The 68,744-nt window shown below is 61.7% G+C and overlaps 1 protein-coding gene across 1 annotated transcript; it reads left to right on the forward strand.

Moving 5' to 3' along the window:
- Window positions 1-1,221: 1,221 nt before the first annotated feature.
- On the forward strand, window positions 1,222-35,972 carry MGAT5B (alpha-1,6-mannosylglycoprotein 6-beta-N-acetylglucosaminyltransferase B). The gene is made up of 17 exons (XM_081109151.1): window positions 1,222-1,667; window positions 4,846-4,958; window positions 7,157-7,310; window positions 13,742-13,857; window positions 14,456-14,529; window positions 15,413-15,583; window positions 16,258-16,422; window positions 18,024-18,193; window positions 24,864-24,995; window positions 26,005-26,138; window positions 29,607-29,737; window positions 30,406-30,561; window positions 31,338-31,484; window positions 31,634-31,750; window positions 32,740-32,814; window positions 33,262-33,518; window positions 34,545-35,972. The coding sequence occupies exons 1-17, from the start codon at window positions 1,600-1,602 to the stop codon at window positions 34,741-34,743; spliced, it is 2,379 nt and encodes a 792-aa protein (XP_080965277.1). The 5' UTR covers window positions 1,222-1,599; the 3' UTR covers window positions 34,744-35,972.
- Window positions 35,973-68,744: the final 32,772 nt, after the last annotated feature.

Raw genomic sequence — 68,744 nt, forward strand, 5'->3', positions numbered from 1 at the left:
GACGGGACGATTGTGTGGCAGATGCGGATGCCCAGGCGCGATTCAGAGCCCGGCAGGGACCCTGCCCTCTGGCTCCTTGGCCGGCCTGCCCTGACACTCACTTCTCCCGCACGAGGCCCGGTCAGCGTGTCCTTGCCCAGCGCAAATCTGTTCCCTCCTGGAGCAGCTCGTTAGTCCCCAACACCCGTTCATCATCGGTCTTCGCGTTCGCAGGGAGCGAGGCGATGAGATCATGGAGCAGGGCCGGGTGGGTTTCGATGGAGAAGAAGCAGGAAAAGCAGGAGCATGAGTCACCGGTGGGGCTGGCGGTGGGCTAGGGGGCAGCTCAGGGCCTGGGGCTCCTCCCAGCGCGGGCTCCCCAGTCTCCGCATTAGAAGCAGCGGGGGGTGGGGGGCCGGGAGGAGGGCACACGGGGCTTACAGAGATGGAGGGGCCTTCGCGCACTCCCCGTCGCTCCCATGTCACAGCGGGGAGCCCGAGGGCTTGCACGGACACCCACCCTGGTTATTGGAGGGTCTGAGGTTAGAACTTGGGCCCGCGCAGCCGCCCCGCTTCTGGAAGAACTTGTGGTCACGGGCGAGTTTGAACTTGGATCAGAAAGCCAAGGGGAGGCGAGCAGTGTCTGAGCAGAGAGGGCCAGAGGGTGGGCGAAGGACGCAAAGCAAAACCAGCGCGGTGTGCAGCGCAGAAGCCACCGGGGGCCAGAGGCCGAGCGGAGGGAGGCCCCGGCCCCGGCCCCGGCGGGGAGGGCGTCCCTGCCCAGCGCTGCCTCCGCGGAGCCTGCAGCCCGGGGCCCTCGGGGCTGGCAGCGCCCGGTGCTGCCGACGGCGGGGTTTGCGGGGGGCGGTTAGGGTTGGGGCTGGGGGTAGGGTTGGGGGGCGGGGAAATACCGCCGGGGGCGGCTCGGTGATCCCGGCCGCCCGTCCTCTCGCCCCGCCCAGGCCGGGAGGGCGCGCTGCGGGGCCTCCGCCACGAGGTGGCGCCGACGCGCCGGGGAAGCCGGGCCGCGGTGCGGAGCCGCCGCCGAGGAAACAATGCGGCGCCTCCCCGCGTAGCGCGGCGCGGGCGGGACGCGGACACCCGGGCGGCGGGCGGCGGGCGGGCAGGGCGCCGGCGCCGGGAGCCATGGGCGCTGAGCGGCGCCGGGTCGGGCAGCGGCGCGGGCTGGCGGCGCGGGGGGCCGGGGCGCGGGCCGGGGGCCGCCTGTAGCCGGCACCGAGGGCGCGGGCCCGGGATGAGGGCGCCCGCGGCGGGGAGCCCGTCTGCGCGCGGCGCCGTCCCGCCCAGCGAGCGAGCCCGAGCGGGCACACGCGCGGCCGGCGGTCTGGGGGCGCGCCGCCTCCCGGCTCCCAAGATGTGAAGCGGGGAGAGCGGAGACGCAGAGACGCCCGGCCGGGCGCCCTCGCCGCCCCGGCAGCCGCGCTCCCCTTCCCCTTCCCCGCGGCCCCGCAGCGCAGCCCCGCGCCCCCGGCCCCGCCTCGCTCGGACTCGGCTTCGGCCGCAGCGGGTTCGCGGCCCGGACGCGGCGGGACAGGCCCGGGACGGGGCGCGCGGCCTCGCCTGGGCTCCTCGCTCCCCGCCGGACGGACGGTTTGAACGATGATCGCAGTCAACGCCGAGGGGAAGATAATGGTCAGGCGATGCCTGGTCACCCTGAGACCGTTTCGGTAAAGTTCTCGGTGGCGGGGGTGGGGGGGCTTTTCCCCGAGGGCGCGGGGTGGCGGTGCGCGGGGTAGGGTCGTGCGGGGTAGCGGTGCCCGAGTCTGGGGCGCAGGGTCAGTCCCCGCAGGGGTGCGTGCCGGTGGCAGAGGGGCGGTCTGTGCGTCCCTCCTGGAGGCGGCCGGTGGCGCTGGGGTTCGGGCTCCCGCGGGGAGGGGTGTGCAATTCTGAGATGTGTCCCGAGTGGGTCTGGTTTGGAGAGGACTCCGGGTGCGAGGGCGGGGATGGGGCCGGGAGCACCGGGTTGTGGTCCTGGGCTCGGTGAGCGCCCAGCTGGGCGCCCCTCTCCTCCCCTCCCCTCCCCTCTGGGTCCCGCCCCTCCTGGCAGACCCCACCCTGGCGTCAAAGTTCTTGGCCCTGCACCTCTCTGGCCCTGCAGCCCTGGGTCCGCGCTCCCCCTCCTCCTGGGCCCCCCTCCCCTCCCCCTTCAGCGAGCACTCCCCTTCTCCCAGTGGGGTGCGGGCAGTCTCCAACAGGGGCCCCCGAGGTTGGGGCAAGGATCCTCTCTAATGGGGATTCAACCCCCAATGCCGGCAGAGGAGAGGAGGTCAGGGGGGGCGCGCACTCTGGCCTCGGCCACTGGAGAGGGTACAGGAGCCTGAGGCTTGGGCTCTGGGAGGGGCCGAGTTTGAGCCCCTCCCCTGAGGCCTCCTGTGAGGAGGAGACCTTGCTTCTTGGGGCTCCCGCCTCTCCTGCAGGTCATTCCTCCATCCCAGAGACGGGGGGGGGGGGGGGGGGGCATGCGGTACCCCACTTTCCCGGGGGGGTGCGGGAGGACCATGAGGCTGGGGGACTCAGGCGGCAGGGCCTGAGCGGGCAAAGGGGAGAGATTCAGGAGCCCCGACATAGGTTCCCAAGGGAAGCAGGTGCCTGGGGGAAGGGGTCTTGCTCCTCAGGACACCCTCTGACCGCCAGCTGACCTGGGCTGTTGGGAGGGTCCTCACCCTGTCTCAACCTGGACCCCCCCTCTGCCCTGCCGTCCAGGCTGCAGGAGCCCAGCCGCTGACCTGAGCTTGAGCTGGCAGAGCTGAAAGGGGATCCCTCCCCACCCCCAGGCCAGGCTGAGGAACCCCATCTCCCCGCTGCATCCCTGGGGTCCTGCCCTGGTTCTTTCAAACTCTGGGGGTGCACAGGCTTCCCTCCCCCCAAGATGTGTACCTTCACCTCAGGGTCTCAGTGGGTCTCTGTGTCCCTAAAGATGGGGGCAGCCTCCAGCCATGTCACTCCTTCTGCAGTCCTCACGGGCAGGTGGCACTGGCCTCAGGACTGGGGTCTGGCGGAGAGAGAGGCAGGTGGGGTGTGTGGGCACTTCAGGTTCTGGGCTCCAGGCTAGACACCTGCTCATGCCGGTCTTGGGCCCTGGCAGCTCAGGCCCCCAGCTCTCAGGGCAGCCTCATAGCTGGGGGAGGGAGGGGGAGGGAGGGCCGAGGAACTCCAGTCTGGTCCTCAGGCTGGGAGGACCTTCCTGGGTGTGCGACCACGTCCTCTCACACGGTCCCTCTGGCTGCTGGCTTGAGACCAGCAGGCTCTCGTCTGTGGGATCCCAGGGCCTGCCCCCCCACCCCCCCACACACACCCAGGGCCGGGGGGGGTGGACAGTGAGTGAGCCGCGTCCTGTGCCGTTGTCTCCGGGAGGAAGCCCCCCCCCCCCCCGCCCCTCTCGGCTTTTGGGTCCCGCCCCTTCTCCGATTTGGTCTCGAACAGCTTCCTTTCAACATGGGTGGGGATCTTGTGGTGCTTTTATTTTCTTCGGCAACGATGTGTTTTCTTTAATGGGCCAGGTTTTAATTAAATACTGCTCTGCCAGCTTCCAACAATGAAGATTAAAATGCATGACGCCAGTCCTGCACGGAGAGACAAAGTGGGGCTTGAGGATGGGGTGGCGGTGAGAGGGCTGGAGGCCTCTGGGGTGATTGGGGGGCTCCGCATGGTGAGCATGGCTCCTTGTGAGATGGGGTTCCTCAGCCTGACCTGACCTGGGCGGGGAGGGATCCCCTTTCAGCTCTGTTGGTTCATCCAGTTCTTGGATCGATTTAAAGCCCCAGAGCAGCCCGGTCAGTGTGGCCCAGTTCAGGAGGTCACGGTTCGATGCCCCAGTTTCGGGCTCCATCCCCACTGGGGGGTGTGCAGGAGGCAGCTGATCAATGATTCTCTCTCATCATTGATGTTTCTCTCCCTCTCTCTTCCTCTCCCTTCCTCTCTGAAACCAATTAAAAAATATATTTTTTAAAAAAGATAAAATCCCAGAACAGCTGCCGCCTCTGGCCACCCCAGGACTCTGCTGGGAGCACAGTTCTCCTGGGTGGGCCCAGGATCTGGTACGGAAGCAGCGGGGCGGGGGCTGTGGACGGGAGGGTGGCTCCTGGCCCCTGGGAAATAGCCAGTCACTCGGTGGTGAAGCATGAACAGCAGTCGTGTTCGGCCAGCTCTCCTGATTGTGACAGCACACGCATGTGACACCCCACTAACAGCTGTTGGCCACTCTGACCAGGCCACGGCACAGGCTGACCACCGACCGCGTGCCTGCCTGGGGAAGATGCGGGTTAGGGAGAGTCGGCACAGAAGGCAGCCACACGGCCCTGCCCTTCTAGATCTTACCGTTGGGTAGTGACGGGCGGGGGTGGGGGGGGCACACCCAAACCCTTGAACGGGATAAGGAGGTGGTCGCACACCCAGGACAGACGGCTGCGGCCGGGCCTGTGCACCGGGCCGAGCGGGTGGTTTCGGCCTCGGTCCTGCTGAACCGTCTACACGAACGGTTCTCAAACGTCAGCGGGTCTCAGCGTTGCCGAGAGCTCAGAAAGCTCAGTGCTCCCGTCCCCCCCCCCCAGTGTCTGACTCAGTAACCCCAGGGTGGGCTCAGGAACTGTGCCTCCCACATCTCCAGGCCGCGCCCGTGGTCTGGGCCACGCTCAGAGGGCCTTTGCTGAGGCCAGAGCTCAGGCCTTGGTGCGCATCTCGCCCCGCATGGCCGTGTGGCCGCTCAGCGGCTCCTGTGCGGATGGGAGACCTGGCCGAGCTCGGCCCCTGACCGCCACCATCCCCTTCCACGTTCACGCAGCCAGTGGGGGGGCCTCACGGGAGGGAGGGCATGTTGGCCGCCGTGACCCCCGTTGCTCCCCGCAGGCTCTTCGTCCTGGGCATCGGCTTCTTCTCGCTCTGCTTCCTGATGACGTCGCTGGGCGGCCAGCTCTCCGCGCGGCGCCCGGGGGACTCCCCGTTCACCATCCGCACAGAAGGTATCGCTGGGGAGAGGGCGTGGGGTCGGAGTGCGTGTCTGTGGGTGAGGACGGAGGCCTGCGAGCCAGCAGCGCGGAGGGCGCCCCGGGGCCCTGTTCCAGGCATCCTGCCGCCTCGCCTCGCGCGTGGACGTGGGGGCAGAGGGGCCTCGGCTTGGGCTGTGGGACCCTCTGCCGCCTGGACCTGGTCCTGGCTGTGGTCACCCGTTCCTCTCGCCTGGGCTCTCAGCAGGGGAGGGGCTCTGAGCCACGTGGCCCAACCCAGGCGTCGGAGAAGCTGCCGGTGTCGCTTCGTTGGGGGGGGGGGGGGTGCCTGAATGTGACTCCTGCGTCTGAGGTCCAGGCTCTCTGTGCCTGTGGCCCAGGCTGTGGCACAGCAGGGGGCAGAGGGCAGGCCGATCTCTGAGCTCCCGGGCACAGTCAGGGTCTAACGGCTCTTTGCCCGCGTGCTGCTTGCAAGGCAGTGGACGGAGGTTCAGAGCATGGGCCTGGGGGACGGGCGGCCCCGCTTGTACCGGCTCCCCCGTCGGCCAGCTGTGTGCTGCTGGAGGAGAGCCACGGCCGTGTTCAGGTGGGAGGGGCTCACACGTGGTGCGCTGGGTGGTGGCCCGGCAGCCTCCTCCCACGTGGGGGCTGCTCCTTCCTCCCGCCCAGGGGGGTGCAGGCAGTGCCGCTGGCTCAGTGCGCCACGGCGGCCTCCGCTCAGCCATGGGGAAGGGGAGCAGAGCCGGGGGGGGGGGCGGGGCGGGAAACTGAGGCAAGTGGGCTTTCCCTGCTCCTCTCCGACGTCTCTCTTTGAAGTGCATTCTCTCAACACCCCCCACCCCCCGGCTCAGCTGACTGGCTCCCTGTCCTGTCATCGAGGGGGTGCTCTGGGGGGCACTTACACTCATCCCCTCGCCTTCCGTCTGTGCCCCGTTACACTCATCCCCTCGCCTTCCCATCCACCTCTTTAAACCTGCGGAAGCCCAAGGCCCGGCAGGAACGTCAGGGTATCAGCCATCCAAGCTCGCGGGTAGTGAGTTCATCCCACCTCCGAGCCCTCCCGGGCCTTCCTTCCCTCCCCTGATAGGCGGGGTGACACGTCCGCTTCCCAGGACCTGGACCTTCAGAGGACACGGGCCAGCGCGGCTGCTGCACCAGCACCAGCTCCGTGAACATGGGGGCGGTGCTGAGTGTGAGGTGGGACAGTGCAGACGAGGGACCGAGGGGGTGTGGGGTTTCTCTGTAGGAGATGCCAGGATCCAGGCGGAAGGGCGCTGGGCCAGTTGTGAGGGTGCCCTGGGGGGGCGCGTGGGGGGACACTGGAGGTCACCTGGTCCCCCCAGAAGGGCCCTCATGCCTCCTCCCGCTCACTCCCCCCCCCAGGACCCCGACTCTAATATCCAGAGCCCCTCGTGCTGTTGACACGTTCTCTAGTCCGGGGCAGAATGTGACAGACGCCTCATCCCATGTTCCGCACACCCGTCCGGACGCAGGGAGGAGGCTGGAGTCTAACCTAATTCCCGCCGCTGGTCGATGCGATCTTGGCTGAAGCACCTCGTTTTCATTCACTTTATTCTTCGCACAGTCTCCCCAGCCCCTCAGCCTTGGACTTGGTCTTTGGGAAACTGAAGACCAGCCTGAGAGTCAGGACTCGTTCTCGATGGTTTCTACAGGGGTTCAGGGAGCAGGGGTCGGGGAGGGATGCGGTCAGCCGAGGCCGGCAGGAGACCAGGGCCCTGGAGCCCTCGAACCCGGGCTCGCAACCTCTCCTGTGCATCTGAGGCACGTGGGCAGCAAGGGAAGTGCAGGTCCTGGGCTCCACGTCCTGGAGATTCGATGGCAGGTCAGGACCAGGGCCGGGAACGTGGGCTCCAAGTCTGGCCAGGAGGTTCAGGTGCGGGGCGCATGGAGGCCGGATCCAGAAGTTCTGTCCGGAGCTGGCCGTCGGGGGCCTTGGAGGTACCTGTCCCACTACTGGGCCTGAGGTTACGTCTACAGCTCGATTCTGCTGAGGCCAAACTGAGGCCCAGAGAGGTTAGAGATTTCCCCAGTGCCACACGGCAGGGAGGGCCCCAGCCCTGCAGGTGACGGGCGCGGCAGGCTCCCTTCCCTGACCCCTCCTCTTCCTGGGGAGACAGGAGTGGGGCTGGGGTCTGAGCCACCCCGGCCGGAGACCGGGCGGCCTCCTCTGACTGACCACCCTCTGCCCGCAGTGACGGGCGGGCTGGAGTCCCGCGGTGCCCTCCGCAAGATGAGCGACCTGCTGGAGCTGATGGTGAAGCGCATGGACGCGCTGGCCAGGCTGGAGAACAGCAGCGAGCCGCACCGCGCTCCCGGGCACGGGCACGGGCACTCGGCCCTGGACAGGTGAGGGGGCACGGAGCGGGGGAGGGGTGGGCCCAGGTGTGCAGGCTCCAAACGCACTCCTAGAGCTCAGTGGGGGAAACTGTAAAACACAGAGAGCCCGAAGGTCACGCAACCCCGAGCGCCTCTGCGTCCCTGGGTTCGACAGCGTTAACGCTGTCAGGTCGGTGGCCCGTCTTTCCTCCTTTTTAATAAAACATCCGGGTGGAAGCTGCGGGGCCCTTTCCTGGCCTTGGAGCAAGGCTTCCAGGGCCTTCTCAGTGCGTCACACCTGCGTTTCCAACACCCGCGCCTTCTCCGTCACCGGGCGCGGGTCGCAGGCCACAGGCCACAGGCGGCGTCCCACCTGCTTCCCCCCAGCGGGGCAGTTTGGAGTTCTGTCCGTTTTTTCCTCTTTTAAGTGTTTTATTGATTTCAGAGGGGAAGGGGGAGAGAGAGGGGGGAACATCACGACTAGGAGTCCTGCCCTCCCTGCCCCCAGGCGGGGCTGTCGGGGAGGTACTGGGCCCCACCACCCCCGGGAGATGAGCTGCGCCCGACCTTTCGGACCCTGGGGTCCCTTGGGAGGTGGTTCGCTGTGCGCTCTCACCTGCCCTGCGACGCCCTTTGGGAAAGGCTGTCCCTCAGCCAGGGTGATCTGCTGACAGTGTGCTCCTGCTAAACACTGTTTGAAATCCGCACTTAGAGACAATTTGCAGCAAAGCTCTGTCTCGGCCAGCGTGTGTGATGTAAAAGCCAAAGCCCCAGGCCTTTCCGAAGAGAGAGGCGGGAAGGGAGAGGCAGACAGAAACCTCAGTGATGAGAGAGAACCATCCTTCGGCTGCCTCCTGCGCGCCCCCCTATGGGGATGGAGCCGGCAATGTGGACCTGTGCCCTGACCGGGAATCGAACCGTGACCTCCTGGTTCATAGGTTGACGCTCAACCACTGAGCCACGCTGACAGGCCCGCCAGAATCTTAGAAGTTTGTGTAGAGGCACATTCAGTGTGTCTCTGGGTTTCTTCCTGGCTGGCCTGCCCCTCCCTCCCTGCCCTGCCCTCCCTCTCCTGGGGGGCGGGGAGCACATACCACCTCCCAGCTCCAGTCCGGGAAATAGCGACCGTCCATCATGACCAGCAGAGCCCATGGAGCCCCCCGGCAGAGCCATGATTTCAGGGACAGTTGCTTCTGGCTCCGGAGAGACAGCGGGAGTGTCCCGGGCTTGCTCCCTCCTCCCCACGTTGTTGCTGGGCTGCCTCTGGGATCCTGGGCACCTCAACCCGGGCGCCCGCTGCTGTGGGCCGGAATCGGAAACACGGCCACCCCCTGACCTGGCAGTCCCCCCGGGACTCCGTCTTAGGAAGGCTCTTGCCCTCGGGGCCAGTGCTTCCCCTGGTGCTCACTGTGGCCTTTCAGTAGAGTCAGGAAGTTCGAGCCGCGATTTCGGTGCCCGCGGTGAGGGGCGGTGAGACACGGACGGACGGACGGACGGACGGCACCTCCGCTCAGAGGGCGTGGGCAGCCATCCGCAGACAAGTGTGTTGAGGGGGAAATGCGGGGATTTTTTCCTTTTTTAATCCTCACCAGAGGACATGTTTTTGTTGATTTTACGGCAGAGAGAGGGGAAGGGAGAGAGAGAGAAACATTGATGTGAGAGAGAAACATCGATCGGTTGCCCCTGTAAGTGCCTATCCGGGGATCAAACCTGCAACCTTCGTATGTGCCCTGACTGGGAACCGAACCCTCAACCTGTTGGTGTACGGGGACGATGCCCCAACCAGCTGAGCCACCGGCCAGGGCAGAGATGCGGGGATTTTAATGGGAAGGGAAGATGTGAAGAAAGCAGTTACGTACCTAGCAATCATAGAGTTGGGTCTCATAGTGTGTAAAACTGAACAAAAATAAACACACAGAAAAGACGGCAGAAAGTGGACATGTCAGAATTCCTGTCTGAGGGGAATGAGATCAGGCGTTCCCCCCCCGCCAAAAAAATTTTGTTCTGAAAAGCTTTATTTAAAAACTAGAAAATGCTTCTAAACACCCCCAGCCCAACTCCAGCTCTGTTCCCATCAAAAGTGGGAAGATATCTATCATCTATCTATTATCTATCATCTCTCATCTATCTATCTGTTATTTATCGTCTATAATCTATCACCTATTATCTATCTATCATTTATCATCTATATCTATCATCTATCTATCAACTATCTATTACCTGTCTATCATCTATTTATTATTTATCATCTGTCATCTATCATTTATCATCTATCATCTATCTATCAATTATCTATTACCTGTCTATCATCTATCTATCATTTATCATCTATCATCTATCTATCATTTATCATCTATCATCTGTCTATTATCTATCTATTACCTGTCTATCATCTATCTATCATTTATCATCTATCATCTATCTATCATTTATCATCTATCATCTGTCTGTTATCTATCTATTACCTGTCTATCATCTATCTATCTACCTGGCACATGTAGGCATGTGTGTATGTATATTTCCTGGTTCGGACAGAGGAGTCATCTGGGTTCTTGCTGGAGGAAGGGCTGGCAGGCCCGTGGTCATCTGTTTGGAGCCCCCACAGCACCAGGGGCTCTGGATGGGGGTGAAGGTGGGCCGAGAAGGGAGCAGTGAAAACGCAGGGAGGGGGTTCCCTGTGTCTGTGGGCACCTGGTGCGGGAGTCTCCGTGTTTTTAAAGGAAAGCGCTCAGTTTCATAATAAAATAACTCCCAGCAAGCACGGTGGCCAGCTGTGCAAAAATCGATCCCCCGTTAATTGAATGTAACCCTCACACATCATGGGAGGAGCTGGAGATGAACCCTCCTTCCCCAGGCGTCCTGGGCGCCAGCTCCTCAGGTGCCAGGGAAGGCCGGCTGGCCCGCTGATTGCCTCGCGGGCTGGCCAGAGCCTGGCCTGGCTTTCTTTACTTCCCAAGTAAGAAGGGATCCTGGCGGGGGGTTTCTGGTGCTCGGTAGGTGTGCAGGCCAGGCCTCGCGCGCCGAGGACACAGAACTGTGTGTGGTGCAGCTGCAGTGGACGGAGCAAGGCAGACCCAGTGGGGCTGGCTTCCGCCTTCTCGGGCCAGTTCCCTCCTCAAAGAAGGGGCGGCAGGCCTGCAGGTACTGAGGTCCCGTCCAGCTCAGAGCTCCTGGGGTTTGGGCGGGCTCTCTCCTGTGCCCCACGGAGGGCAGTGGGAAGGGTTCGGGCACAGCGAGGGGTGGGGCACCTGCTAGTCCTCTCCCCGTGGGGCAGGGCGGGGTGGCCTCCTCAGCAGGTGCCAGCAGATCGCCAGCCGTGGCGCTCCCCCTCGCACCCAGCCCGGGCTGTGTGTGGGCCGCCGTCTCTCAGTCTGATTTGGGCCACGGGGGCACCTTTAGGGGGGCGAGGGCCCTACCCAGGTCTGCGGTTCCCAGAGGAAGGACGGGGCTCCAGCAGGGGAAGGGCCCAGGTCTCAGGGCATCGACTTTTATTCTTTTTTTTTTTTAAAGCTTCTCTGAGACGGAGCCTAATCTTACTGTATTTGAAAATAGAAAGCTGCCCGCGTGCTCAGGCCAGTGTAATAATAGTCACGCCGAGAGTTCTGTGTCGAACGGGCTGAACTTGTTAAATCAGACAGCTGCCATCTGCACTATTTAAAGCCGAGCCACTGGTGTGCTTTATGCAGAGGCGCTTGTCGAAGGAAAACTGCTGAATCCCCCCAAAAAGTAAAGTGCTCGGCTCTGCGGCTGGATTTATGCCACTGCCTCTCGGGGGTGGGGTGGCGGCTGTAGGCCGGGCGAGGCAGCATCTATTGAGTGCCTGCTGCATGCAGAGCATCTTACATTCCGCCCGAGGGCTAAGCCTTACCACCGCCCTGTGAGGTCGTTGAGGTTGTTCAGGTTTTTTAGGAGCCGGCCCCTGAGTTCAGAGAGGTTAGGTAACTTGCCCAAGGTCACACAGCTGTCCGGTGGAGCCAGGATTTGAATCCAGGACCTCTGACTCTGAGACCCTCATTCTTTCCAGTACATCCCGGATAACGTGCGAGTCACTGACCAAGGGCTTGGCAGTCAAGGGCACCCACCCCCCAGCTGTTATTTCTCTCCAACGAGAGGGGCACAGGTCAGCGAGCAGATCCTGAGGGAGTGGGAGGGGGAACCTGAACTCACTTTTTGTGACGGATTAAAAACCACTTTATTTCTTTTATTTATTTTTTGTTTTTATATTTTTATTGCTTTCGGAGAGGAAGGAAGAGGGAGAGAGAGAGAAACATCAATGATGAGAGGGAATCACTGATTGGCTGCCTCCTGCACGCCCCACACTGAGGATCGAGCCCACAACCTGGGCCTGTGCCCTGGGCAAGAGAAGTATTTGTCTTTTAACTCTCTTCTCGCTCTTGTTTGTAACTCACAGGAGACGGTTGTGGGTTGAATTGTGTCTTCCAGAAAGTCATGTTGACGTCCGAAGCCCCAGTCCCTAGGGGTGGGATCTGATTTGGAAATAGGCTGGTGTGGCTCAGTGGTTGAGCGTCGACCTATGAACCAGGAGGTCACGGTTCAATTCCCAGTCAGGGCACATGCCCGGGTTGTGGGTTCCATCCCCAGAGGGGGCATGCCAATCAATGGTAGGAGACAGCCAATCAATGATTCTCTCTCATCCTTGGTGTTTCCCTCCCTCTCTCCCTCTCTCTGAAATCAATAAAAGTGTAGGGGAGAAAAGATGAAGGCAATACGGCCTTTGTAGACGTCACTAAGTTAAGACCAGGACGTCCTGGCTCTGGCTGGGCCCTGACCCCTGACCCCTGTCCCAGAGACGGGTGTCCCTATCAGAAGGGGAAGTTTGGACACAGGAGGCTGAGTGAAGACAGAGAGGGGGTGATGCAGCCACAGCCCAGGGTCTCCACGCGCTGCCGCCCCTGCCTCCCCCCCCTCCCCCCGTCCCCCCCCTTCAGGAGCCCGGAGAGAAGCCTCCCCCAGTGGGCAGGTCTCCAGCCCAGAGGAGGAGGGGAGGGGTTTACCCAGGCGGACAAATCCTCCTTCATGGACGTAGGTAATTCCATTATGTGGGGCAATAAAGACCCAGTTCTTGTAAAAGGATAAAGGGGAGCTTAACTGCGGGGCCTGCAGAGCCAGAGGACAAGGTGAGAATCAAAGGGAGCGGAGTTAATGGGCTCAGAGCGGCAGGCCGCTCCCCGGAGAGGCCGGGGTCTCCCCGCACCGAGGTGGCCGGGCAGGCGGGCAGAGCCAGGGCTGTCCCCCAGGAGCAGGAGCGCTGGCCAGCATCCTCCTCACAGCACAGTCGTCATCAGCAGGAGGGAGTAAATTCTCCCAGATCAGGCCACGCGAGTCTTGGTGGTGGGTGGAGGGCCGTGATGTTTGTGGCAGGAAATACATCTCAGACCCTGGGAAGTGTTCGTTCCTGGAACCTGACAATGATCTCCGGGAGGGTTAACAGCGGGCAAGGCCCCGGCTGCTTTGGGGGATTTATCGTGGGAGACGGTCCTTCCGGGAGGAGCTGCGGGAAGACTCAGGGCAGCGGGCGCTGGGAGGGGGGTGCCCCCAGGAGGCCCCTGGACTGCTGCTGTCCTACTTTGTTTTAAAATATGTTTTCTTTTCTTTTTTTTTTTTAATATATTTTATTGAGTTTTTACAGAGAGGAAAGGAGAGAGATAGAGAGTTAGAAACATCGATGAGAGAGAAACATCGACCAGCTGCCTCCTGCACACTCCCCACTGGGGATGTGCCTGCAACCAAGGTACATGCCCTTGACCGGAATCGAACCTGGGACCTTTCAGTCCGCAGGCCGACGCTCTATCCACAGAGCCAAACCGGTTTCGGCTAAAATATGTTTTCATTGATTTCAGAGAGAGGGAGGGAGGGAAGGAGAGAGAGGGAGGGGGAGGGATGGGGAGGGAGAGGGAGGGGGAGGGGTAGAGGGAGGGGGAGGGGTAGAGGGAGGGGGAGGGGTAGAGGGAGGGGAAGGGAGAGGGAGAGGGAGAGAGAGACCTCATGATGAAAGAGAGTCACGGACCGGCTGCCTCCTGCACGCCCCACTCTGGGGATCGAGCCCGCAGCCCAGGCCTGTGCCCTGACCGGGAATCGAGCCTTGACCTCCTGGTTCAGAGGTTGACGCTCAACCACTGAGCCGTGCGGCCGGCCCGTCCTGGTTTTTGAAGGAATTTCTCAGGCTGCTTGGGCCTCGGGCACTGCCCTCTGACACCCGTGCAGACACGCCTGGCCAGGTGGGCTCGGCGTGTGACGCATTGTCTGCGCGCTGCGTGCTCAGAGGCCCCTTCGTGTCCTGGCCCGGCTTTGCCGTCACTGCCTTTCCGTGCATGGCGGGGTGGCGGCCTGGCAGCCTGCAGCCTTGCCCTGTGCTCGCTGACTGAGCCGGGAGCCGGGAGCCGGGAGTCCCGGGCAGGTCCCCGGCAGGCTCCCCGCTCAGCCCTGGCTTCTCCCCGCAGGCTGCCCCCAGGGGCCGGCCTCATGGAGCGGATCCAGGCCATCGCGCAGAACGTCTCCGACATCGCCGTGAAGGTGGACCAGATCCTGCGCCACAGCCTGGTCCTGCACAGCAAGGGTGAGCCCTGCCCCTTCCCTCCCCTCTCCTCCCCTCCCCCTTCCCCTCTCCTCCCCCTCCCCTCGGGGTGTGTACAGCCTGGTCCTGCACAGCAAGGATGGGCCAGGGCACCCCTTCCCCGGGGCCAGTGTACCTGGCTGGGATGGCCTCGGGGTCCCTGCCTTCTCCCGCAGGGCACCCTAGGTTCTCCGCAGGGCGACATGGGGTCCCACCCCCCCGGACCTGCCATGAGGGTGCTGAGGACAGGTCGCTGGAGACTCAGGTGGCCCCTCCATTCCCCTCAATGTGGGAGCAGCAATTGGGGGCTGTAGGCCCCACCTCTGCCCCTGAGAAAAGTGGGGGTACATTTGGGTGCATGAGGTCTGCCCATCCAGGCGGCTGATCCATAGCCAGCTCCTCACTGGGTCTGAACCCCCTAAGGAGGGGCAGCCTAGGACTGGGGGCCTCCTGGCGGGTGGCCTTCAGGTGAGAAAACGCAGACTGAAGACTGTGCCAGCTCCTGCCCCCCCTCCCCGCCCAGACCCTCTGCTCCTCACGCCTCTCCCCTCGGGGTCAGGCCCAGGCCCGGGTCCTCAGCAAGATGACCTTCTCCCCCCAGTGTCTGAAGGCCGGCGGGACCAATGTGAGGCGCCCAGTGACCCCAAGTTTCCTGACTGCTCGGGGAAGGTGGAGGTGAGGCCTGGGGCTGAGGCCGGGGGTGGGGGTGGCCAGGAAGGGGGCTCCTCCGTGGGGGCCGCCCCCAGACGAGCTCTGGGATCCGCTGGCAGGGCTGTCCGCTAGCTATGGCCTCCCTGCCCAGGCCCCCGCCCTGACCCTGGCACTGGCGGGCAGGGCCAACCTCGGGGTAACTGCGTCTCTGTGAGGGCCATCGGCCTGGCCCACCCCCCAGTCCCAGGCTGAGCCACGTTCTAGCCCTTTTTATAGCAAACGAGCTGTTAAATATACGGGTGCTCCTCCAGCAGCCCGGTTCCCAGCAAATTCACACGAGGAGGGGACGTGGTCTGTCTTCACCCCTCGGGGTTTAACCAGCTGCACTGAGACTCCCTCATGGGGGCCCACCTCCCGGGACCGACGGCTGCAGGAAGTCTGTCCATGGGGCAGCGCGCGGCCGTAAAAGCAGCTCCTCACTGGTTCTGGGCTCCCTGAGAGGGTGGGGCGGCACCCCAGACCCCTCCCCGCAGAGCACTGTGGGTGTCCTGCCCCAGCCCTGGTCCTTGGGCTGCTTCTGACCTTGGCCCAGTGGACGCAGCGAGGCCCAGCTGCCACCCCTCCCGCCGTGTCCGGCCTGGCTTTGTTTCCCCGGGGTCTCTCTCTGGACCTGGAGGGTGGCCGTCTGGCCTGGCCCTCCCTGAGGTTCCCGGGCCGGGCCAGGGGCCTGGGGGCCTGGTTCAGCCTCTCTTCCCTGCTCTGCCCGTCGCTGCATCTGTAGGGTGGGCCCCAGAGGCCCGTCCCCGTCCCGGGGGACCTCGGGATCCCCAGGGCCGTGTGTGCAGGGGGCGCGCGAGGGCGCGTGCGGGCGGCCCCGGCTCCCGGACCCAGGCTGGCCTCTTCGCAGTGGATGCGCGCCCGCTGGACGTCTGACCCCTGCTATGCCTTCTTCGGGGTGGACGGCACCGAGTGCTCCTTCCTCATCTACCTCAGCGAGGTCGAGTGGTTCTGCCCCCCGCTGCCCTGGAGGAACCAGACGGCCACGCAGGCGGCCCCCAAGCCCCTCCCCAAGGCCCAGGTAGGCCTGGGAGTGGGTGGGCTCGTGAGGGCATGGTGGTGGGGTCATCTGGCCAGGCCGGACACCCTTGGCCCCTGGCGCCCTGCCCGGTGGGTGGGCAGGTCCCAGCTTGCCCTGCCGGACGGGAAGCCAGCCTGACAGTGCCCGCCCACCTTCTGGGGATGCCGCAAACCTGGGGCCCTAGAGGCTCCCCCTTAATGGACTAGAATAACAGTAACAGTAGCTGCCCTCCTTGAGGGCCTCCTGTGTGCCAGGTACTCTGTACTTGAACCTTCCGGGGCCCTGATGTGATGAGTTTAGCAGATGATGGATTGGAGGTCCAGAGAGTTGAGCTAGTTCAAGGCACGGTTATCTGGTTCCCCGGGAAGGCGGCCGGGCCTCCCTGGCCTTCGGGCCCTGCCCTGACCACTGCCCTTCCTGCCTCCTGGCAGCGCCTGGGTCCCTGGGGACTGTGACAGCCGAGCAGCTCCTGAGGCTCCGGACAGGCCTGCGTGGCTGGGGAGGGGGAGCAGGGGCCCCCACTGTGGGGCTAGTGGGCTGCTAAGAAAGGGCGGGAGAAGCCAGAGCAGGCCCAGCCTGCGGGAGGTGCCAGTCCCGTCCCCCGGGCAGCAGGGGGTGGCGATGGCGCGGCTGCGGGCCTGAGAGTGAGAGCCGAGGACTGGCCTCCCCTCCAGGCGGTTTTCCGGAGCGACCTGTCCCACCTCCTGGGCCTGATGGGCAGCGGGAAGGAGTCTCTGATCTTCATGAAGAAACGGACCCGGCGGCTCACGGCCCAGTGGGCACTGGCCGCCCAGCGCCTGGCGCGGAAGCTGGGGGGTGCCCAGAGGGACCAGAAGCAGGTACCTGACCCCCTGTCCGTGTCCAGGGGGCTGAGCCCAGAGCGCTTAGGAAGTGAGCACAGGGCCCCAGGGCTCCAAGGGGACACTGGGTGTGCCCTCGAAAGAGTTTTATAGAATTTATTTGAATTTGAGCCGGAAAGGGGAGGGGAGGCAAAGGCAGGTTAGAGGCACATTGTGGCCTGAGGCCTTTTCAGGTTTGGGAAAGACAAGATCCTACCCCTTAAAGGCCCTACATTCTGTAGACATCTGGTTCTTGTTGGGCGGAAATGTTGTGGCCTTTGTCTGGAAGGTTGGGAAGGATGTAGCCTGTTTGGGAGGGTTCATTGGTTCATCCATCCATCCATCACCCATCTATCCATCACCCATCATCCATGCATCCATCCATCCACCATCCATCATCCATGCATCCATCCACCATCCATCATCCATCCATCCATCCACCATCCATCATCCATCCATCCATCCACCATCCATCATCCATCCATCCATCCACCATCCATTATCCATCCATCCATCACCCATCCATCTATCCATCCACCATCCATTATCCATCCATCCATCCATCCACCATCCATTATCCATCCATCCATCCATCCATCCATCACCCATCCATCTATCCATCCACCGTCCATCATCCATCCATCCATCCACCATCCATCATCCATCCATCCATCCATCCATCCATCACTCATCCATCTATCCATCCACCATCCATCATCCATCCATCCATCCACCATCCATTATCCATCCATCCATCCACCATCCATCATCCATCCATCCATCCATCCATCCATGCATGCATCCATCACCCATCCATCTATCCATCCACCATCCATCATCCATCCATCCATCCATCCATCCATGCATGCATCCATCACCCATCCATCTATCCATCCATCCATCCACCATCCATTATCCATCCATCCATCCACCATCCATCATCCATCCATCCATCCATCCATCCATGCATGCATCCATCACCCATCCATCTATCCATCCACCATCCATCATCCATCCATCCATCCATCCATCCATGCATGCATCCATCACCCATCCATCTATCCATCCACCATCCATCATCCATCCATCCATCCATCCATCCATGCATGCATCCATCACCCATCCATCTATCCATCCATCCATCCACCATCCATCATCCATCCATCCATCTATCCATCCATTATCCATCCATCCATCTATCCACCATCCATCATCAATCCATCCATCCATCCATCCATCCATGCATGCATCCATCCATCCATCACCCATCCATCCATCCATCCATCCATCCATCCACCATCCATCCAATAAATACTTACCTGACTTCCACCATCCTGTCTGTTTCTTTCAGAGTCCCTATCATTTCATGAAATTCTCTCTTGTCTGTGTTCACTGTTGTCTCCTCTTCCATCTGGAACGTAAGCGCCGTGAGGGCAGGTGTGACTGTCTTGCTCACTGTAGCCCAGTGCCCAGCACGGTCACGCTGCCCCTTGGCTCCCCACGTGCCCAGGCCCAGCTTGGAGACGGTGTCTGCTGCTGGCCGGGTCTCCCTGGGTGGCAGGGCTGTCTCTCCTCCGTGCTGACCCTCTGTGTCCCCCCAGATCCTCGTCCACATCGGCTTCCTGACGGAGGAGTCTGGGGACGTGTTCAGCCCGAGGGTGCTGAAGGGCGGGCCTCTGGGGGAGATGGTGCAGTGGGCGGACATCCTGGCCGCTCTCTACGTCCTGGGCCACGGCCTGCGGGTTACAGTGTCCCTGAAGGAGCTGCAGAGGTGAGTGCCCGGAAGGGGAGCCCATCCCCCGGAGCCCTGCTCCACGTGCTCAGTCTCACCCACCTCCTCCTCCCGACGGGGCCCCTGGCCACGTTTGGGATGCGCCAGGGAAGCGTATTCACACTGTGCTGCTCACACTGTGCTGCTCACACTGTGCTGCTCTCGCTGTGCTGCTCTCGCTGTGCTGCTCTCACTTCGCTGCTCTCACTGTGCTGCTCACACTGTGCTGCTCTTGCTGTGCTGCTCTCGCTGTGCTGCTCACACTGTGCTGCTCTCACTGTGCTGCTCTCACTTCGCTGCTCACACTGTGCTGCTCTCACTGTGCTGCTCACACTGTGCTGCTCTCACTGTGCTGCTCTCACTTCGCTGCTCACACTGTACTGCTCTCACTGTGCTGCTCACACTGTGCTGCTCTCACTGTGCTGCTCACACTGCACTGCTCACACTGTGCTCTCACTGTGCTGCTCACACTGTGCTGCTCTCACTGTGCTGCTCACACTGTGCTGCTCTCACTGTGCTGCTCACACTGCACTGCTCACACTGTGCTCTCACTGTGCTGCTCTCACTGCGCTGCTCACACTGTGCTGCTCTCACTGCGCTGCTCTCACTGTGCTGCTCACACTGCGCTGCTCTCACTGTGCTGCTCACATTGTGCTGCTCTCACTGCGCTGCTCTCACTGTGCTGCTCACACTGCGCTGCTCTCACTGTGCTGCTCACATTGTGCTGCTCTCACTGTGCTGCTCACACTGTGCTGCTCACACTGTGCTGCTCTCACTGTGCTGCTCACACTGTGCTGCTCTCACTGTGCTGCTCACGCTGCTGAGTTCTCCGATTGAGTTCTCCATCTCTGGGCCGGCCGGTACCTGGTGTTTGTGCTCAGGGGCTGACTAATACTGGCCAGTGGGATGGAGCCGTGTCGTGGAAGTGGAGTCCCCTCTGCCCGCTGGTCTTGGGGAGACGCAGTTTCTCTTCCGGAACCGGGCTCCTTCCTGGGCCTGTCTGGGGGCTGGAGGCCAGTAAGGCCTGGAGGGTGTGAGCTGGGCTGGCGACGCCCACTCCTTCCCCGGTCTTGCCTTTCCAGGTCGCTCTGATGCAGTGGGAGGCGGGAGACTGGTGGTTAGAGGGTGGGGCTGTGTGCTCCAGGAGGCACATGTAAGTGAGGGTGGTGACGGGGACTGACCAGCGGCTGGGCTACACGGTGTGGCAGCGCTGGGGAGCACCATCCCAGGTTCTGGGGCACAGGGTGCCGCCTTGAAATAGCACCTCCGCCCTGTCTGGCCAAACGGCACCTGAGCTGGAAGGAACGGGGCAGGGAGCTGTGCCAGGGCCGGAGCTGGGAGAGGGAGCCAGCCCATCGCTCCCTCTGGCTCCTGCCCCGGTGGCATTTTGTTGCCATGCCAAGCTGTTCACACCGTGCAGGCCACTTCAGAGCCAGGCGTGCCCACTCGCCGCCCACCAGCGCGCTGTGCTGCTCAGTGCTGTGCCCACCCCCTCCCTCTGGAGCCGAGCGCTGCAGGGCAGCTAACGCCTGCCCAGCTCCCTCGGAAATGGCCTGAGAGGAGGCATTTCCCTGCCCTCGACGCTCCTGCAGGGAGTCAGATGGGGCGAGCGTGAGGGGAGGAGGGAGAAGAGGGACCGGTGTGTGGGCAGCCCAAGAAGCCATGGATGGCACAGACAGCGGCTGTGGGTAGCCATGGGCCAGGCTGTCACCGCCCATCACAGGGCCAGAGCGTGAAGATGGGGAGCCCCCGACAGCGAGGCCCTGCTGAAAAGTCCCACCATCTGAAATACGCCCCTGCCGCCATTTCTTCCTCTACACACGTGCACCCACGTGCGCACACATGTGCACATGCATACCACTGTGCACACCCACACACACTCATGTATGTGCTCACATGTGTGTATGTATATGCTGTGCATACCCTGTGCTTGTGCACACAGGCACACCCATGCACACTTCTACATGCATCTGCACACCTCCACACACATGCAACCCCCTGTGCATGACAGGCACGACACTGCGCCTGTGCGCACCCCCACAGGCACCCCCACATGCACACCCCACAGAAGATCCGTATCTTCCCACCGTCACATCGCTTCCTGCCGGCCTTTTGTGGGTTGGAAATTCCCAGAAGCAGGGGCTGCAGGGAGAGGTGCTCCCGCCTCCGACGCGCAGTCTGCGAGATGGGCAGGCGCAGGGCTGGCCCGGGCGGCTCTGCCCGGTCCTCGCGGGTGTAGGTGCGAACGCACGCCTTGCTCACACAGGGCAGGGTTGCGTGAACAGCTCAGCGCCTTCGGGAAATGGCCCCAGGATGGTGTTTTTGGAATCTGTTATCAGATATCATTTTTAAACAACTCAAATAATAAAAAGAAAGAAAACCACGGCCCCAGAGGCCGTTAGACAGTCATGTCTGCAGGAGTCACAGCAGGGCTGGGGGCGGAGCCGGTTTCCGTGGGGAGTCAGCCTGGCTACAGCAGAGCCTCGCGGAAAAACACGGCGGCGGGGCCCACTCCTGGTGCCTCTGACTTCATGGGTCTTGGGGGGGACCAAGTTACAAAGAACCCGGTGACCTCGTGAGCAGTGAGGGTTGAGATGGGGAAGTCCAGGCTGTGGCTCCTCTAAGCACCCCCCCCCCCATACCTGGTCAGTGGGTGATAGCTGTGGGGTTGGGACGCTGACAGGCGTGAACTAGTCCCATGGCTTATGCAAAGAGCTGTCCTCTGTCCCCAGGGCGGGCGTGGGGGCTCAGGTCCTAGAAGATGTGTAGAAAGAGTGCAGATTCCTCCCTGCCCACGTTTGCACCCGAAAGCATTCCCGATCCCCGTGGTCGCAGAGGTGGAGCCAGGCGGAGGGGGCAGGCCGAGGAGGCACCCTCGGAGGTGGCCCGGATCGTGGGGTGGGGGCGTCAGGTGGGAGCCTGTGCTTTGTGCCACGCCCTTTCTTGGTCGTACGTTTTTCCTGTGACAGGTGTGGGCCGGGGCTGTGAGCCCCTCAGGCTCATTCTTGGCCGGGACCACCCTCAGGTACAGGGCCAGCCCTTTCCTCCCGCGGGGACTCCGGTACAGACGCGGAGGGTTTGCTGAGTTGCTGGAGGACCCGACAGCAGCATTTACTGTCTCCGTCTGGAGGGGAAGTCCCGCCGAGGGTGTAGCGCCCGGTGTCGGCAGGGCGGGTCCTTCCCGGGCTGTGCGGGGTCTGGGGTCTGCCTCAGGCCGCTCCCCTGCTTCGGGGTCCTTGGCGTTCACTGGTTTGTAGAAGCATCGCCGAGACCTCTGCCTTCATCCTCACGTGGCCTTCTCCCTGTGCCTGTGTCTCTATCCACATTTCCTCTTTTTTAAAAACAAATGTTTTTTTAAAAAATTGACTTCAGAGAGAGGAAGGGAAAGGGAGAGAGAGGTAGAAACATTGATGAGAGAGAAACATTTATCAGCTGTCTCCTGCACGCCCCACACTGGGGATCGAGCCGCAACCCAGGCATGTGCCCTGCTCGGGAATCGAACTGGTGACCTCCTGGTGCCTGGGTTGATGCTCAACCCACTGAGCCGCGCTGGCTGGACAGATTTCTGTGTCTTATAAGGATGCCGGTCACGGCGGATGAGGGCCCACCCTGGTGACCGCATGTCAACTTGGTGACCTCTGTAAAGACCTGCCTCCACATAAGGTCACATTCTGGGTGCGGGGGGTTAGGACTCCAACACATGGAATTGGGGGGGCACAGTGCAGCCCATAGCAAGATGGTGACTGTTTGAGCGGAAAGGGGTTTGGGACGGAGATAGCGTGGGCTACATGCGTGGCGTTGCCGCGGGTTCTGCAGGAGGAGGGGGGCTTCCCTGCAGCCTTGCCTCCTGGCCTCGGGGAGCCGTTCCATGCGAGCGGCACCGAGTTAATTTGAAAATAGGTCAACGGGATGTGAGGTCATCTGAATTCTGAGCGTTGCGGCTCGGCTTCTGCGACAGAGGCCTCTCCCTGGGCTGGGAGATGGCCTGTGCAGGGACGCGGGGACAGACGCTGCGGGGACATTCGCTGCAGCTCATCCACAGATGTTCACGGCAGATGTCTGGCCGCTGCCGAGCAGCGGGACGAGCCGCGTTCTCCGCTCCCCGCGCGCTGGTGTTTTAATTAACCGGCTCATCGCAGTGATGTTGGGGGCAGTACGCAGAGTCCGCACCTGGTTTCCGGGGCGAGAGAGGTGATGTCAGACAGCCCCTCCCGTGAGCCGCCCGCTCTCGCTGGGGAGGAGGGAGAAGCCAGAGCCCTCCTGGGCAGCACCCCAAGTTATCCTCATGAATTGGAAACATCAATGACGAGAATCATTGATGGGCTGCCTCCCGCACGCCCCCTACTGGGGATCGAGCCCGCAACCCGGGCCTGTGCCCTGACCGGGAATGGAACTGTGACCTCCTGGTTCATGGGTTGACGCTCAATCACGGAGCCACGCCGGCCAGGCCACAGCGGGCATTTTAAAGGAAGCTTTCCCTTTCCCGCCTGCCCAGAATTGGCTGTGCGCATCAATTTCATTTGCATAATTTCAAGCATCATTAACAGGACATGGCATGAGGAAAAATTACCAGGCTCTTCCTCCACTCATGAGTGAGATTGGGTTGAGTGGGAAATTAGCTGACTTAACTGGCAGACGATGGGCCTGGAGAGGAGGATGTCTAAGGAAGGGGGACGGAGCGGAAACTGGGCTGTCACGCTCGCGGCCCCAATGGAAATCGGCATCCTGCCTTTTTGTTGCTCCATGTTTGTCCAAGGGAAGTCCCGGCAGGGGTCCCCAGAGAATGACGAAGGCAGGGACCCCATCCCGCCCAGCCCGGCTTGACCGAGCCGCCTCCGGCTAGACCAGGGGTGGGCAAACTTTGACTCGAGGGCCACAATGGGTTCTTAAACTGGACCGGAGGGCCGGAACAAAAGCATGGATGGAGTGTTTGTGTGAACTAATATAAATTCAAAGTAAACATCATTACATAAAAGGGAACGGTCTTTTATTTTTTTAGTTTTATTCATTTCAAACGGGCCGGATACGGCCCACAGGCCGTAGTTTGCCCACGGCTGGGCTCGACTCTGAGGAGCCAGCCGGGGCCAGGCCTGGGGTTTGAACCCACTCAGATGTGGCCGGGACCGGCTCACCAGGCCGCACGAGCCAGCCCCAAGCAGCCGCCGGGCGCCAGGCAGCCGTTCTCTGAGGGCGGGAGGAGAGGAAAGCCTGGGGAAGACCTTGAATTTGGGCTCAGACCAGGTTGAATTAGAGGTGCCACGTGGAGGCGGCTGGGTGATGGGCCCAGGACTTAGAATGGAATTCAAGTGTCGGTGAAATTGCCGAGGGATAGGTAAAACCTAGGCAGCATTTCAGGGCCTCGTTGGTGATCCCACCCCCTTCCCAAAGCAGCTCGTTGGATGCCCAGTTAGCCCCGCGGCCGCTTGGGGAGAGGCAGTGGCCTGCTGTCCTCACGGCCGTGGGAGAGAGCCGGGCAGTGCCCTGGTGCTCAGGGGGCCTGGGCAGGGCAGAGGGTCCGCCTTGGGCTCCCGAAATGAGACGGATCCGGCCTCGGCGTGTGAGCACCCGGAGCGGACGATCCTGGCACACTTTGTAAGAGGCTTTTCCATGAGGTCCTTCCCACAGCGGAGGGAGGGCGATGACTCGTTTGTCCCAGAATTGGAGCGCTGCCTGGAGAGGTTATTTCCAGCCTCGGACCACAGGCCCAGGGAGAAATAAACCCGAGGATTTTTAGCCGGGAGAGGTCCGGGGGATCCGCCTGAGCACCGCGTGGGGGAGGAGGCGGACACGGGACATTCGGGGTCGGTCAAGGCCACCAGCAGGTCCGCGCTGGCCCTCGGGCCCAGGAATGCTTCTCATGGGTCCCCAAAGGGGCTCCGGGGGTTCTCATGCGCCTTCCAGCGAGGCTTCTGGACCACAGAACTGGGGGGGGGGGGCAGCTGCTGTGGGGGGAGGAGAGAGGGGGCTTCACAAGGGGCAGACACCGCTCCCCTGGCTCAGGGCTCAGCACAGACTCTGAGTGAGGGTCTCAGCCTGTCACCCTGCAGGGTGGGGGCGACAGCAGGCTGGGCAGGGGCCCTGCATGGTGGGCAAGGGGGGTCCTGGCAGGAGTTTCACTGGCAGCTGTGCCCATGTCCTTCGGGCTCCAGTGAGACGACCCCAAGGCTCCGGCCCCGGAGGCAGCTCCGTCCGGATGGAAATGCTCATGTGAATGAGCTGGCAGCCGGGTGCCCTGCAGGCAGGGCCGGGCATCTCCGGGGCCAGGTGCCAGCCAGCAGCGCAGAATTACACTTGAGGCAGGCGGGTGGGGGGTTCAGGCGCTTCCGCTCCAAACCCTGCGGCTGCACGGTGGCTCCTAGGGACGGAGAAGGCCCGCTCTGGCGGACAGGCCTGCAGGGAGCACGCGTGTGGGAATTAGCCAAGGCGCCCCTTCCTCCGGGCCCACCTGCCCCTCGTTGGGTGAAGAACCTGCAGGCCGTGCAGGCCGCCCTGCCCCCTCCCTGTGCCAGCGCGGCTCCTCCGGCGCCCTCCCTGCCCGCACCTGTCCTGGGCTGTGGGATCTGGGGGGGGCGCGGGCTCAGGTACTGCAGACACAGGGCCGGTTGGGAAGGTGGGTTTCTGCGGCCTGGGGGTCCCCTGGGGCTCAGACGCTGACCGGCTCTTCTCTCAGTAACTTAGGGGTGCCGCCGGGCCGCGGGAACTGCCCGCTCACCGTGCCCCTGCCCTTCGACCTCATCTACACCGACTACCACGGCCTGCAGCAGATGAGGCAGCACATGGGGCTGTCCTTCAGGAAGTACCGGTGAGGGGGGAGAGGGGCGGGGTGGGGACCCGCAGGGCACCCGCTCCTGGGGGCAGGCCGAGGGAGGGTCAGAGAGGAAGTGCAGGAGGGGAGGGAAGGGGAGGGGAAGGGGACAGTGCCCTGTGCTGGGCCCTCTGTGGGGGGGGCTGTCAGCACCCCCCCTCCCCCCGCAGGAAGGCCAGTCCATGCTCCGTCTTGCAGACAGCGGGCTCGGGTTTAATTTAGCGCAGGAGCCGGCTAGGCATGACGCCTGCTCCCGGCTCGTGGACGGTCCCTCACGGTTTCATTAGGGAAAAAAGCGACAGGCAGCGTTATTGCTTTTATTATGAATGTGCTCTCCACACACCCGCTCCTCCGCCCGCCTCACCTTCTCCGGGAGGAGTGCCAGCCTCAGCAGTCCGTGGCCCGCCCTGGGTCCCGGGAAGGAGGCCTGTGAGTCCCAGGTGCCCACTCCCGGGGGGGCCGGAGGGAGGGGGGCTGTGGCCACCGGGAGCAGCCTCAGGTGGGGACAGAGCCTCTGCTCAGCTGGGAGGGCCCCCTGACGCGGCCAGACTGGAGGGGGGACCTGCGGCGCTGCCTGCCCCACGGCGTGCCGTCCGCCCTCTGCACCTCAGCTGGGATAGGCCAGGCACAGCCTGGGGGTGCAGGCTCCTGGGCAGAGCGCTGTGGACTCCAACTCCCTGGAAAGTGCAAATTGTACAGGGGACCCCTGGGGTACCGTGGGGGGGACCCCACTCCCGGCAGTGCCTCCCCTCGTAGGCCCCGTAGGGGCAGCCGTAACAGGTGACAATCTGAGTTAGCGGTCCAACAGCCCTGAGAGCACTGGGCTGTTGTAATCCCCATTTGACAGATGGGGAAGCGGCCAGAGAGGTTAGGGTGCCTGCCCGTGTCACACAGCTGTGTGTCTGAGCCCAGGCTCTCACCTCACACGGTACCACCCACGGCTGGGGCACCCCCGGCCCAGGGAGAGCCTGAGGTTGCTGATTCTGGTTCCCCATCCCCGGGGCAGGTGCCGGATCCGGGTCATCGACACCTTCGGGACGGAACCCGCGTACAACCACGAGGAGTACGCCACGCTGCACGGCTACCGGACCAACTGGGGCTACTGGAACCTCAACCCCAAGCAGTTCATGACCATGTTCCGTGAGTGTCCCGGCCGCGGGGCGGTGGGGGGTGGGGGGGAGATGGGGCTCTCGTGGTTCCTGCCATGGCATCCGGGAGGCAGGCTCTCCTCCTTCCCCGGTGCCGGGGGCACATGCCAGGCCAGCCTCCTCCAGGAGAGCCTCGCTCCCCTTCCAGCAAATGTGTGAGCCAGAGACGGAGCGGGGAGGGAGCAGCCCGGATTTGGGGAACCGTGGGGACCTTTCTGACACCGGCAGGGCCTGGCCTTGCCCTCGGGGGCCTTCCAGAGCGAGGCCTGGGCGGTGAAGGGCGGGACAGTCAGGCTTCCCTAAGCGGAGGGAACGGATGTAGTGAAACGGACTGAAATGGACGTGGAAGGGACTGGCAGGTTCTGGAATGCAAGAGCTCCGCCCAGGGCACAATGGGCAGCGAGGCTGTGGGTAGCGGCGGGGCCCCCGTGTGTGGGAACCCTCGGATCTGGGCGTCAGGCAACCAAGGCGCTGAGAGCTGAGCTGAGCTGAGCTGTTTTTAGTGAGACTAAGCCATGGACGCCCTGACTGCCCTCTTCACCGCAGCGCGTGGGAGCGAATGAACCTGTTCCTGGCCGTTCAGGGCAGCTCTCTGCCTGCCCAGGCCGGGGGGGGGGGGGGGGGGGCGCGGAGGGGGCTGTGGCCCTGGCGGCGTGGAAGGGTCACTTCCTTCTTGCCGGGAGGCTACTGGCTGTCACTGGAATGGGCGCGGGTACCTGCCTCCAGCAGCATCTCACGCGTCTGATTTGCGGCTTGGTGGGGGCTCGGGGTCAGAGCCCGGCAGCGCCCTCGCCAGGACTGGTCTCAGTTAAGAGCAGGCGGGTTCTGAGCAGGGTCCCGAGGAACTTGCCAGAAGGAAAGCAGCTGGTCTTTATTTCTCCTGTCCACACGCATCTCTTCCGGGTGCCGGGGGCCTTCCCGGGCGTGCCCTCCGGGTCCCAGGCTGCGCTGTCAGAGCAGGCGTGGCTTCTGGGTCCCTATGTCTTGGCTTGATTGGATCCCACATGGTTGGAAGGCGGGAACGTTCCTTGGGGCCCAGATGAGGAAACTGAGGCCGGAGAGGCAGGGCGTGCCAGGTGAGGGCACACAGACGCCTCCCCAGGCCCATCGCAAGGCTCACCCGAGAGGAGGGGGACTGTCCTCACAGGTCACCTGGGCACGGGGGCTCCCAGGAGAGTGAGTGACGGGGGTGGGTCCGAGGAGCAGATGCTGGAGGGAAAGGAAGTGGTGGGAACAGCAATTGTGACAGCCGAGGGCCCTGGGCCATGTCCTCCCTTAGAAGGGAAGCTGTGAGCCATGAGGCCGGTAAGAGGCCAGGAGGCCAGGGGCAGAGGGGAGGGGCCTTTGAGCACAGGTTCCTAGTTCACATTGGGTCCTGTAATTCCAGGTTCGCTGCGGGTTCTTGAGGTAGGAAATGTCCTGGAGAAAAGGTTTTTGGTTTTTGTTAATTAAAAAAAAATTTAACTAATTTTAAAAATTGATTCAGAGAGAGGAAGGGAGAGGGAGAGAGAGATAGGAACATTAGTGATGAGCGAGAATCATGGATCAGCTGCCTTCTGCACACCGCCCCCAACCCCCCACTGAGGATGGAGCCCACAACCCTGGCATGTGCCCTGACCAGAATTGAACCATGACCTCCTGATTCATAGGTCGGTGCTCAACCACTGAGCCACACCGGCCGGGCGAGAAAAGGTTTTTTGAGGCACATTATTATTCTGGCCGACTTCCGATGACCAAAGGAGCAATGGCACACGAGAGGGAAGCAGGGGATGGGTTAAGAGGCTTCTGTAATAACCTACATGGACAAAGTAAGGACTTGTCCTGGGGTGGAGCCCTCTGGATGTGGAGGTCCAGACCTGGCAAACTCCTACTCATCCTCCAAAACCCCAAGTCAAATGTTTCCTCTTTGCCATCACTTTCAGTGATCCCCTGGTCTCTTAGTCCAGGCAGAATGTTTTTAGAACTCTTAAATACACCTAATTCAGTTAAAGCCTATATTGAATTATATGAGAGTTATTTGCAAATGCATTTACTTCCGCTGATAGATTATGAATCACTAAAAAAGGGGCCACTGGCTAATTTATCTTTATTTCCCTAAAGCCCGTGAGGTCCTCAGAACATGTTAATTGGTTGAATACATTAAAGAGAGAAAAAACCAAAAACCAGAGAGGCGTGCGGCTTTAATGACATACCAAGTGCAGGGAGCAAGTCACAAGCCACCCTCCTTCCCCATCAGGCCGGTCAGTTCCCCCTGAGCCAGCTGGGAGGCTGGCTGCCCGCCCCGCCCCCCTTCCCCGCCTGCCCCTTGCCCTGGCCTCACCCCTGCCCGCCCCACAGCTCCCTGTTATTTTCATTGGTTGCAGTACTTCCTGTCCCATGCCCAGTGGGTCCTAAGCCTGCCCCTCCTGGGGGAGGGGGCGGAATGAGGGATTGAGTCTTCAGCTCAGAGAATAGGGAGGAGTGGATCAGGGAGAGGCCTGGGTGGCAGCCCCGGCTGGAGCCAGAGGGGAGGGAGAGAGGAGGGGGCTGGGCTGGCCAATGGGGCCGGGGCGGGTCTGGTCCACCCTCCTGGGACCTCTCCCTGATTGGGCAGAGCCTCCTGAGACATCACAGAAATGACTCCAGACCCCACCTTCTAGCGGCTGACGCTCCCGGGACAGCTGTGTTGTCCTGTAACCAGCAAGCGCCTCGCCGGACAGTGGTCGGAGCGTCAGCCCAGGGTCCGTGGGCTTTCTGGGCCCTTCGACAGCAAACCATCCCCTCCTCTCAGATGCACCAGATACTGATTACGGCTTTTTGTGGGCCGGGGGTGAGGTTAGAAACACGACATTCAGTCTACACGTTTGATGAAAGGCCAGCATGTGCCAACATGCATCTGAACCTACGACATGGGGTGTTTGGCGTCAGGGTTGTGGGGAGGCCACAGCCTCGCCCTGGAGGGCAGCATGGATTTCACGGGCTCCATAGCTGTTCCACTCAAGCTCCCCTGTGCGGGAGGGAGGGGCCCGTGCCCTTGCGGACGATGGCGCTGTGCCTACATGGCCACCCCTGGCCGCAGACACAGTCAGGGACGCGCTCCAGCGGCGAGGAATTGCGGCGGGAGCTCAAGCGTGTCGCCGGCCCTGGGCTCCGGGCTCTGGGCTCTGGGCTCTGGGCTTGGGGACAAGGAAGTCAGAGCACGCTCCTCGCTCTAACAGACCTGACCAGTGGGCGGGCCTCGAAGGGAGGGCCCCACGAAGGCTCCTGGGAGTGGGGCTCTGAAGGCTGAGTAGATTCCTCACCCCAGAAAGGGGAGGCGGGCACCCCAGGCAGAGGGACAGTGGATGGGTGACCTCCCCCCTCTCCCCACAAGACCTTCCACCCCCAGCCCCTCCCATCCCTGCCAAGTGGGCGGCCCTGGGAGACCCTGGCGTGTCCCTGGCCGTCGGGTGACGCCCTCCTGGCCGCGCTCTGACTGCAGCTCACACCCCCGACAACTCCTTCATGGGCTTCGTGTCCGAGGAGCTGAACGAGACGGAGAAGCAGCTCATCAAGGCCGGCAAGGCCAGCAACATGGCCGTGGTGTACGGCAAGGAGGCCAGCATCTGGAAGGTGCGCCCCGCCCGCCTGCCCCGAGCGGCCCCCCCGGACCCGCTCCCACCTGCCCCCGACGGCCCGTGGGGAAAGCCTGGCTGGGGCTGGCCCCTTGCCCCCCTCCTGTCCCTGCTCTGCCCCAAACTCAGACCGAGGTCTGTGACTTCACCCTCCCCCCTCCCTGGGATGGCGAAGGGGGCTTAGGCGAGACTCGGGGGTTCTGTGGGACGGGAGGCCGTGGAGAAGGTGGGAGAGGTCCAGGGATTGGCACCCCACTTTCAGGGCGGGGTCCCGGAGAAGCGCTGCCGGTGGGGAGGCTGCCTGCTCGCCCATCACTGACCTGCTCTCTCTCCTCTTTTCTCTGCCCCCCTGGCCATGAGGCAGCTCCAGGTAGGACTGTACGCCGCGTGCTCCCTCCTCCTCCCGCCCCTCCTCCCCCTGCGCATCACGTGGTTGTTCTGTGGAATGACCCTCACACGGTGGTGGTTGGGATGAGCTTCAGCGAACAGTGACTCAGAGGGTTGAGGGCAGAGAGGAGAGAGGCTGTGCCAGGGCCGCACAGCTGGTGAGCGGCCGCCGACCGAAGACTGGCCCACACCTCCCGCTGCCAGACCAGGGCTCTCCCTCCTGCTGCCCCGCCTCCCGGGGGGGCAGGGCGGGGCCCCCACCTCCCCCTCGTCCCCCAGGGGAAGGAGAAGGTCCTGAGCATCCTGAGTCAACACATGGAGGTCCACGGCACCGTGTTCTACGAGAGCCAGCGGCCCCCCGAGGTCCCCGCCTTCGTCAAGAACCACGGCCTCTTGCCGCAGCCCGAGTTCCAGCAGCTGCTGCGCAAGGCGAAGGTGAGCCCGGCCGCGGGCACGGGGGTGCCGGCCACCCCGCGGGGCCCCCAGCGTGGACGGCCGGCTGGCTCTGTGCTCACGGGGGGCACACGTGTTGTTGGGGGAAGGGCGCTTTGTGCAGCGAGCAGCCTGGACAGCCTCGCGGGGCAGCCCCGTCGGTTCAGTCATCCTCCGGCGCCTGCGGGACTCAGCCCGGGCGCTCCTGGCAGGAGTGAGTGCGGGGTTCCTGTTTGCGGGGTGAATGGTCACGGTCCTTTGGGGGCAGCTGAGGTGGGGTCTGACGCCTCCTAGACTCGGGGCCGTTTCCCCTCCCTGCAGAAGCAGCTGTCAGAGCAGCGGAGCCACCAATACCGCCTCACCTGCCTCCTCGCTTCACAGATGGGGAAGCCGAGGCCTGGGGGGGGGGGCGGGGGGCGGCACCCAGCTGGGCTGGGCTGTCCTTTTTTTTAATTCAGAGAGGAAGGGAGAGGGAGAGAGAGAGAGAAGCATCAATGATGAGAGAGAATCATGCATCGGCTGCCTCCTGCACGCTCCACACGGGATCAGGCCTGTAACCTGGGCACGTGCCCTGACCGGGAATGGAACCGTGACCTTCGATGCTCAGCCCCTGAGCCACACCTGCTGGGCTGAGCTCTCTTCCCCGCCCCCCCCCGCCCCGTCCCCACCCCCATTGCCTCCTGTGAGTGAGTGAACGTCCCAACCCCGACCTCGCCCCTGCTTCCCGGGGCCGCGTGTGGTCCTGGCCTTCCCTGACGGCCCACCACCTCGCTCTTCAGCTCTTCATCGGGTTCGGCTTCCCCTACGAGGGCCCCGCCCCCCTGGAGGCCATTGCCAACGGCTGTGTCTTCCTGCAGTCCCGCTTCAGCCCGCCCCACAGCTCCCTCAACCACGAGTTCTTCCGAGGCAAGCCCACCTCCAGGGAGGTGAGTGGGGGGACCCAGGCCCCCCTCTGAGGGTCTGAGACGGGGAGCCTGCAGGGCCTGGAAGAGGGAGACCGAGGCGTGGAGCCAAGGGGCGCTGGGACCGGTGGGCGGGGCGCTGGCACCGCACACCCGCTGCCCCTGCCCGCCAGGTGTTCTCGCAGCACCCGTACGCCGAGAGCTTCATCGGCAGGCCCCACGTGTGGACCGTGGACTACAACAACTCGGAGGAGTTCGAGGCCGCCCTCAAGGCCATCATGAGGACCCAGGTGAGCCTCAGCCCCATCGGCACCGCCAGCGCGTGCCCGTCTGCACTGTCATTGGGAAGCGATGCCCTCCTGGTGAATTCCAACTCCCAGGCCGGGTTGGCGGGTGTGACCGCGGAGCCCCCCTCACCGGCGTGTGTGAGGGTGAGGAGCACGGGTGAGGGAGACCTGAGGCCCCAGCCTGCTGGCCCCCACTCCGGGGCTGGGGGGGGGGCCTTCAGTCACCTCTCGGCCTCAGTGGGTTTGCCCGTTGGCACCTGTCCGTCCAGATGAGGCCATTCAAGGTGAGGGGACGGGAAGCCCTGTGGGCGCCTGCCTCCTGCTGCCTCCCCTCTCACTGTTGCAGCCGATATTCCCGGCAGGACCGGCACCGGCCACGCCTGTAATTACACCCCATGGGTGACCCTCCCCGGCTGTTGCCGTCTCTGGCAGGAGGTCCGCGGCCGGTGGGACTCGGCTGGCTGGCAGGGGACTTTGCATCACCACGTGGCCCGGGTTTGCCGGGAGCAGGCAGAGCATGTGGGGGGGAATCCCTTCTCTAAAAATCAATGGAAAAACAGCCGTGGGTGAGGAGTAACAAACCAAAAAGGAAAGAAAAGAAACGAGGACCCAGGCGCTGGGGGTCTGGGGGTCACGAAGGACAGTGGGCCTGGGCCTGTCCCGGGTGGGGTGGCGCTCGGGTGGCATCCTGGAGGCGGTGTCGCCTGAGGGGAGGGTGGACGGCCTGGGTTGGCCGTGGGAAGAGGCGTCAGGGCCCGTGACCGGATGGAGCGTTGGCATGACTGGAAGGAGGAAGCTCAGTGAGGCTGGGACCAGCGTGGGAGGGAGGGCCTGGCCTGGGTCTCCTAGGTCCTGAGCCCCGGGGAGCCCTGGGGGGTGCCCTGAGGAGCAGGGAGTCAGAGCAGACGGGCCAGGTCTCCGCTCCCAGTGCTGAGCATGGCCGGGCCCTGGCACCAGGTCTCCTGCCCCCTGTCTGCCTGTCTGTCCCACAGGTAGACCCTTACCTGCCCTATGAGTACACCTGTGAGGGGATGCTGGAGCGAATCCACGCCTACATCCAGCACCAGGTAGGGGGCCTCTGCTCTCTCCCCCCGACACCCCATCCCACCAGAGGAGGGCGCCGGCCAGCACTGCCTGAGGAGGCCACCCATCCAGGGTGCTGCGTCCATTTAACTCCCTGTCCTTCCCCAGTCCGTCCATCTGTCTCCTTCCTTCCTGGCACAGCCGGTGGGGGTGGGGGGCCGCGGGGTGGGGTCAGTATTACTGTCAGAGGCCAGGCCTGAGGCCCCGGGTGGGTTCCCTGACCTCCGGGGCCTCCCTCCCACCCTCCCTAGAGACAGATCAGTACCCACCCGGTGGGGCTGCTGCGAGGGTAAATGAAATGACGCCCGGAAGGCCACTGGCATTAGCTAGCCCTGATGGTGATGCGAGCATGATGATGGGTTTGCCAGCACCCACGTGTCAGCCCGTGGCTCCGTGGCCTGCTGCCCTCTCACACTGCTGTCTCCTGGCAGGACTTCTGTGCAGCCCCAGGCCCCGCCCCAGCAGGGGCTGGAGTCCCGAAGAGCCCCTTGGTCCTGGCCCCCAACGCCACCCACCTCGAATGGGCCCGGAACTCCAGCCTGGCCCCCGGGGCCTGGCCCCCAGCGCACTCCCTCCGGGCCTGGCTGGCTGCCGCGGGCAGGGCCTGCACGGACGCCTGCCTGGACCGCGGGCTGGTCTGCGAGCCCTCCTTCTTCCCCTTCCTCAACAGCCAGGACGCCTTCCAGAAGTGAGTGAGCCACCAGCCCCTTCTTCCACCCAGCCAGGCTCACTCCCAGAACCCCCCTCTCCCAGCCAGGCTCACTCCCAGAACCCCCATCCAGCCCAGCCAGGCTCACTCCCAGAACCCCCATCCAGCCCAGCCAGGCTCACTCCCAGAACCCCATCCAGCCCAGCCAGGCTCACTCCCAGAACCCCATCCAGCCCAGCCAGGCTCACTCCCAGAACCCCATCCAGCCCAGCCAGGCTCACTCCCAGAACCCCATCCAGCCCAGCCAGGCTCACTCCCAGAACCCCATCCAGCCCAGCCAGGCTCACTCCCAGAACCCCATCCAGCCCAGCCAGGCTCACTCCCAGCCAGGCTCACTCCCAGAACCCCATCCAGCCCAGCCAGGCTCACTCCCAGAACCCCATCCAGCCCAGCCAGGCTCACTCCCAGAACCCCATCCAGCCCAGCCAGGCTCACTCCCAGAACCCCCATCCAGCCCAGCCAGGCTCACTCCCAGAACCCCATCCAGCCCAGCCAGGCTCACTCCCAGAACCCCATCCAGCCCAGCCAGGCTCACTCCCAGAACCCCCATCCAGCCCAGCCAGGCTCACTCCCAGAACCCCATCCAGCCCAGCCAGGCTCACTCCCAGAACCCCATCCAGCCCAGCTGGCAGCAGTGGGTGAAGGGGACACCTTCAGTGAGTCAGGGAGGATCCCAAGGGACTTTCCAGGCAGGTGTCCATCAAAGCCCCACACTCCCGGCAGAGCCTCAGCCCCAAGACACTGATGGAAGCTCCCTGTCCAGTCCCCCCGCCCCCCCAGCATCTTCCCCAGGCTCTCCCTGATGGATCAGCCAGGCCCACCCTCCTGGCCCCTCCCCTCTCTCCGAGCAGGTGGGAGAAGGAGCCGAGGGCCAAGGTCTGTCCTGGCACCTCCTAGAAAATTCTTCCCCAGTTTGGGCTGGGCCAGCCGGGGGTGGGGAGGTGGGCAGGACCCGCTGGGCGTTCTGCTCCTGCCCGCTGAGTGCTGCCGCCCTGGTGCCCGCAGGCTGCAGGTGCCCTGCGCCAGCACCGAGTGGGAGATGAACCACCTGTACCCGGCCTTCGCCCAGCCCGGCCAGGAGTGCCTCCTGCAGAAGGAGCCGCTGCTCTTCAGCTGCGCGGGCGCCAGCGCCAAGTACCAACGGCTCTGCCCCTGCCGGGACTTCCGCAAGGGCCAGGTGGCCCTGTGCCGGGACTGCCTGTGAGGGCGCCGCGGCCCCCTGCGCCGAGAAGCACCAGCAGATTCCGAGCTCCAGCGACACCCCCCCCCCCCAAGCTGGGCTTCCTCCCTCGGCCTGGGGTGGGCCGAGCAGGCGAGTGCCAGGCCGCGGGGGGCGGCCCCTCCTCCTCATCCAGGGGCTCATGGCGGCAGCGAGGCCAACCGGCTGTGGGGCTGCCAGAGGGTCCCGGCCAGGAGCAGGGGCAGGAGCCCCTCGCTGAGTGCAAGGCCAGACCTGACAGGTGGAGAGAGGGTCCTGGGCCCAGGACGGAGCCTCTCGCTGCACAAGGCCGGGAGCAGGGGTCCCGGGAGGGGCGTCGGCCTTGTCCCTGTGGAGGAGTTTGGGGTGTGGCCAGAAGGGGCAGGGGACTGGGGAGGCCAGGCGGAGGGACCCAGTCCTTGCCCCGCCCCTCTCCCACACCTGTCCCTGCTGCACGGGCCACTGTTGGAGGCGCAGGGACCCCTCGGGCGGGTGGAACAGCGTCCCCCTCCTGCTTGTTCCGTTCTCTGCACTTGGGGCTTCTCCTGAGCCCCCCTGGCATGACTGCCATTCCGGCCCCGGCCTGTTCCCCACCCCCCCCAGCCTCTGAGCATGGTGCTGGTCCCTTCCCAGCATCCACTGCAGGCGCAGGCTCGGGCCGAGCTTCTGCCCATCACACCCCTGGCCCAGGCCCGCCGGCCCTGGCCTGTTGCCCCCCCGCCCCCCCCAGCCTCTGAGCACGGTGCTGGCCCCTTCCCAGCATCCACTGCAGGCGCAGGCTCAGACGGAGCTTCTGCCCATCACACCCCTGGCCCAGGCCCTGGATGCCCAGGCCCCCACCCATCAGTGCTGTGTCCGTGTCCCTCCAGCTTCCAGCCATCTCGGATCACCTGTGCACCCCGTGCAGCATGCCTGCCCCGCCCAGGCCCCCAGAAACACTGCCACCCCATCCTGTGTATAACCCCCTCCCTCCCTGGGCCACCCGGCCGCCCTCCTGGGCTGCCCCGCCACCGGCCTTGGAGGCGGCCCGGGCCCTGAGAGTCGGGAGGAGCGGCCTCGGCTGCCGCAGGTGCCTCCCATCCGGACCCTCTCCCAGCCCGGCCGCCCTGCAGCCGCAGACACTCCAGTCACCAAGGACCTGACCTTCGAGGGAAAGCAATAGAGACTCTCTTCTCTCTCTTTTTTAAAGATTTATTTCTTGAAATAATAAATATTTTATTGGGATGTGAGGTGCAGAGGAGGAGCCTGCTGTTTCTCATCTTTTCTGGGACGCGAGGGGCTGGGGGAGCGAGGGGCTGGGAACGCCCAGCGGGAGCCCCCCCCCACCCCCCCGTCCCTGCTCCACATCATCGAGGCTGGGGCTTTGCGGCAGGCTGCCCAGAGGAGGGCCCTGCCTCCTGTCTTAGACTCTTAATGAAGTGAGTGGGGTGCAGGGGCGGAGGGGGCAGAAGCAGGCTGGTAGCAGGAGAGAGAGGAGTCTGACCCGCGCCCAGATACAAGCCAGAAGGTGGCGGGAGGGGTCCTCCAGCCCTTCCTCCCGAAACCCAAGTGGCCGCCTCACTTCAGCAACTCCCCCCCCCACCCCCCACCGCCCCCCACCGCAAACCAAGGAAACCGCAGGCGCCTCCCCCTCCCCCTTACAGGTGAGGGAACAGCCATGGCAAATACCTGGGAGCCTCGGCCACCCCCACCCACTGCCCTGACCCATCCAGCCAGCGTCCGCGTGGGCCCGTGCATCAGAGGTTCTGAAAAGCATGGCGCCAGGGCCTCTAGGGGCAGCGCCTGGCAGCACCTCTGATCCCAGGGATCTGGGGACCGGCTGCAGGGGCCTTTGAGGCCTGTCCCTCCCACGCCCACTCAGGCCCCAGGCCAGAGGTGCTCCCACAGCCCAGGCGGGGAGGCCGCAGCTGCTGATGAGCCTGGGGATGAGGAGGGAAGAGGCGGGCGCCAGCTGGGCCTGGGGCAAGGAGCACGCACGCACACACAGCTCTGTGGGAGCTCACGGGCAGGAGAGGGTGCGGAGGCTGTGGACAAGCGCCCTTCCCAGAACCGGGAGGTGGGAGGGAGGGCTGCAGAGGCGCGGGGCCTCCTGGGAGGCTGGGCGGCTGGGAGGCCTGGGCAGCCGCCGGACGGACTCTGCTTTGTCTCTTAGCTGGGGCTGGGCCTGGCCGACTTGCCCTCCCTTCCGCCTGGCACCGCATCTGCCCCTCCCTTTGGTTGACTCCAAAGGCCCCTCAGAACTCCAACCTGCTCCGCAGGACCCGCCCTTTGGTTCTCGTGTTTCTCCTGTGAAATAAGGAAGGTGATCCCGGCACGCGGGGGCTGAGGGTGCATCGATGTCAGGTGTGAAGTGTGGTGAGCTGGGATGTGAGTGTTCAGTAACGGAACGGAGCTACGGGCCGCGGACCTCAGGTCTGCCCCCAGGGGCCTCCAGGTGGCCTCCGGGTGCCTCTAGGTCCAGGGCTCCTACGCCTTCCTGGCGGGTGAGGACAGTGAGGCTCCGGGGAGAGCAGTTCCCAGCCTGTCGCTGCCCAGACCAGACACCAGACATCCTGACCCCTGGGCCGGAGGTCATCGCCAGCCGAGCGGCTGGTGGGCGGCTTATCGTTGGGCAGCGGAGGTGGCAGGGGTTGGGGGTTGAACTGTGTCCCCTGCGGTGAGCTGATATGGAAGAGCCTTTGCAGACGCAGTGAAGATGGGCCGCTGGGTGTGGGCGGACCCGGAGCCCGATGACTGGCATCCTGGTAAGAGCAGAAGTGGGGCACAGACACGCGGAGGAGGCCACGTGGAGACGCGGGCCGAGCTTGGAGGGGTGCAGCCACAGGCAGGGGTCAGGAAGGGTGCCGGCAGCACCAGGAGCTGGAATTGGCGGGAAGGGGCCTCCCCTCCCCTAGACTGGGGAGCTCGGCCGGCCCGCCCTCCATCTCAGACGTCTGGCCTCCAGAGCTGTGAGAGAATCATATCTGTAAAGATAATAGCCCCCAGGGCTCAGCTGTGTCCAGGGAGTCCCGAGCCCAGTGGCCACCGGCCTGCACGCAGCTCAGTCCACCTTTTCCCAGAAAAACGTGGAGCCTTCTCAATAAAACCCCCAAGGAGACAGAACGCTGGGTCCCAGGGATTCAGACCCACTGGAGATCACATCGGTAACCCCACCCCTACCCCCCAAATATCCTCCCAGGCACGGGCCCTCGGGGTACCCGGGAGCAGCACCAGGTGATCCCAGCAGAAGGGGGTGCTCCCAGCAGAAGGGGGTGGTCCCCACACACCTCCCGCTGGATTCAGCCTTGATCACCGCCTCTGCCTCTGCTAAAAATAGCTCAGCCCCAGCTTGACTTCTGCATATATTTGCATATTGGGCTTGAGACTCATGAATATGGAGAAACAGGGCAGCTGACTTGTTTGTGCAGCAAACCCAACAGAGGACACTTGCCCTCCTGGGATCATTCCCTGCTCCCCCAGCTGCCCTGGCCGCCCAGCCTGACCATCTGCCACCTCTTCCTTCAAGAGCCTTGGGGGGGGTCTTCTCCAGTGGGGGTCCCAGGGCTGGGGGGGGGGACTGGGCTTTGGGTTTTGGAGCGCTGGGAGTACTTCCGGCTGGGGGCTGCATGAGACACCCTGAGGCTCTGTCCTCTGACCCTAGACCTGCCTGGTCCCTCAGAACCGCTCCCTGTGCCTGTGTATTGCGGGGACCTCAGCAGGGGAGGTGGAGGGGGGCAGATGGCAAACTCCCGACCTCGGCTGGATTCAGGGCTCCCCATGTCCCATCGTGTTCCCCCACGGCCCCTCGTCCATCCCACAAACCCTCGCACAGCACAGCGCGTGGTGCAGCGCTTGGCCAAGGTACACAGTCTCTCCCCCCCTCCCCCCCGCCCCTGGTGCCCGTGTCCTGAACACTAGTGTCCAGGGCCTGAGCCTGTGGGGAACCCCCGGCTTCCCGGGTCTGGTGACGCTTGCTTTTCATCAATCCTGGAACCTGCCCAGCCAGGATCCCCTTGTACTTCTCGTCTCTGTGCCAAAGGGTGTTTCCTGCCCCATCCTGTCCCCGAGGCCAGGGTCCAGAAGAGGCCTGGCTCCAGGCAGGAGTCCAGCTCCCACCTCAGGCCCAAGGCCCCGCGTGTTAGATTCCCAGGAGTTTTTATAAGTGGGGGTTACAGTGTTGGTGTCTTGAACGGGGGTGGGGGGAGTGTTTGCGCCTCAGAAATTGGCCTGTGCAACAAATCCAGGCTTTTGATGTCTCATGTGCGTTGTGTTTTGGGGAGACCTGCCACCGATGGGGGGCCCTCCGCAGGGGCGTCTCACCCGCGTGGAGGGCTTGCTGTTTGACAGTGTGGCCCTCACCCCGCCCTCTGCTTCCTTTCTGCACCCCCTCCCGGGCCCTCAGCGCCCCACTCATCCTGGGTTTGGCAGCTGACTGGGGCTGCGCGGGCCCTGCCTCCCCTCGCTGCTGCTCAAGGAAATAATTAATAATAATTAATGAATAAGCTGTGTTTATTGAGAGCCGTTTACACAGAAAGCCTCAGGGTACAGGGCACTCAGACGTAATTAAAAGTGACACATTTTAAACTTTGAAGCGCAAAGCTGTGGCCCAGGGCAGGGCTCCCCACACCCCGCACCTTCCTCAGACCCCCACTTTGCGGGTCGGGCCTGGGAAGGCGGGAAGAGGGGCCTCATCGTGGGGCTTAGGGTGCAGCCCAAAGATCACCCACCTACCTGTGCGTCCACCCACCACCCATCCACCCACCCACCACCCATCCATCCATCCACCCACCCACCCACCCACCCATCCATCCACCCACCCACCCATCCATCCATCCACCCACCACCCATCCACCCACCCATCCACCCACGCATCCATCCACCCACCCACCCATCCACCCATCCATCCACCCACCCACCACCCATCCATCCATCCACCCACCCACCCATCCATCCACCCATCCACCCACCCACCCACCCACCACCCATCACCCATCCATCCAAAAGCCCGACAGAGTGCACAGCCGAGCCAAGCACTGTCTCGGAGCCCCAGGATGTCGCTTCGTCCCCTCTGTCTCTGGGGAAGGAGGGCTCCCTCGCATGTTTAATGCCCCAGTGGAATGACAATTATGAAAAGTGCACATGTTGCAATTTGGGCTTAGGTTGAAAGTATTAATTTCCTGGTTTTAATTATTCAATAGAAATTAATGAAAATGTGAGAGGAACCTCACGGGAGCCTTTCTAAGCATCAGGGGCGGGGAAGGCAGGAGAGCTGCATCACATGGAGCCTGGGAGAGTGGGGTGAACGGAAAGGCCAAGGGCCCCACCCTGCGCCCACCCCCAGCCAGGCTCTGTGCTTCCCAGGGCAGGGAGCCGCCTGCACCGACCCACCCAGAGCCTGCCCGGGTCTGCGTAAGCTTTCCACCTGCCTGAGAGTCTGCCAAAGGAAAGGTGTGTGTGTGGAGGGGAGGGGGGGCGGGGCGGGGGGGGGGCGCACGCTTGAATAGTCTTAGCCTATTTCATTATTTCCACATTGTCTTTTACAAAAGCTTATGTAGCACTTGCTCTATGCCAGGCACTGCGGGTGGATGAACTCATTTTGCGGGAAAGGCCTGGACACGGGCAAAAAGCCCCACAAAAGGCTATCGCCACAGGTCCTGCCAGCACCCCCCTGCCCCCCCGCCCATGATCGCTGCTTTTGTTGTCTTTGAGTTGTTTACGACTTTGTAAGGTAGAGAAGTGAGAGCAGGCACACAGTCCCCGTCCATGGCCATGCCCGTGACGGAGCCCGGAGGCCGGCACCGGTTACCCGGCGGCCAGGCCTGCGTCGGGCCGGCATTCATGTCGGCAGCCCAACCACCCGCTCTCTGCCGTCTCCTTCCAGCCGCTGGCCACCCCTGCCGGTCCCTCACGAATTAGTGAATGCAAGGCCCCTTCGCACGTGTTCCCTTTGTATCCGATGGAGCCGTGGTCTCACCTTGATGAAAGCCTCTTTAGCAGGTTGGAGTCCCTGAGGCAGGCACAGCGATCATCCCTCCTGCGACAGGGGAAGAGCAGGAGGCACAGAGAGGGTAAGCCATTGGCTGAAGTCACACAGCTGGCTGGGGCCGGGATTTGGTCCCGGCAACTGGCTCTGGAGTCCCAGAGCCTCTAACACAGTGGTTCTCAACCTTGGCTGCACATTAGAATCACCTGGGAATCTTTTTAAAATCCTGATCTCTGGGCCTCATCCTCCGGAAATTCTGTTTCTTTGTTACTAATGTTGTGGCCCCACCCCATCACAAAGAGACAGAATTTCCGGAGGATGAGGCCCAGAAATCAGGATTTTAAAAAGATCCCCAGGTGATTCTCATGTGCAGCCAAGGTTGAGAACCGCTGCTCTAAGAGGACTTGAGCTCTATGACCTGTTATCTAACCTCATGACATCGGGGCGGTACTTAGGGAGGGGACGGGGAGGCATGGGGAGGTCGGGGCTCTGGCCCAGCTCCCCGGTTGCGGGTAAGCTGCGGATCCCACAGCTGCGAGGCCTGACGTCGGCGGCGGGAGGCGCTGGTAGAATGTGAACATAGACCGTGGCTTCCTGGGTGCCAGTCACACCCGGGTCATCTCATTCACTCCTCACCAGGGCCCCATAGACGGGCCCTGGAGGCACCGCAGGGCCTCGCATCATCTCTTGGTTTGTTTGGAGTTGAGCCCTGCAAGCTGAGGTGTCTCCGTCAGCGCTCCCCACCCCCAAGGGCTCTTTCTAAAGATTTAGCACGGCTCAGTGGTTGAGCATCGACCTGTGAACCAGGCGGTCATGGTCAGGGCACATGCCCAGGTTGCGGACTGGATCCCCAGTGCGGGGCGTGCAGGAGGCAGCTGATCAATGATTCTCTCTCATCATTGATGTTTCTCTCTCCCTCTCCCTTCCTCTCTGAAATCAATAAAAATACATGAAAAAAAAAAAGATCTGGGGTGTGTGCCCTGGGCTCCCCAGCCCTCACCCCACTCCCAGGGTTCCCACCCCTGCCACGAAGGCTCAGCCCCTGGACCCGAGAGGCTGGTGTGGGCCCAGCCTCGCCTGCTCAGCTGACCTCTCCCTGACCTCTGCAGCTGGCTGAGCTCTGGGGCCTGGAAAATCTAACCGCCCTGGCGGGCGGGAGCGCCAGTGCCCGGGCCTCGGCGAGGGGGAGAGGAGGTGCCCTCCAGAGGCCTCTTCTGTTTGCCAAAGTGCTGCCTGAGCCTGCGAGCAGCAGCGGGAGCAGCCGGCTCCCTCCTGGGGGCCCCGCTGAGCTGAGGAGGTGTTAGCCAGGGAAGCAGGGGAGCAGGGGCCGCATTTGCAAGGGAAATGACGAGGGGGCCTGCATGGCTGGAGGTTTGGATTAGCTGCTGCGGAGGAAAAGGTCCCTCATGTTTTATGCATGAGGAGCTGGACCAGCCGCCAGGGGAAGCCGGGGAGGCCAGGGGACCCCAGCGGCCAGCAGGCAGACTCCCGCCCTCTTCTCTTCTTCCCAGACCAGGTTTCCCAGGGGGCAGGGTCGTCACCAGGCCCACACCACCCCTTGATGGTGAGAATGGAAATTTCCTGAAGCGAGGGCCCCTCCTCCTCTGTAAAGTGGAGGCTGAAGGCCTGGTCCGGGGTCGGAGGTGAGTTTACTGGGCTGGGCCTGCAGGTGCCTGACACCGAACCCGGCACCCAGCCTGGCACCCAGCCTGGCAGGAGCAGGAGCTTTCAGCTTCCATCTACCCGCCCAGAAACCCACAGCACCCCAGCCCCCTTCCTGCAGCCCCACAGTGTCTACTCTGGACTCGGGGACCCCCTGGGACTCACACTTTTGCTGGGAAAGCGGTGGAGCGGGCATTGAACTAAAATCAGCCGTTCTCAACCTGTGGGTCACGACCCCTTTGGCGGTCGAACGACCCTTTCACCGGGGTCGCCTAAGACCATCCGCATATCAGATATTTACATGACGATGCGTAACAGTAGCAACATCACAGTGATGAAGTAGCCACGAAAATAATTTTATGGTTGGGCCACAACATGAGGAGCTGTATTGAAAGGGCCAGAAGGTGGAGAACCACTGAGCTAAAGGCTATTCAAAAGTTCTCTCTCTGACTCCCAATTCTGGGGACACTTCCCCTTTAAAACTGGGCCATTACTTCCCGTTTATGTTTTTGCCTTCCCATCACACCTTCCCCCTTTCCTTGCTTGTTGTGTTTCCCACCTCCTGCTCTGCAAATGTGATTAACCGCTGAATCACGCCCAGCTGGCTGCGAGGGCTGGCGGCCACACCCCCGGCCGGGCAGCAGTTCGGGGTCAAGGCGAGGGGCCCGGCAGGTGATGGAGGATCCAGGATGGTGACCGACAACGCTGGCTGTTTCTCTCCAACAGGGGGCAAGGGAGCGGCACAGCCCGGAGGCCCTGGGCTCAGGCTCTGCGGGTGGCTGGCCCTGGGGAAGGTGGGAGCCCGTCGTGTGGGTGGGATGCTGTTGTGAGCACCTGCCAGACCCGAGCTAGAGTCCAGCCCTGCCACTGACGAGAGGGTTGTCGCACAAGTTTAATTTTTATATATATTTTTATTGGTTTCAGAGAGGAAGGGAGAGGGAGAGAGAGAGAGAAACATCAGTGATGAGAGAGACTCATGGACCGGCCGCCTCCTGCACGCCCCCCACTGGGGATGGAGCCCGCAACCCGGGCATGTGCCCTGAGTGGGAATCAAACCCTGACCTCCTGGTTCACAGGCTGACGCTCCACCGCCGAGCCACGCCGGCCGGGCTCACAAGTTCCTTAACCGCCGAGCCTCAGCGTCCCCGTGAGCACGGAGGCGGTCGCCCGCCTGAAGGCCCCTGGGAACCGGAGACGCCGGGTAGGCTCACCGGCAGCACCTGCGGACCAGGTCGGGGTGAGGAGTGGCTCCGCCTCCGGCTCAGGTGTCCCTGCCCCGCCAGGAGCCTCTCACCTGCCCCGCCAGCGGCCGCCAGAGCAGGGGGGTCCCCGGGGGCCTCACTGAGGGCAGCTGAGAAACATGGGAGGGGGACCTGGAGGAGGAGGTTTGTGGCCGCTTTGCCCATAATCACCCGAAACTGGAAACGACTCGCATGCCATCCTGGCAAAGGGCGGGCCCAGCTCGGCTGCGTCCGGCAGCGGAGACGCGTCCACGCCGCCGTGGAGCACGGTCCACGCTGAAGAGGGGTGTGCTCGGTGCACGCGGTGACACGGGTGAACCCCAACGCGCACGCTCTATATCTGGGTCCTGATAGCGGTTACAGCACTGCATACACTTGTCGAAACGTAAGAAACAGCACACGTGAAAAGGGTGAGTTTGCCCTGGCTGGTGGGCTCAGTGGTTAGAGCGCCGGCCTGTGCACTGGGGTTTGGTTCCCAGTCAAGGGCACCTACCTGGGTTGCAGGTTGGATGCTCAGCCCTGGTCGGGGCACGTAAGGGAGACAACCATTTGAGGTGTCTCTCTCACATCGATGTGACTCTCTCTGTGTCTTCCCTGCCCTCCCTCCCTTCTACTCTCTCTGCAGAGCAATGGAAAAAATAGCCTCAGGTGAGGATTAACAACACAGAAAAAGCGTGGATTGAACTGTATCTAATTCTCGTCAATCAGGGTTAGGAAAAGGGCCATCAGAGACTTAGTCCAACCTTTAGGGCGGCGGTTCTCAACCTTGGCTGCACATGAGAATCACCTGGGAATCTTTTTAAAATCCTGATTTCCAGGCCTCATCCTCCAGAAATTCTGTTTCTTTGTTACTCATGTTGCGGCCCCACCCCATCACAAAGAAACAGCATTTCCGGAGGGTGGGGCCCAGAAATCAGGATTTTAAAAAGATGCCCAGGTGATTCTAATGTGCAGCCCAGGCTGAGAGCCGCTGCTCTAGAGAAATCGGGTCCTGGGGGCTGGGCCTCCAGCCCTTTGCCCCGCCCTGTTGCACCTGGAATACTGCCTTCCGTCCTGGGCGCCCTTTCCCCTCAGTGTCCACTTACATTGTATTAATTAGCTTGTTGGGCTCAGTAAGACATGCAAGTGACAGACACAAAATTCCAAAGGTACAAACGTCCCGCAGGAAAAGTGTCTCTTCCTGCTCCCCCTTCCCCAGCGAGGCTGTCTCCTCCTCAGAGGTAAACGCTGTCACTCTGATGGTTCCCAGTGTCCTGGGCATGTGTGTGTGCGTGTGTGTGTGTGCGTGTGTTTGCGTGTGCGCGTGCGCGTGCAGAGCTAGATACCCGTCTGTTTGTAGAGAGAGGAGGACCTGCCCCTCTGGCCCGCGGCCTGCTCCTGCTGCGTTCTATTTGAACGTGAAACCTCAGACTGGTCCCCACCGCAGATCCGCAGCCGCCTCCTCCCTGGGAACAGCGGCTCCGCAATGGAGTCAGCCCGCTCCTTACGGATCCGCATTCGTTTCCGATCTTTCTCTCACCAGCAGGGAAGCAGCCATGCTTTGTGTGCCTGTGTGCTTGGTGCCAAAGTTTAACTTCCGAAGGGTGGAGCGCATGCTCCCCGACCCATGTCACGGGGCGGTGAGGCAGCCGAGACTCCGCGAGCCCGTGCGGGAAGGGCCGGCGGGTGGGAGCGCTGGTCCGGAGGGAGCCGGAGAGGCCGGGTGCGGGCAGGCTCTCGGGGACCGAGCGAGGAGCTGCGTGGGGCACGAAGCCGCTGATGGCTAGACGCCAGGGCAGCCGCACGGTCACCGTTGGGACTGGCTGTTCTGCGGGACGGAAGTCATTTGCATCTCTCCCAGACAAAATTAATCTGAATTGTTATTAGATGAGAAGCATTTGCATAGCTAACGGTTCTCCGCGAGTTGACACCCGCCCTTCCGGGTGTACCGTACCCTGAGCCACAGCAAAAAGTAGGTCAGACACAGGTGCGCATGTCTGTGTAACTAGATGCCCCGGTGGGGGTCTGTCCGCGTCCCACCCACCACCCCTGTGGGTCCTCATTGCCAACCAGCTGGTGGATGGACCAGCTCCAAACTCCAACCTGGCCGGGCATTGGGGTCACCTCTGGCACCTGCTGCCACAGGTCGGGTTCCTGGGAGACAGGTGACAGGCGGCATCACAGGTTGGTTGCTTGGAGGCCTGCCCAGATGAAGGTATTAGGTGGGGCCTCTGGAAGGTGATTGGGTCTTAAGGGCAGAGCCCTCGTGCAGGGGGAGGGGGAGGGGGAAGAGCCCAAGAGCGCACCCCCTTCCTGCCACAGGCAAGAGGGCCCCCTGCTCTGGGCCCTACACTTGAGAAGCCCCCACTCCGCCCTCCTCCGGGGACACCCTCCCTCCTCCGGGGACATCCTCCCAGGGCAGCGTTCTACCTGGGGTTGAGCCACACCTCACAGGCTAAGGGCCCGTCCATGCCCCTGAGGGCGGCTAGCACACCAGGAAAGCCCTCCCAGGCCTGCCCAGCCCACCCCCCCCTTCCCAGCCCTGCCCGGGGAGCTGTTTCCTCCCAGTGTGCCGCCTGGAGTTGGTGGACAGTCTATTTGTTTCAATGCACAGCCGCTGGGAGAGCCGGGACAGACCGCACTGTGCAGACACGTTTGGAAAGACCCAGGCGCTGGGAGCATCACCAGGCGGGGCCCCGATTTTCTCCTCCTGCACAGCCCCCACCGCCTGGTCTGCTTCTGCCCACGCGGAGCCGATGGGGGGAGAAGGCGAGGCCCTGTGGTCACTTCAGCCTCCGACTTCCTGCCGAGGGTTGGCGACATCCATCACGGTTCCTCTCCAAATTCATCGACTGGCCCGTCCCTGGTCGCCATAGCAACCACCCCCCCAGTGCTTTTGTGATCAAGAAATGGAATTCATCACCGTGTCATTCGGTGAACTCTTCTCCAGACACATGGAGGGAGGAACAGTTACCGGAAGCCCAGCACCTACAAAAGGGCCTTTGTTCCCAGAACAGTTCAATGGCCGAGAGGCGCAGACACCAGCTCAGAAACGGGCGGCTCCTGGTTAAGGAGAGCCGGGAGCTCCACACACAGCTCCCGGCCCCCCCGCAGGTAACCCCCGGCCGCAGGTAACCGGAGCCCTCCTGACGGATCAAAGGCAGTGAGGTCTGATGCTTCCCTCCCACTGTCCTGGGTTCGGCTTCACTATTTCCCATGAGGGATGTGGGTGGGGTGGGTTCCCTCTGCCCCTCTTGGTTCTTCTAGCTGCTCCAATGGTTAAAATAACATAAGGCCGCTCAGCCGGCAGGGCTCAGGGGTTGAGCATCCACCTATGAACCAGGAGGTCACGGTCTGTTCAATTCCCGGTCAGGGAACATGCGGGGTTATGGGCTTGATCCCCAGGAGGGAGTGTGCAGGAGGCAGCCGATCTATGGTTCTCTCATCATGGATGTTTCTCTCTCTCTCTTTCTCTCCCTTCCTCTCTGGACCAACAAAAATATTTTAAAAATAAAAGAAGGCAGACTAACCGAAGAACAGCAAGAACACAGCGCAGGGGAATTCGCAGAGCATGAGAATTCCAAAGGTTAGAAATGAAGATGAGGTGTGTGCGTCCTTCCGGACGAAGGAGAAGGGAGGACAGGGCCGGGCCTTTAAAGGGGAGTGAGGCGGTTCACAGGGAGATGGAGGAGCCAATGTTTAGTGAACAGGTGCCGGCTGGGCCACCTAGAGACTGCGTCGCAGAGGGACTTGGACCCCAGGCCTTGCTGGGCCCCCTGGCACCCCAGGTTCTGATTACACTGTGGTTAGTGGCTCTGTGGTGATAGTTCTAACAGGCCTCTATGGGGCGCGGCTACGGTGTTTGGCCAGGATCAAGCCTCGGCCTAATGAAAGGACAGGGTCCTCTCATGGCCACGTGCAAGTCCCAGCTGGAGGGCAGGGCCCCCCCAGCACAATCATAGCCAGCGGCTGTGGCTGTGAGCTTGACCCTATGGTCCGAACACGTGGCCCCGCGTGCCTTGTGCTAGAGTTCAGGTGCATGTAGTTGAGTGAGGTTGGAGCTCACGAGAATGCTGTAAACAACGCGATCACGCCCCTGCTTTGCCTCGTGGCAGCTGCTATAAAATAAAGACACGGCTTGTGGGCGCCGGCGCTGTCGCCTCATCAGAGAGCGGCGTCCCACCGAGACCCAGCTCCCATTCTCTGGTCTGTCTTTCCTTAATCCTTTCACCCCCCGCCCCCTCCCTCAGTTTACCTTTGGCTTCAACAGGCCTCCATCTTCAATTCTTTTTTATTTATTTTATTTTTTTAATTTAATATAATTTATTGATTTTTTACAGAGAAGAAGGGAGAGGGATAGAGGGTTAGAAACATCAATGAGAGAGAAACATCGATCAGCTGCCTTCTGCACGCCCCCCAGTGGGGATGTGCCCGCAACCAAGGTACATGCCCTTGACCGGAATCGAACCTGGGACCCTTCAGTCCGCAGGCCAACGCTCTACCCACTGAGCCAAACCGGTTCGGCCTTCTTCAATTCTTTCCCAAAGTTTGGGGGAAGGTCAAGGGTTATTCCTGAGTCTTATTTCTTTTAATATAGATATAGATTAGATATAGATATAGATATAGATATAGATATAGATATAGATATAGATAGATATAGATTTCAGAAAGAAATGGAGAGGGACAGAGAGAAAAACATGAATGATGAGAGAGAATCATGGATCAGCTGCCTCCTGCATGCCCCGTACTGGGGATCAAGCCTGCAACCTGGGCATGTGCCCTGACCAGGAATCGAACCATGACCTCTTGGTGCATGGGATGATGCTCAACCACTGAGCCACACCAGCCAGGCCAGAGAGCTCTTCAGAGCAATGAAAAGAGCAGGAGAAACAATTGTGCGTGCAACATTTTAAAAGATGGTACAGACAAATGCACAGGGGAAAAAAGGGAAATGATCAAGCTGTCTCAAACAGAAGACCTGTGGCAGGAAGGGCATTGGGCCGCAAACCTACCCACAGAAAATGCAGTCCAGTGGGTGAAGGCCAGGCCAGGCTTTCCGAGCCTCACGGAGCACACGGCCCCTCCCCTCGCGGATACCAGCTGCTCTGAAAAATCTGGGACAATGGCAGCAGGACGGGCTCCCCACCCCCTTTCACAAGGACGGCATAACTTTGATGTCAAACACAGGCCAGAGCAGCACCTACAAGGAGAATGCGAACGCAGATGCGCCAGCCCGAGATCAGGATTAGCGAGCCCAATCCAGCGATCTATATATAAACACTTCACCCTGAGCGGCGTCTCACTCGGGGACAGGAAACCGCTCAGCGCTGACACATCTGCGACAGGGACCCACCACACTAACAGGCCGCAGGGGAGCCCTGGCTGGCGGCTCGGTGGCTGGAGCATCACCCTGTTCACCAGAAGGTGGGCACGCCAATTCGCCTTTGATGGTCCATTTAATGAATCACCTTTCCGAGCAGGATTGAGCCTGGCCCATCGGGGGACGCTCTCTGGCCTGGATGGGGGAGTGGAGGGTTCGCAAGGGGCGGTTCCGGGGGGCCAGCTCCCTCCAGGCGCACCCTCCACCCCGGGGTCAGGATTTCAGGGCTGCGTGTGCGCAGCAGCGTGCAGGGCTGGCTGTGAGCAATCCTCTCTCTGGGCTGTGAAGGGAGAAATAATCGCCAGGGCCCCAGGGGAATCGCAGCCGGCAGCTGCTCTTTCACACCCACGGAGCCATTCTCCGCGGCAGATCTGGGCGAAGACTGATGGAGCCTCGCACCGTTCAAAGGGGCGTCCCCTGCAGAGGTCCTGTGGGGGCGCTGGGCTCCCGCCCCCTGTGCTGGGCAGAGGTGGGGCTGCAGAGGCCGGCAGGGGGTCAGGCAGCACCCCACTGGGGGCCTCAGAGCCACACATCCCAGCATCATCTTAGGTAGAAGGTTCAAGCCCGTTGAATGCCTGGGCTCTCGGAAGCAGGTACAGGAATGTCACTACTTTCTAGACCAGGGGCTGAGGTTCAAGGTCGCGTGGCTCGAAAATAGAGGAGGCAGGACTCAAACTGATTCCTGGACTGACCCTGAACGGGCAGCACCCAGACTGCAGGCGGGGTGTCTGTCTCCTGCTGGGACAACAGCTTCTGGGGGTCACGAGCTCCCCGTTATGCCATGCGCAGAGGGAGGGAGCCCCAGCTCTGATGCCTCCCTAACCCCCACCCCCACCCCCACCCCCACTGGCGGCTGCCGGTTTGAATGGAGTTTAAGGAGAAAGAAGCAAGGACCCACATGGCTCAGTGGTTGAGCATCGACCTATGAACCAGGAGGTCAAGGTTCGATTCCCAGTCAGGGCACAGGCCTGGGTGCCTGGGCTGCGGGCTCCATCCCCTGTGGGGTGTGCAGGAGGCAGCCGATCCATGATTCTCTCTCATCATGGATGTTTCTATCTCCCTCTCCCTCTCCCTTCCGCTCTGACATCAGTTAAAAAAGAAAGAAAGAAACAGGGACCCAGCTTCAGATGAAGGGGCATCTTCAGAGGCAGACGCCGCTCCAGCCCCGCCATTCAGCGCGATTAACTGAAGCCGCAGCCCCAGTCGATGGAAGAGCGGGCGCATTATCAGTTTGCCACAACCAGTAATCATTATCCCCGGCTTCTGCTGCCTCGCCTGCAGCCGGCTAGAGCGCCCCCCCCCCCTCCCCCGCCCCCCGCCCCCCGCAGTCAGCTGCGTTTTAATCAGCGATGGCACAGGAGGCACCCGGAGACAATCGTGGCATCACTCGGCGCGCCGCTGCTCACAGATCGGAATAGAGACGTTCCAGGGTGCGTTCAGGTGGCCTGACACCGTGCAAGTTAATTTCTAGAAAAATTAAGCATCACTTGGAGATGAGTGGGGACGGGTGTGGTTTCCAGATGGTACAGGGACGGCCCCAGGGTGTTGATCCTGCAGGAAACCTTTGCAAAGACTCACCGTGGCCTCTGAACGTTTGTCCAGAATCCCCACCCTCAGCATAGGCGGGACAGAGGCTTGGAAAGCGAGAGCGGGCCCACATTTAAAAGCGTTTACTTGGTGCCGGAAGGAGGGGACAGCTCGGGGAGGGTGGCCTGGGGCCGGGAGGGGAAGGGACCATCTAGTCCACACACGTTTCCTGAGCCAATTCCATGGGCCAAGCCAGGTGCTGGGCCTCCAAGGTGGGGCCACACTGTCCCTGACCTTGAGGCCTGACAAGCGCAGGAGGGAGGAGTTCCTCCCTCCTCACCCCACTGGCGGGGAGGGAACCCCCCATTAAGCAGTAGTGGGTGACTGAGTGCATGGCACCCGGCCCTGGGCAGGTGAGCTGGTCAGCAATTTGCAGGTAACAGATGCTCACAGCCTGGGGGAGGGAGACTCCATGCGCCCTGTGAGGCCACATGGGGGTTGCACTCGGGAGCAGAGGGAGAAACCAGGATCTGGGGGAGGTGGCTTTGTAGCAACAAGAGGGTGGGGTCGCCCCAATTCCCATTGGAGGATGAATTGAATGATTCTGCAGGTGGGAGGGAGGACGGACAGATCCACAAGGTGGAGAACGGTAGGGGTGGGTGCAGCGAGTCTGAACAGGTGGGGGACCTTCCCTGCTGCGGGCCATCTGGTGAGAGGCGCTGAGCTTAGTTCAGCCTCTGGGGTCTTGGGAGGCTCCAAGGTCCAGGCCGCAGTTAATATTGTGCGTTCAGCCGGCTAGAGGCTCCCCTTTGGGGGGCGAGGTGCTGGAGGCTTCACGGAGGGGGTGGCATTGAAGGTTGGCCATGAAGGATGAGCAGCGGTTGCAAAGCGCGAGACAGGGCATGAAGGTGAGGGGGAGGCAGCCAGAGGCAGGGCCTGGAAGGGGGTGCAGAGCCCACGGTGAGGAAAGGACCCGGGTGTGGAGAGGGCGTGGTGGCGAGGCGCTGGGAGTGGAGGAAGCCGAGGGCTGAGGCCAGGGGTGCCGCGCTGGGGGGAGGGGGTTCTCCGTGTGGAGAAGAAAACGCTTGGAAGGAAAACAGGAACCAGCAGCGGTGGCCACAGGATCAGCCAGACCAGGAAGGAATGTCACAGCGAAGGGGGTCCCCGGGTGTTGAGTGCCACTTGCACCTCAATGACCCCCAAATTGTGAGTCCAGGCCAGGATTCTCCCAGAATTCCAGGCTCAGATGCCCCGTCAGGTCTCCACCCACATTCACTGCCTGAGCGTCTGGGGTACCAGGCACCGTGTGAGTCAGAGAAGGCCCCACCCCCGGGCGCTCCTCTGCAGGGTTCCCGCTCCTTCAGGGCTGCGGTGATGCCTGGTGAGTCCCCATTGAAACCAGCACCTCCTCCTGAAGCCTCAGGCGGGGCCGTGCCCGCGCTCCCCACGCTGGGAACCCAGGAGGCCTGTCCTGGCTGCTCACTCACCTGGCCCACCACACCCACCAGTCACTTCCTCCCTTCTTTCCAGGAAGGAGCACATCTCCCACCCCCGGAGGTGCAGGCACGGGACCAGCCGGGGCTCTCCGGGCCCCCCTGTGAGGGGCACCGACCGCGGACTCTGTGAGAGGCCAATGTGCTTGCCTTCCCGGGTGCTCTGGGTCCGTTTCCAGACTGAGCCCTGTGTGCTTGCTGCGTAAGTAAAACGGAATCACATGCTGTTTCATGCTCTGCCGTTTCAACAGCTGCGAACACCTCCCCGAAAACATTGTATTTAGTAACTAGTGGGCCTGTGTTTTGGTTTCGGGCTCTTTGCTCTTCCCAGCCTCTATGATGCGCCAGCGATTTCTGTGCAAACACAACCACATCTTCGATATATTGTTGGCAGGCTTGGCAATCCCTTTGCCTTCTTTGCCTGGTGGTGATGGAGGCCCTACTTATCCCTGCTCCCCACCCCACCCCCAGAGTCTATAAATAGAGGGAGAGATACACACACACAGAACTTTTAATGCTGCATAACTGCTCAGCTCAAAAAAACTGCAGCCCTAGCCGGTTTTGCTCAGTGGATAGAGCGTTGGCCTGTGGATTGAAGGGCCTTGGGTTGGATTCCAGTCAAGGGCACATGCCCAGGTTGCGGGCTTGGTTCCCGGTAGGGGGCATGCAGGAGGCAGCCGATCAATGAGTCTTTCTCATCATTGATGTTTCTATCTCTCTCCTCCCTTCCTCTCTGAAATCAGTATATATATATATATATATATATATATATATATATATATATATATATATATATATATATTTGACAGCATATTTCCCCAGCCTCCAGGGTTCCCTTAGCCCCTGTGATGGCAGCCATCAGCTTCTAGGTTCCTGTATCAGTTATCTATTTTGTACCTCCTTCAAGGACCTATGAAGGGCAGGAGGGCCGAGCCTGCCTATGCAATTGCTAACTGGAACGAATGGATGCTGTTGAGTTTTGCCCTCCTATCAGTGTCTCTCTCACGACTCTTCCCATTAGAATACAGACCACCTTTCAAGTATGTGTGTGTGTGGGGGGGGTGGTGAGGGGAGGTGGTGATAAATGACTTTCCAGTAAATATTCTCTATGCACACTGTGGGCACAGCACACTTCCCTGCCCCCCGACATTGAGCTTGACCTTGGGATTTGTTTTGACCAATGAAAAGTTCGCAGACAGGAGAGGAGCAGTCGGTGGAAGTACACTTGTGTGAGTTGGCTTGCCCTCCTGCCCACCTGCCTTTCCTGATGACTAGGATGTGCCCGGGGTCACCCCCGGTCCAGTAAGGACGAGAGGACACAGAGCCGGTCCGACCCCACTCACACCTTGGAGCTGATTCCTGCTGAACAGAAACCAGATCCACCAAATTCCCCCTGACCAACAAATGCGTGAGCAATCAATGCCTTTGCTGCGCGCCACTGAGTTCTGCAGCTGGTGGGTAAGCAAGAAGAGTTGACTACTTCAGACGGGCAGGCTTCCTTTCCTTCCACAACCTCCCCAGTTGGCCTTTTGAATATAAACGTGTCATTGCTGGTCATCCCCGCCCCCCAAAGAAGAGTATGAACTTGGAGTAGATTTGCCAGGAGTGAAGGTCTAATTCCACGGAGTCAGGCCCATTATCTCAGGCTCCCCAGCAAACAGCCCCTATTACTTATCCATATGGTTATAAATAGAGGGAAGCTAGCTCAGCTTCTCAAGCCAGTTGGTCGATGCCAAGCTCCAGGCTGGGGCCTTGGCCTCCTTAACATCGTGTGCTAACCAGCTGAACCTAACCCTAACCCTAACCCAAACCCCTTCCCCACACACACGCCCAGGAAACCTGGCCTCCTGGGGCTCTGTCCAGCAGCCGAGGTGCTGAATCAAGATAGAGGCCCACCCTTTGGAACCTGGCCTCGAAGCGCTGTCCAGCGGCGGAGGTGCTGACTAAAAAGAGAGGCCCACCCTTGGAAACCCGGCCCCAGGGCGCTGTCCAGGGGGCGGAGGTGCTGAGTCAAGACGGAGGCCCACCCTTGGGAACCTGGCCCCAAGGCGCTGTCCAACCGCAGAGGTGCTGAAAAGAGAGCAGGCCCTCTGTAAGCTCTTGGACAGCGGAGCTCAAGGGTCCAGTACTCAGCTGCTCTTCCCCCCTGCCCTGACCACTGTGGTTTTACTTGCCAGTGTCTTCATCCAATCCAATCTCTGGCTCACCCCTTATCATAGCCCCAGGGGGGAAAATTGTTCATCCAGAGTCAAATCTCCCAATCACCCAGATAATCAATTTTTGACTACCATGCTACAGAGCAGGGGATGGATTTGCTGCCAGCCATTGCTAGGCAACTGGAAGCCTTCACACCTTCCTCATGCAGCTAAAGGGGCTGTGAAGAGCGAGGCAGCACCATGGGGCTCGTTCCTACGGAGCAGCAGCATGTAAAACTAGGGAATCAAATCGCAGGGTGAAGAGGGACTTGCCGCTTTCAAGACATTAGCGATGCTTCATCCCACACTCTGGCTCGGAGCAAGCCACTCACAGATCCTTCTTATTGCAGAACATTTCAAATATTTATGGAGGGAGAGGCTATAATGAATATCCGTGGACCCATCACCAAGCTCCCAGAATCATCAACTCTTGGCGAATTCAGTTTTGTTTTATCTCCCACCCGCTGCCCCACCCCTGCCATCAGATTGTATTAAAGCAAGTCCTCAGCATCATGTGTAAGTATTTCGGTAGGCATCTTTGAAAGGGAAGGACTCTTAACAAGCAGAGAAAACCCCCACAGCACTATCATCACACTTTAAAGAAATTAACCTTCATTCCTTAGCCAGTGTGTGTAACTGTCTCCATATGTCATAATTTTTTTCAGTTTTACTTTCATCAGGATCCAGATAAGTTTCAAACATTGTCACTGGTTGGGATGGTTCTTTGGTTTCTTTTACTCTATCAGTTTTCCTTGCTGAGGGGAGATTATTTGTGCTGTAGAGAGTCCCAGGAGCTGAGTCACAGGCATGTGGTGCCATTCACCGTGTTCCCCCACCCCCGATACTTCCTATTCGTTAGTAGTTTGATCACACAGCTTGGTCAGATTCAGGTTTGATGTGTGGGTAAAACTGCTTTCCATGTAGTCCTTATCAGTAGTCGCTAATGCTGGTCTCTCTCTCTCTCTCTCTCTCTCTCTCTCTCTCTCTCTCTCAAGGTTGGCAGCTCTTGATTGCTTGTTAGGGATTGGCAGTCCACCGAGTGGAAGGGGATATGTTCAGTACGTGTCCGTGACAAAGGAGTCACGTCTGGACTATATCGAGAGCCCTTAAGATGATGAAGGAGCGGGCAGGCACCCCGCGAGGGTGACACACCACTGTTTCTGAATGAGAGGTTTCTGATCCCTTTCTCCTGAAACCTAATCTAAACATGAAGATCAAGTAACAGAAAAGGCCTGGATTGCATCTGGAGAGACGCGGGACACAGGAGGGACGTAATGACAAGTCATCTCCACTCAACCGTGGAAAGGAGCGGTCACGTGTTCGCTGTGGGGGGAGAGGAGGGCTGCTCTGGACGAACAAGCCGACCCACTTTCCAAGCCCGACCCGCCAAGATGCGCGGGCTCCTGAGGGATTCATCCGATGACGAAGACCATCAATGTCGATCATTAACGTCCCGGACTCCGTGCTGCAGGCAGTGGCGAGGGCGCCCCGGAACTTAGCATCTCCACAGAGACCGCGCTGGGGCAGAAATGCGTAAACGCCAGTCGGCTGCCTTGGAGCTTTTTTCTTTTTTAATTAACTGGAGTAATTTTGCAATGACCCCCACAGCCTTGTATCTTCCCCTGGAAATCAGCTACGGATCGAATCCATCTTTTGACACCGTTTCCCTCGCTCTGGGGCTCACAGGCGCGGGCTCGGCCCCACGGGTGGCGGGACTGGAGGCCGTGGGAAGGCGCACAGGACTCACAGACTGCACTCCCACTCAGCAGCCGGGGTGAGTGTCGGGAGCATTCAGTCAGGCCCTGCATTAGCTCCTGATTTACGGAGCCCGTCTGGCTGCGTGTCTGGGATGTGAGAGGCGGGATACGCGTCTGAAGGGCTATAAAGAGCCTTTGAGGGCGATAGGTTTGAGCGGCTCACGTTCCCAGATGCCGTGAAAGGGCAAGGCCAGGCCCCGTGCGTCTTCACTGTGCACGCAAAGCAAATCGAGCCTCCAGAGGCAATGGATTCCGCAGGCCCCAACTCCACGGGGGACCGTGGGCTGTGCACACAGCTTCACAGCCGCAGCGAGCCGCAGGACCCTCGCCCTCTAATTCCTGCTGTTCGAACAGCCTTCCAAACGCTTTCCAAAGCCAAGTCACTCAGGTGCTCATGCTGTGGCCTCACAGAGTCCCCCCGAAAGTTATTACCCCATTTGACAGATGGGAACACCACCAGCCAAAGTCTGAGGCCCACGGAGAGGGAGTGAAGACGCTCACAGAATCCACTTGCCTCCTGCTGAACCTGGTTCTGGCTCCAGCTGGCATGGCACGGGGTGGGGGAGGGGTGGCAGGGCACAGGGTGGGGGAGGGGCAGGGCACAGGGTGGGGGAGGGGCAGGGCACCAGGGGTCAGGGAGGGGTGGTCCTAGCGGCCAGAATTGGGGTCTTCATCCACGAGTTCTGGCAGCTGAGTGGCGCCGGCACTTCTGTTGTTAACCCAGGGACAGCAAACCCCACCGGTCATGAGGTGGACAGTGCCGTCTTGACGGTCAGGAACTGAAGCCCGAACGGGGCTGTTGTGGGCGAGCCTCCGTCCTCGGTGCCAGGACCGGCTGGATTTACATCTTCCTCTTACATCCCTTCCTGAGGGCGCTCTGTGCACCGGAGCCGCAGGCAGGTCAGCGCGGAGCAAGCAGCGAGCTCTCTCGGGGAGGACAACGCGGCTCCGTAGTCTCTCCCCGGGGAAAGGGGCCGCCACTCTCAGCCACCATCGTCCCATCGTGGCACAGTCAGAGGGGCGAGATGTCCCGGGTGCCGTCTCTCCGTGCCCCCAGACTCCAGGCTGACCTCTCGACCACAGCGGGGGGGAAAGGACACCCTCACTTCTCTGGCAGGCTCACGTGGGGCGCACCCTGTGGCCCTGCGCCTCCCGCTTTGCCAGTGGAGCGTCTGCAGTGGCTGGAAAGCTGCGCCCCGTCTCCCTGGACTCAGGGTCTGCTGTGCTGACAGGGACGCCGGGGGAGACGCCGGGAAATGGTTTGGAAAGAAAGGCCGGCAGCAGCTGCGAAGGCAGAACCAGCCGTCAGGAGGCGGCCGGCTCCCCTCGGCTCCTCCGGGCAGCAGCTCGCTTTACATCCCGAAGCGCCATGATCACACGCTCTCAGCCTCCACCTCCCGGCCTCGGAGGAGGGCGAGGATGGCCTCAGAGCCTCGGCCTCCACCTGCCCGCAGGGCCCTCAAAGCACCTGGCTGCTCCGCCCACGGCAAGTCAGCCAGGTCAGTGGACTCTCTCCGGGAGGTTCTAGCTGCTAGACCCTCCCCCCACAGGGGCTCCGAATGCCCAGCCAGAGCCAAGAACCACCCCCTTAAGGGGACCCTTCATGCAAGGGCTTCCCACCTCCTGTGATGGGAACCTCCGGGAGCTTTAACCACCGGAAACCCCGTTTAATGGGCTCGGAGCAGCCTGGGCAGCAGGATTTTTGTTTTTAAAATATATTTTTATTGGTTTCAGAGAGAGGAAGGGAGAGGGAGAGGGAGAGGGGGGAGAGAGAGAGAAACATCAGTGATGAGAGAGAATCATTGATTGGTCTCCTCCACACCCCCACAGGGGATCGAGCCTGCAACCCGGGCATGCACCCTGACCAGGAATCGAACCCTGACCTCCTGGTTCCTGGTCCACACTAACCACTGAGCCGCACCGGCCAGGCGACAGCAGGCTTTGGCAAGGCTCCCCGGTGAGTGTGATGTTCAGCCCTGGGTGAACCATTGCTCCAAAGCTTCTATCCTTTTGCCGTAAAGCGAGCCCGGGAGCTCTGGGCCCCCGGCTGGAAGGAGCCCTCAGTCTGGCACGGCATCTATAGGCGGGGAAAGGGCCTGGAAAGTTCTGCAACTTGGTGAGTTAGCCGGCAGGTGGGCCCCTAGGAATGGCTTCATGTCCTTCAAGAGGAGCCAGAATCTCGGGCTCTGCGGTGCTTTCAACCGGAATGAGCCTTCCATGCATGTTCTTGTTGGAACGTGGCCGTGGGGGAGCATTTGTGCTTCTTGGGATTTCCAGTTCCTCATCTGTAACCGGCCGAGTGGCGCACGTGGTTGCTGGGCTCGGGCTCAGGCCCTGAGCTGCCTTACGGCACACAGTGGACGGTCAGGGGTGGGGGTGGGGGGCTGCAGGGGGCAGGCGCTGGAGTTCTCTCTGCAGAAACGGAGCATCCAGCGCCCTGGCCGGTTTGGCTCAGTGGATAGAGCATCGGCCTGTGGACTGAAGGCTCCCGGGTTTGATTCTGGTCAAAGGGCACGAACCACAGTTGCAGGCTTGATCTCTGGCCCTGGTCCGGGCTAGTGTGGGAGGCAACCAGTCCCCGTCTCTCTCTGTCTCTCCTCTCCCTTCCACTCGCTCTGAAAATATCCTTAGGTGACATTTCCAGAGGGTCCCACGGAGGTTACAAATCATGACGTCGGGCTTTGGCATTTGAGCGGCGGGTTGGGAGGGCAGGGCTGCCTGCAAGGCCAGACCAGCTGGGTGGCGCCGGGCAGCTGCAGGAGGCTGGCTCCTCTGGAGGCCGGTGACCTCAGCTTGACCTCCTCGGTGACACCTGGAAGGCGCCTGGCCGGGCCTGGGCTTTGGCTCTGGAAGGCTCGGTCTCTCTGGGCCTGGGATGGAGCCTGGATGCGGAGTGAACCAAGCAGGTCCCTGTATGCAGAGGGATTTCAGCGTCGGCAGGAGCTCGCCTCCCACTCACCCGCCCGTGGAAGCTCCTGGAGGATGTGCCCCAGCAACATGAGGATGGACATCAGGTTAGAAAAAACACAGGGTCGGGGAGCGGAGCTGCAACCCCAGGAAAACAGTGAGGGGCCGGGAGTGACCGGGAGGGAAGCAGCATGGGAAGGAGGGCTCAGGCCAGAGCGAGAGAGAGGCCTCCAAAAAATTAATAATAATAATAATAATAATAATAATAACGGCTCCTAATAAATGTACGAGGAGGAGGCCAGGACTTTGAAGGATCAGGGGGGAGAGGGAAGGACTTCGGGATGGGAAGGGGCAGAAAAGCCCGAGAGGGACCGAGCAGGGTGCTGAGGGGCCGGAGAGCAGGACTGGAGGGGGCGGTGGGGCTAAAGCTGGAGCAGGCCCAGGAGCCGGGGGGCACAGCAGCTCCCCCCCCCAGCCCAGGAGCCGGGGGGCACAACAGCTCCCCCCCTCAGCCCAGGAGCCAGGGGGCACAGCAGCTCCCCTCCAGCCCAGGAGCCGGGGGGGCACAGCAGCTCCCCCCCTCAGCCCAGGAGCCGGGGGGCACAGCAGCTCCCCCCCAGCCCAGGAGCCGGGGGGGCACAGCAGCTCCCCTCCAGCCCAGGAGCCAGGGGGCACAGCAGCTCCCCTCCAGCCCAGGAGCCGGGGGGGCACAGCAGCTCCCCCCCTCAGCCCAGGAGTTGGGGGGCACAGCAGCTCCCCCCCAGCCCAGGAGCCGGGGGGCACAGCAGCTCCCCCCCCAGCCTAGGAGCCGGGGGGCACAGCAGCTCCCCCCCCCAGCCCAGGAGCCGGGGGGCACAGCAGCTCCCCCCCCAGCCCAGGAGCCGGGGGGCACAGCAGCTCCCAGGGAGGGGTGTTTTGACCCCACAGCATCCAGGATGGAAACAGAAAGCTCTCAGCTCTGTTTTCAAGGTCAAAGGGTCATGAAGCAGAACCAGGCAGAGGTCACAGCCCTGCAGGTGAGCAGGAGGGTCACGTTGCCTCTCTGTCACCTCCCTGGGTGGTGCCTGGATTTCACATTCAGCCTGGCCAAGCCCAGCCCCCTCCCTCCCGGGGACCACCCTCCGCCACCTCCGCTCCTTCCGGAAAAGCGCAGCTGCCCCACTCGGGAGCAATTGACAGGCGGGCGCTTCCGCAGAACATGGAATCGGCGGCCAGTCGCTGGGTTCGGCTTCAGTCACCACTCGGCGGAGCTCATCCCGGGTGCCAGGAGCCTGGAGGTGGCTGCACCAGCCTCCGGATTCTCTTTTAACCTGGAGAGTCTCGCCACATCCTCTCCCGCCGGCAGAGGTGTGTGTGCATATCTGTGTGTCAGCGTGTGCATGTGTGTGCGGTGCCTGTGAGTACTCGTGTGTGTGTGTGTGCGTGTGTGTTCACAGGATCTGGCTGTAGCCCGGGGATCTGATAGCAGGGATGAGATCAAGTTTCACCTCAAAAAGCCCAGGCCTGGGCTACCTCCCTGGCTGCCAGCCGGGCATTCGGTGGGTAGTCAGAGCTCATGCCATTCACACATCCACGTCCACACTGAGTCACACGCTCACACACACATGCTCACACCCACACATGTGGCAGGAGGCCCTGGGAGCCCAGCAGAGAGACCTCCACTCCGAGCAGACATTCAGGCCCCCCACACCCCTCCCAGCTGCGGCCCTCGGGGAGCCTCCCGCAGCCACTGCGAGGCTGGGAGGGCCAGCTCTGAACCTCTGGGCTCCCTGCAGCCCCTTTGGGCGCCCGAGGTGCTGCCTCCTGCCTCCGGCTCCCGCACCCGCTCCCGCACCCACACAGGCCTGCATGCCTGGGGAAGGGCCACGGTCCTTGGCAGAAAGCCCGATCTCCGCCTCCAGGCCCTGCTCTGAGTGAACAAGGCAGAGACGTGACTCCAGACCTTCCCGTCAGCCCCTCCTCAGCCCTGCTTGCACCACCGGGTTAGGAACGGTCCACTGTGTCCAACACATCGCCCCTCCCCGAAGGAGAAAATGATATTTCTTTTCCAGGCTGCACGTCCACCTCCTGGAGGGATCCAGAGCTCCCCCTTGTGGCAAAGCCCCGCAGGTGCAGCGTCTGGACACCTGGGGTCCAGGTGCCTTCCTGACTCCGGCAGGAGGAGTGGGAGGCGGGAGAGGAGCCAGATCTCAGTCCCCGCGGCCCCCCTCCCGCCCCCGAGTCCTGGGTGATGGGGAAGAAACCTGCATTTGAGTGCTTTTCACCGGGCAGAGGCCTTGGATGCCTGGAAACACTGCCTCCCCTGGGACAAAAGCCATCCCTGGTGTCACCTGGACTCAGCCAGGGGCTATCGCCTACCTTTCTCAGCAACAATCTGCTGAGAGCACGCCAGAGCCCTCGGCACAAGTCCTAGAGCTGATGGGGCCCTGGGGGGGGGGGGGGACAGGCAATTCTCACCACTACCTGTCCTACCATGTCCCAGGGGCCCGCCCCTGCCCGCCCAGGCCCCGCCGCCCCCCTGCCCGCTCACCGGCACACGCTCCAATCCTGAGGAAGAAGGAAAGATTTGTTTCTTTAAACATTACCTGGTTGTAAGCAGAAATCATTGTCATGAGAGCAAATGCCTATAAATGCAAAGATTCCTGTTCTCAGTCATTTAGAAACATCGACACAGTTAGTCCGCCCAGCGTTTTCAATGCAGAAAATTTGTAAAATGCAAAATTACAAGGAAGGAAAAGAGAGCGTGGGGATCTGATAGCAGGGATCCCACGCCCATTCCCTCCAGCGCCTTACGCGCACACGGGTTCTTCACCAGCCCGGGGTCAGGTGCCCGTTCTCTGGGCTGCGCTCAGGGCCCAGGCCAGCCGTCCTGGGGAGCAGCCTGACTGGAGCGCTGAGTTCCCCTTGCGGGGACGCACCATCATGTCCTTGACCTCCTGGGGGGGGGGGTGCTGTTTCTACCGAGCACGGGAGCCTGTGCGTTGCCTCCTCATGGGGTTGCCTCCTCTAGCAGCTCGGATGTGGATGTGGACTTGGGGGTGTCAGCGCAGTAACGTTCGCCCACACCCCCGTCTGTGGGCATCTCCGATGGGTGTGCTTCATGGGTGTGCGGGCGCATGTGTGGCCATGTGTGCGCTCACAGGCTTAGACTTACCCTGTGAGACGTCACACGTCCTAGGAATATGTTCGAAAGAATGAAAAACAGGCATCCAAACAAATGCATGTACCGGTATACGAATGCCCCAGCAGCAACTTCGCGATAACCCAAAGGCGGACCCAGCCCCGAAGTCCATCAGCTGGTGAGCGAACAAGGCAGGGCTCCAGCCGTGAAGAGGCGTGAGGGCCTGCTGCGCTCCAGCGTGAGCGAACCGTGAAAGCGTCATGAGAAACGAGTGAAGCCGGGCCCGGAGGCCACCGGCTCTGAAAGTCCAGGGCAGGCCCACAGACAGAGCAGACCGGGGCGTGGCGTGGGGAGGAGGAGGGGCAGCGGCTGCCTGAGGGTCCCGGGTTTATTTTTGGGGTGATGGAAACGTTGGGACTCGCTAGAGGTGGTGGTTGCACCACACGGTGAATGTACAAAATGCTGCCAAAATGTCCACTGATGTGAATTTTACTCAATTTTTTACAAATGTTGCACGAATGACTTCTTTCAAGCCTGACTCACACAAATTACCCCTTTGTGGGCAAATGCTGCTTCCTGGTTTGCTGCCCATTTCCCAGGGGCCTGCAGCTCAGGCTCTGACCGTGTGCAGTGAGGCTCTGACCCTGCGCGGTGAGGCTCTGACCCTGCGCGGTGAGGCCCTGACCCTGCGCGGTGAGGCTCTGAACCTGCGCGGTGAGGCTCTGACCCTGCGCAGTGGGGCTCTGACTTGCGCGGTGAGGCTCTGACCCTGTGCGGTGAGGCTCTGACCCTGCGCGGTGAGGCTCTGACTTGTGCAGTGAGGCTCTGACCCTGCGCAGTGAGGCTCTGACCCTGCGCAGTGGGGCTCTGACTTGCGCGGTGAGGCTCTGACCCTGTGCGGTGAGGCTCTGACCCTGCGCGGTGAGGCTCTGACTTGTGCAGTGAGGCTCTGACCCTGCGCAGTGAGGCTCTGACTTGTGCAGTGAGGCTCGGACTTGTGCAGTGAGGCTCTGACCCTGCGCAGTGAGGCTCTGACCTTGTGCAGTGAGGCTCCGACTTGTGCAGTGAGGCTCTGACCCTGCGCAGTGAGGCTCTGACTTGTGCAGTGAGGCTCTGACTTGTGCAGTGAGGCTCTGACCCTGAGCAGTGAGGCTCTGACTTGTGCAGTGAGGCTCTGACCCTGCGCAGTGAGGCTCTGACTTGTGCAGTGAGGCTCTGACCCTGCGCAGTGAGGCTCTGACCCTGCGCAGTGAGGCTCTGACTTGTGCTGAGAGGCTCTGACCTTGTGCAGTGAGGCTCTGACCTTGCGCAGTGAGGCTCTGACCCTGTGCAGTGAGGCTCTGACCCTGCACAGTGAGGCTCTGACTTGTGCAGTGAGGCTCTGACCCTGCGCAGTGAGGCTCTGACTTGTGCAGTGAGGCTCTGACTTGTGCAGTGAGGCTCTGACCCTGGGCAGTGAGGCTCTGACTTGTGCAGTGAGGCTCTGACCCTGGGCAGTGAGGCTCTGACTTGTGCAGTGAGGCTCTGACCCTGCTCAGTGAGGCTCTGACCCTGCGCAGTGATGCTCTGACTCTGCGCAGTGAGGCTCTGACCCTGTGCAGTGAGGCTCTGACTTGTGCAGTGAGGCTCTGACCCTGCGCAGTGAGGCTCTGACCTTGCGCAGTGAGGCTCTGACCCTGCGCAGTGAGGCTCTGACTTGTGCAGTGAGGCTCTGACCCTGCGCAGTGGGGCTCTGACCCTGCGCAGTGAGGCTCTGACCCTGCGCAGTGAGGCTCTGACTTGTGCAGTGAGGCTCTGACCCTGCGCAGTGGGGCTCTGACCCTGCGCAGTGAGGCTCTGACCCTGCGCGGTGAGGCTCTGACTTGTGCAGTGAGGCTCTGACCCTGCGCAGTGAGGCTCTGACCTTGTGCAGTGAGGCTCCGACTTGTGCAGTGAGGCTCTGACCTTGCGCAGTGAGGCTCTGACTTGTGCAGTGAGGCTCTGACTTGTGCAGTGAGGCTCTGACCCTGCGCAGTGAGGCTCTGACCCTGCGCATTGAGGCTCTGAGCCTGCGCAGTGAGGCTCTGACCCTGCGCAGTTAGGCTCTGACCCTGCGCAGTGAGGCTCTGACTTGTGCAGTGAGGCTCTGACCCTGCGCAGTGAGGCTCTGACCCTGCGCAGTGAGGCTCTGACCCTGAGCAGTGAGGCTCTGACCCTGCGCAGTGAGGCTCTGACTTGTGCAGTGAGGCTCTGACCCTACGCAGTGGGACTCTGACCCTGCGCAGTGGGACTCTGACCCTGCGCAGTGAGGCTCTGACCTTGTGCAGTGAGGCTCCGACTTGTGCAGTGAGGCTCTGACCCTGCGCAGTGAGGCTCTGACTTGTGCAGTGAGGCTCTGACCCTGGGCAGTGAGGCTCTGACCCTGGGCAGTGAGGCTCTGACTTGTGCAGTGAGGCTCTGACCCTGGGCAGTGAGGCTCTGACCCTGCGCAGTGAGGCTCTGACTTGTGCGGTGAGGCTCTGACCCTGCGCAGTGAGGCTCTGACCCTGCGCGGTGAGGCCCTGACCTTGTGCGGTGAGGCTCTGACCTTGTGCAGTGAGGACTCTGCACGGCAGGCAGTGTTTCCATCGTCCTATTCTGCCCTCACCTCCCCCTCTGTGCTGGGGCCTACACTTGCCAGAGAAAGGACGTCAGTCGGACGTGGGACCCGAGCGGCCTGTGCTGAGGCCTGGGAACCTTCCTCTTAGTTTAGGCCGCGTCCAAAGAGACCAGCAGCGAGGCCAGGCTTGGACAGCGGCCAAGGCCGAGGGCGTCCTGCACTCGAAGCGCCGAGGGAAGGTGGGCACGTCCCCCAATAACCGGAGGCTTGTCTCCCTAAGCCGCCCAGGAGCACGCGCCCCTTTCCGTTCTGCAGACTGCAGTCTCCCCACGTGGGATTGGAGTGCAGCCCCACCTCCCCGGCCTCCCTCACGTCTCTTCATCCCGCGGGGGCACTGGTTCCTGGGAAGACCTCAGGCTCCGCTGGTCTGACTGCTGGCCCGCAGGTGCGCACCCCACTCCCGAGATTGCCTGCCAAGTGGCCCCTGGGTCTCGGCAGCCTGACCTTGACGTGGGGCCCAAGGAGACCGGTTAGCGGTTAGCGGTCTCTCCCGCCCTCACCCGGCAGCTCCGACCATGAAAAGCTCCGTGAGGCCCCTGAGTGGGCCCCCTGGGCGCCTGCGCATCCAGCATCTGTCACGCTGTTTGGGCCACGGCCTGTCGGGGGTCGGAGTGGGTGCTTTCAGCCGCAGCGGCAGAGACCCTGGTCAGTTTGGCTTTATCATCGGGGTGCTGCTCCCTGGGGGGCAGGGCAGGGAGCAGGCGGTGGCAGCTGATGAGCGATGTCACAGGGCCCGGCTCCATTCTCGGGGCTCCCTCTCCCAGGTGCTGGCCTGGCCCCAGGCTGGCTCCCCTCGGGGGCTGGGCGGGGGGTAGGGGGGCTGCTAGGGGGCGGAGGCAGCTGCGGGCATCCAGCCCAGGGAACCGCAGCCGGAGGAGGAGCAGCCAGGAAGCCCTCTCCTAGCACTCCCGCAGCCTTCCTCTCGCCCTCATTGGGCAGCGCGCAGTCACGTGCTCGCTCCTGAGCCAATCGCTGGCCCTGGGCAGAGGATGACCTGGATCAAAATGACCAGTGGTTCTCAAAGTGGGGTCCCCAGACCAGCCGTGTCAGCAGCACCGGAGAGCTTGTTAGACATGCAGATTCTTGGGCCCCGTCCCAGAACCGCCGGCCCGGAAACTTGGGGCGCGAGCCTCAGCAAACTGCAGTTTTTAAACTGTGCTTTCCTGGTGACATTAGCCACTGTCCAACGGGAGATGAACTTAGCACCGCAGGTAACTGTCTCAGGGAAGGAAGGTTTCCTAAATAAAAATTCCTGAGATTTGACAAAATGAAAAGCACATGATTTATATAAAAGCATGTCATCCAATTACCCCTGAAATGCTCTTGGTATCCCCCCCCCCAAATACATGTCCACAGGCTCCCGTGGGGGCGTAGACGGTTTAAAAGCTCGGGGTGGGGGTGGGGGGCGGGGGTGTCAACTGGGCTGGGCTGGGCGCCGGGCACGGTGCTCCCTGCCTGCACTGTCTGGGGGAGCCCTGCCAGGGAAGCACAGCCATTACCCACAATGCACAGGTGAGGGGGTGAGGCACCTGGTTCGGTTCACCTGCTGCTGGTGGGTCTCAGGCCCGTAGCTCCATCGGCCTGTGCTCTGCCCTGTGCTCCCCTCCCCACCCCCGCCCCTCTCCCTGGGTCTCCCTGATGGGCACCCTCTGGCCCTCTGACACCCACAAGGACCGCCTGGGCGCTGGAAAGCCACCTGTTTCTAAATGGGGGGCCCAGGCGACTCCCCCAGGGACCTTCTTATCAGAGGCTCCTGTTCCTCCACACGTTGGGCTTCCGGCCCACTCTCACCGCACGCGCACACGGACCCTCTGGTGCCCCTTCCCATGGAGGCAGGGGCCCTCCCATCTGCTGCCTGGGCCTTGGGGGTCTCCCCCAGTCCCCCTCCCACCCCCTCCCCCTTAGCCTTGGTCTGGGCTCGGTCTCTACTGCCACCCCGTGGTTCCCAGACTCAGTGCCGGGAGGAGTGGCCCAGAGCAGAGACCAGAATCCACCCGCCTTTCAGATGATGCTGTGGCTTCCAGCTGTTCTGTCAAGGAATATTCTGGAAAGCCAGGCCTTCCTGGGTCCAGGTGAGCCTTTCAGTCTGTGAAATAAATGTTTTTCCAGGTGGTCCCAGAGCCCCGGGGGAGATGGCAGCCTGGCGGTCAGGGTGTGGTGACCCGGGAAGGCGCTGGAGCGTCCAGCCTCCAGGGAGGCCAGAGCAGGGCCCGCAGTCAGGGAGGCTGGTGGCCAGCGCAGTACTGGGCGGCTCACTGCCCCCCACCCCGCCCCGTCCTGGCCTCCTGACCGTGGCCCAGTGCAAGCCAGCTGGGTGAGGGCAAGCGAGTCCAGGCGTGAGGATGAGTCTGTGCTCAGCCGCACCGGGGAAACTGAGGCAGCCTCCTGTGGGGTTTTCCCATGACCTACGAGTTTCCTGCAGCTGCCGTCACAGAGTACTGTGAAGTGGGGGCTTGAAGGCGTCATTGAGCAGAGGGGCCCCCGTCTGTGGAGACCTGGTTCTCCAACGGGGGCCCCTGAGCAGTAACGGGGGGCGGACGCGCTGGGATAACCAAGCTGGATGCCTTCGGAGCGCCCCTGCCAACCTTTCTCATTCCTTTCCTCACTCGTTCAAGGAGTATCTTCGTGCCCTGGCTGGTGTGGCTCAGGGGATAGAGCATCGGCCTGCGGACGGAAGGGTCCCGGGTTCGATTCCAGTCAAGGGCACATGCCGGGTTGTGGGCTCGATCCCCAGTCGGGGTCGTGCAGGAGGCAGCCAATCAATGATTCCCTCTCATCATTGATGTTTCTATCTCTCTCTCCCTCTCCCTTCCTCTCTGAAATCAGTAAAAATATATTTTAAAAAAATATCTTTAGTACTACTCTATGCCAGGCCCTGCTCTGACTTCTGATGATATAATAATTTTTATTTTATTATTATCCTATCTAATAATAGAACAGATTGAAATTGACCATACCTTCTCTACGCCTCCCATCGGCTAATCAGCGAGATATGCAAATTAACCGCCAACAACAATGATGGCGGTTAATTTGCATACGTAGGCGGGAAGTGGCAGAGTGAAGACTGAAGGTGGCTTCACAGCGAGGGCTGTGAAGGCAGCTCCGGCTGGAGCGGCGCTGGTTTTCCTCTGGCACCTGGGACCCAGGCCTATTGCACGAATCCTTTCGTGTGACAGGCCTCTAGTATTTAATAATTCTTTATTGTTGAAAGTATTACATATATCCCTCTTTTCCCCCACTGACCCACTCCTTTAGTTTATTTTAAATCTTTATTGTTGAAAGTATTACATACGTCCCCTTTTTTCCCCATTGACCCCTTATAGCTCCTCTGTCCCCCACCCCAGGCCTCCACCACCCAATCATGTGTGTCCATGGGTTACGCATACATACATACAAGTTCTTTGGTTGATCTCTTCCCATCTTCCCACCCACCCCCACCTTTCCTGATGATATAATAATTTTCAAAAATAGTCTTCCCTACCCTCATGGAACTCAAACTCTATGGAAGTGAACAGACAGTAGACAAAGAAAATATGTACTGATCAGACTTGATCCGTCCGCGAGGTGTGGCCAGTGGATGAGAAATGGGTCCTGCTCACCCGTCAAGCGCAGGAAACACCATCTCTCTGGGGCCGGTGCCCAGCACGCTTCCCCCTCCCTCAACCCCGGTCGGTCGTGCTCGCTCCACCTCATGTGCCAGGATCTCCCTGCCCATCACTCTAGACACCCCTGGTTAGAGCCAGACATCAGGGTGACAATGTCGATGTGTGACAGCCTCCAAGCTGCTTGCAGCAGCCCACCTTGGAAGGGACCCCTAATTGCCTCCTTGTGGCCCCACCATTGCTGGGTGCTTATGTAGAGAGAGCCCTGGGTGGGAGGGACAGTATCGTCTAGTGAATGGGTGTCTGGTTCTCCCCCCGCCCCACCCCGTCCCGCTGCCTCTGTCCCAGGAGGCATGTCCAGCAGATGGGCAGAGATGGCGTGCTCGGCGGGGTGGGGGTTAAACATTCTACCTCCTCCCCCCACGAACGATGGATGATGTGTGGCAGGAGCCTGGTCAGAAGGACACATGGGCGTCAGGTCACCCTGCTGGGCTGTCGCTGGGCCTGGGCACTGCAGGGTCATGGGGCACCGCCTTCGCACGT

Source organism: Myotis nattereri, assembly GCF_964212035.1.
Source record: "Myotis nattereri genome assembly, chromosome: 16".
Taxonomy (NCBI): domain Eukaryota; kingdom Metazoa; phylum Chordata; class Mammalia; order Chiroptera; family Vespertilionidae; genus Myotis; species Myotis nattereri.

Coding starts and splice junctions, on each gene's coding strand:
- MGAT5B (XM_081109151.1), top strand. CDS start 1,600: ATGATCGCAGTCAACGCCGAGGGGAAGATAATGGTCAGGCGATGCCTG. Junction 24,996..26,004: donor CTGTCCTTCAGGAAGTACCG/GTGAGGGGGGAG, acceptor TCCCCGGGGCAG/GTGCCGGATCCGGGTCATCG. Junction 29,738..30,405: donor AGGAGGCCAGCATCTGGAAG/GTGCGCCCCGCC, acceptor CTCGTCCCCCAG/GGGAAGGAGAAGGTCCTGAG.